Genomic DNA, 62091 nt, shown 5'->3' on the forward strand with positions numbered 1-62091 from the left:
GTTATATTTAGATTACTGCCCCAGGGGAATGGGTACTTAGGAGAAAACCACAAATCCCTGATAATAAAGTACATGGCCTATGGGAAAGTTGTCCTTGCCCCTTGTCATAATTTACTTACCCAGTTGCCAATTTGAAATCTACATAGTATTAGTGATCTCAATTTTAAAGCAGCTATAACTTTCTTGTTGGTTGTCCGATTCCTTTCAAACTTTCACCATTCTGTTTAATTTATTTTTCTCCTTCCCAACACAACATTTTATGGCCAAGGCTGGATTCCCCTTTAAGTACAAGGAAGGTGCTAAAGATAGACCGGGACCGTTAAAAACACTCCACGTGACAGACTTACAATAGAATCATTCCAAAAGGTAAAACGTGTAAAAAAAAAATAATCGAGGAAACCAAATGGAGTGAGATAAATGTAAAGACAGATTATGATCATTATCGACACATCAACAGAATATCAAACTATGTTTTTCTGATTATCATGACCAAGAAGACGGTTAATGTTTTTTATTTTAATACTTATGATATTAGTATGGCTATTACATACCTTTTAAAAAAAGAGAAAGTAAAAATCCTCCTGCTCTCTTTTTTGGAGTATAGATCAGTCCTCTATCTGAATGTTTTTAATAGTAAACACTGTGTGTAATTATACCAGGATCACTATGTGTTTTGTCTCATTTGTATTTTTTGGTTATTTGTCTCGAGCCTATAAGTCTAGGCTAGAACCACGACTGAACAGGTCACCGTATCATCTTATCTTGAATTATTATATATGTATTTTGTCATTGTTCAGGAGAAGTGGAAACCACTTTTGTATTTGTAGCTTGTTTATTATTTTGGTAATAATGTCGTTTTCTGTTTTTAAAGAAAGGATAAACTCCACAGGATTTGTTGGTTTTTATAATATAAAGAAAAAAACAGTTTTATGAAGAGTAGTATAAAGATTGTTTCAATGAACTGCCGAGGTTTAGGCAATTCAGTGAAGAGAAGATATGTTTTTGAATTATTGAAATTAAAGAATTATCATATATGCTGTTTACAAGATACACATTTTAACACTGATAAAGAAGATGATATAAAAAGATTTTGGGGAAACAATTGTTTTTTTAGTAACAAAACATCAAACGCAAGAGGCGTTGTGATTTTATTTCGTGATGATGTACCAGTGAAAGTAATAAGAACTGAAAAATGTAATGATGGAAATTTTGTTGCTATAGATATGATGTTATATGATTACAGTATTACTTTGATTTCACTGTATGGTCCTAACACGGATAATGTTGGCTTTTATGCACACATTGAGAAATTAATATTGGATTTCAACAACCCGTTTACAATCATATGTGGTGACTGGAATTTGGTTCAGGATTTTGAGAAGGATACACACAATTATATCCGACTAAACAATCCCAAAGCGAAACAAAGGGTTGACGAGATGAAGATTAACTTAGAATTGATTGACCCATGGAGGGAATTGCATGGCAGTGATACAGTATTTACATGGCGTCAGCCTATTCCTTACAAGGCTGCCAGATTAGATTTCTTTTTAGTCTCAAAAGAATTAATGTCAGTAATTGACAGTACAGAGGTAGTACCTGGTTACAGATCAGATCACTCATGGGTAAACCTATCATTATGTTTGAATCGTGACAAAATCGGTCCCGGTTATTGGAAATTTAACAACTCCTGATTGTAAGACGATGATTATACATATAGAATAAGACAGCTAATTGCAGAAACAGTTGAAACTTATATTGTAAAACGTGACGGTGATATAAACTTCCCGCGTGATAACTACGAGCATTGTAAATTTATGGTTAATGACCAATTATTTTTTGACACCTTATTGACTTTAATAAGGGGTGAGACGATTTCATATTCTGTGAATAAAAAGAAAAGAATGCATGATTTAGAAAATGATTTAGAAAAGGAAATTGTAGCCTTAGAAATTGGTATGTTAAATGGACATGATACAAATAAATATATTGAGATGTTGGAAAACAAGAAAGTTCAGTTATATTTGATAAAAAAAGAAAAGATAGCTGGTCTAAAGATGAGATCAAAGGTCAAATGGATGGAATTTGGTGAAAAACCTTCAAAATACTTCTTAAATTTAGAAAAAGGGAATGCAGTGAACAAACAAATAAATAGACTGATTGATAACGAAAATAAAACTATTTGTCTTCAGGAAAATATTCAAATCCGAGATTTTACGTTTTTATTCAGATTTGTATCGAAAGAACGAGGTCATTGATATTAATTTGAACACCTCTTTAAATTATGCTGATGTACCCAAGTTAACAGACTGTTTATCTCAATCTTTGGAAGGCGAGCTTACTATAGAGGAGATATATCAATCATTGACAAATATGAAGAATTGTAAATCTCCCGGACTAGATGGGTATACAGTCGAGTTTTTCAAACATTTCTGGAAAGATATAAACTTTTTTTTGCTTAGATGCTTAAATTTTGCCTTTAAGTCAGGAAGCATGTCACAGATTCAGAAACTTGGTGTGATATCTCTTATTCCCAAAAATAAAAAAGAAAGACTGTATCTTCGAAATTGGAGACCAATATCTTTGAATGTTACATACAAAATAGCTTCGGCATGTATCGCAAATAGACTCAAAAAGGTGCTTCCTTTTTTAATACATGAGAACCAAAAAGGTTTCATGGAAGGCCGGTTTATTGGTGAAAATATTCGACTGTTATATGATTTGCTTTTGTATATAGATGTGAACGATATCCCCGGTTTATTGCTTTTAATCGATTTCGAAAAGGCTTTCGATTCGATTTCTCACAGCTTCATTATAAAAGTTTTTAAATACTTTAATTTTGGCCCATCGATTATACAGTGCGTCCCACAAAAAAACGAAACCGAGATTTATCGATGATTTATCATAACTTAATCACAAATACAATAGACAAATGACCTACCATTTTAAAGCTTAGAATCTCCTCTTTCATCTGGTATTACTTAGATAATTCCTCATTCACGCATGAGTGAGCAAAAACAATTTGAAGAAAGGATACCAAAAACTCATTTGGCGGGCCGTATCTGGGTTTTAAAAAGAAAACCACATGATTAATAAGTTCAATATCTGCTCTTTAATTTGATAACTCAATTACAGAAAATGGTCAAGAAATAACAAAGTTCTGGTTATTTGAAATAAGGCTTGAATTTCAATAATTTCATAAAATGAAGAGGTTTTACAGGCTAGCGTTCAAACTCTCTCGACATTCCGTTTTGTTGACGATCAGCCATGCATTAAGTCTTTTGTTACCGTGCGATAGCTTCTGTGGGAAGCCAGTGAAAACACGTTTATTTAATGAAATTATGGAAATACAAGCATTGTTTCGAGGGATCATAACTTTTTTACTTCTAGACCATTTTCTGTGATTAAGGTATCAAATAAAAGAGCAGATATTGAACTTTTCAGTCATGTGATTTTCTCTTTGAAATTCAGATACCCCCCGCCAAATGAGTTTTTGGTATCCTTTCTTCAAATTGTTTTTGCTCACTCATGCGTGAATGGGGAATTATCTAAGTAATATCAGATGAAAGAGGAGATTCTAAGCTTTACATTGGTAGGTCATTTGTCTATTTTATTTATGATTAAGATATGATAAATCATCGCTAAATCTCGGTTTCGTTTTTTCTGGGACGCACTGTACAATGGTTTAATGTCTTCTATGAAAATATTCAATCTTGTATTGTGGTAAATGGTCACCTCACTCCGAGATTTAGAATCGAAAGAGGTTGTCGCCAGGGGGACCCATTATCTCCCTATATTTTCCTCTTGTGTGCAGAGATTCTTGGAATTTTATTTAGAAATACAAAGTGTATTAATGGAATAAGGATATCTGAACAAAATTTGAAATTGATTCAGTATGCGGATGATACTTTACTCACGTTAAATGGTACCGCTTCGGAATTGAATATCGCATTAAATATTTTAGATGAATATGCTGCAATATCTGGATTAAAAATAAATATTCATAAGACACGAGCGATTTGGATAGGGCTAAATAAAAACAAAAAAGATAAGATACTTATTGATCGTAATTTAACATGGGTATTTGATGAATTCTTTAGATATCTAGGTGTTGATTTTTGTACTGATTTGCAGAAGATGGTACAGTATAATTACAACGAAAAAATTATAAAAATAAAGAGTCAAATGACATCATGGTTAAAAAGATATCTAACTGTGTTAGGAAGAGTAATTGTGGTTAAATCCTTGTTGGTTTCTAAACTTAATTACCTCATGTCTCTTCCGAATCCTAGTGACGAAGTTTTAAAGGATTTAAATTCATTATTTTACAAATTCATATGGGAGGAAAAACCGGACAAAGTTTGTAGGATTCAAATGTCCCAAACATATTTAAACGGCGGGGTTAAAATGATAGACATATATTCACATTGTCAATCATTAAAGATTTCTTGGATTAGGAGAATTGTAAACGGATCAATTGATAGTTACATTCTATGCTTTCTTACGTTATCCTTGCCAAGACAACAAGATGTTCTTTTGTATATGACATATATGGGTAGTCACTACTTTCGAGAATTATCAAAACAGACCTATAACTCTTTCTGGAGTGAAATGTTTTTTGCTTATAGTAATTTCTTAACTATCTATTATAATAACCATGTTAATGTATCTTCACATCCTTTATGGAATAATAACATCAAAATAGGCAATTTGCCAATATATATGAAGAAATGGAGTGAAAGGGGTATTCGTTTCATTAATGATATTTTGGATGAAGGAGGGCATTTTTTATCTTTCAAAGATTTTCAGGATCTTTATGATGTCCAGTCAAATTTTCTTTTTTATCATTCACTGTGTGCTGCTATCAAGGAAGCCTACAAAAGGTCCACTTTCAATAGAATCCCCCAACCATTAATTCCAGATGTGCTATCATTTATTACTAAACATAAAAAAGGATGCTCGCATATTTATTCCATTCTATTGAAACAGAAAACAAAAGCTTTCTTAAATGGAAGTGCATATTTGATCTGAACGATAAAAGGTGGGAATCTTATTGCTCATTGGGTTTTCAGTGTACCATTGATGTGACGTTGCGTTGGTTTCAAAATAAGGTTGTGCAACGTATATTATTTACAAATGATTTGCTTTTCAAATTGAAATTAGTTTCAGTAAACAAATGCACCTTCTGCCGAAAAGAAATCGAAACGGTTTTGCATCTATACTCGGAGTGCAGGCATGTTAATCACATTTGGAAAGAGTTAGAGGTTTGGATTAGGACCAAAACCAGTGAGACTCTACACTTTTCAGATGAAAATAAAATACTCGGATTTATTGGAAAAAACAATTTTTATTATAGTAAGAAAAACTGTGTATGATTGTAAGATAAACAATACAATTCCTCTTTTCAGTTTCAGTAAATCCTCAATAATCAATTATTATCAAAATGAGAAATACATTGCCCAACTAAATTTCAAACAACGCAGATTTGACAAAAGATGGTTTCGGTTAAAAAATATTTTTATTGTTTGACTTCAACATGTAAAATTATTTTGTTATACTTGTCAGTTCATTGTTTATATCAGTGATTGTATTATTCATTGTGCTCTGTACCTATTGATTTTTGATTGCCAATAAAATCCCTGTGGAGGGGAAAAAGATTTAAAAAAAAAATGAATAAGATCAGAATTGATACACAGAAAAAACTGTAGTGTTAACCGGTGTACATAGAGACATAGAGACCACAGCGGTGTTAGATTTACAGTGTTAGTTAAACACCTATGGGTGATATTACAACACCTTTGATTGTTACATTTACACTCTTTGGTGTTATGTTCAATCTCTAGGGTGTTATTTTAACACCTCAGGGTGTGGTCCTCTAGAGACACCAACTGGTGTCAGTTTTAACACCCCATTTTTTACAGTGTAACATCAACTACAGTTTATGGTTCTGACTCTATTGGGCATATAACATTATTTATAACTTCGTGATAAAAATATGTCCTTGGTAAAGTTCGATCGATGACATCTACATATTCACAATATTGAGAAAAAAACAAAAAAAACCATCGTGCCCAAACGGCACACTGAAGGTCCGTGGCGACAGATCTATTCGATGGTGCATGGAGAAACTCTCTTTCTTATTTCATAAATATTTATAATCATTATTAACTTCTTTGAATATCTCAAATGCAACTAGTGAAGAGTGGATATCGAATAAACTTACGAAGGGGTTCAGGATTTTACCAAAATACAACCCGTTTCCCTCCCCGAAAAACAACTCCAACCCTATCCAAGGTCGAATGCTTGTATTTCCTAATAGCCAAACGGTTCCGCTAAACATCCCTGTATACATGGAACAGATTAGGGTCCACTTGATTTTCTGAACATCATCATAGAACTGCCGTTGTGCTATGAACAAAAACGAGGTCATTAGCAAAATCAAGTAAATTCTATAGAGAGCATACGGGATGATGGAGTATATTATTTTCTGATCGTCGATGGATAAAGATGCGGAATCAATAGCCATAATCGTTACGGCTCCGACGAGACGAAATAAGCTCTGGATGAATATACCGCCGCATCCAAGCAACAGGATCTGATCACTACCAGCCAATCCCCGAATAACTGATACCCCATGTCTTACAGGAAAACGTTGTGAACATTTATTGGTGATAAAAGCTTGGAAATGGAGTATGCCGATGAGTGGAATGCCGAATGCCATCTCCAAACACCGTTCTAAAAAGAGTAGCGTGTGCGTCGAAGTGAGATCTAGGGGTTTATGCCACCTTAGAAATGAAATTGTAGTGATGATCAACAAAACTGCAAGTAACATTGCAAGAAACATTTTCAATAGGAATCTGTTAAAATTTTGTTTAATTTGAATGTTGATCTGTAGGGGTAGGGATTCAATGTCAAATCGTGAATTATTGGTATAGTAATTACCTAACCGGTTTCGATAGCTTAATCTCTTTGAAAGAAAGGTGAACATCCTCTTCCACATCGATTTAGAATTCTGTTTAGGCACACGTTCAAATGGCGGAGTCGCACATGGTGACAGTTTCAAAACGGCCTCTGGTAAGGAATTACTCCACATGTGCCAAAATATACCAGCAGCTAAAATACCACACTCTACTAAGAATGGATCTATTTTTTCCTGAAAATCCGGAAGAAATTGTCCGAAAGATGATCCGTTCAGTTTACATGGACGCTCTGGATGACCCAGATGATGTGCTGGTTCATTGTTGTTTAAATCGGACGGATAACCATTTTGCGAAAGTGTAACCCAAATGCAGCCAGCGAACATGAAGCCTATTGGGTAGCAAAATTTACCCTTTCTGGTGAAGACAGCATCGTAAGAAGAATTGAAAAGGAACACCAATATAACGAGTACACTTCCGCATGTCGCATTCAAAAGAGCGTGTGCAACGAAGGAGACCTTTCTCCTGTAAGTCTCATCGCTTTGGAAGATGCACAAGATATCTCCAATTATTACTAATACAATTTTGAGCATGCTAACGGCCGCCAGTACGGTAAATATTCGCAGAAGAGATTTATGAGGACGTTTAAACAGTGACGGGGAACGAGCATCCATATCTTGGTAACTTTGTTGAAAACCTTCGGACTTTCCGTCTTGATTTTCACTGTGTTCTTCCAGAAATGTACATCTGATATCCGTATTTGGAGCCTGGTTTTCCATCGTTGATTGTGGCATTAAGGAGTCTCCATTCATACCAATATCTGAGGGTTCGGCGATGTTGATCTTCTTTCTAGATCCTGGTTTTTGTGAACAAATGTCAGGATCAATTGGCCCATGATGTCCAGAGGTATGGGCACGTCCCTCAATAACAACCGAAGAAGCAGTTGACTGGCCAACGGACGGTGTACTTCTGCCCTTTGCGATGCAAGAAAATTGTTCAGAATTCGGTTCTTGGCTAGCGTCATTATTCTCTTGGCGATGTCCAATACTTGTGTCAGGTCGCCCTCCTGTTACCAGTATCCCGACAGCTTTGGCACAATGACGGCAACATGTGGGCCAAAAAATTTCTTGAGCTTGGTGAAACGCTGCTTTCCCACGAAGGAACTTAATCATGATGATATCACAACAGAGTATGACGAGAATCAATACGCCACTCGTTATCGCGTAACCTAGATCCTCTGCATTAGACAAACTATCAAAGTTGCTCCCAATCACCGATGGTAAAACAGTGCAGCATATCCCCAGAGTGACGAAGAAACACATCATTATTGTTGCTTTAAATTGGGAGAGTTCTGCAAATTGGTGATCCATCGTATTTGCATTGATATTATCCTAGGCCTATATACGATGTGTCAGAATGAGACACTACGCTGTCGTAGGAAATAAATGTACAAATGGGGAATGAGAATCGAGGAGGAAGGATGTTGATAGAGCACCAATGGATAGTGGTTAACAACGTAGCATGAAAAGTGCATGACATGCATTACGCAAATCATAATGCACTTTAATGACTGGCCATCTCCTGGTAGTGATGGTTTTAGTTAATGTGTACGAGAATAATCAGAGGTTGAATAGACATAAAGGCGACGTTGTAACTATGATAAAGTACTGGTTTAGTATCGGATTCACTTGACATAAAGTCACGGATGATATTTAGTTTCTCATGTGACAGCACACCCTTTTTGTTTTTAGCGTATACTGTATATTTGGTTTTAATTCCTTTGTATATTTTCCTTGTTTTGACTTTCAATAAGCCATTTTCCCTTTCTTTCCATGTCTTTATCAATTTCCAGGCTTCTTTTTTTTCTTCCACACACTTATAATTACCTTGCAAGCTGAGTGGATAAGAAAGAGAGAGAGAGAGGGGGGAGGGGGGGGGGGGTAAAGAGCGGTTACAAGTTGGTCATGCAATGGATGCAGAATTCGTTTCTATGATAGAATAGTGAAAATGGAAATTCACATTTTTGTGCAAAAAAATTTACATCATGAGTAAAATACATAAAAGGACGAAGACATTATTTTGTTGAGATAATAATACATATACATAATACATCGATCACACTCGTGCTAAAGAGTAAATTACTTTATCACGTTTGTCCCATTGCCCTTCGACACTATTTCATTTCTATTGACACGCAGAGCAACGGACAGACAAAAGGAGAGTATTACCTTTAGAAGGTGTGTAATTCGTCACATCAAAATTTGTACACGAGATGAATCCCATTATCATAATCTTCAATATAGCAAATGGATACTTCCTGCTGCCCCCAAGTTTACTGGTATTCGACATCTATTTTTATAAGAGTGATTGCTACCTTAAATGATCTTAAATTTAGATTACAAGAGCGCCCATTCTACGAAATACGAGGATTCCCCCTATTTTTGCGGAGGAGCAGGAGGACACGCCCTTTTCCTTTCACGTTCTTCAACTGAAGTTTTTAGGGGTGTGTCTCCCCCGTCCCCCAAAGCAACTTGGTTGCTTTATTTTTATGACTATATATTATAGAAGGATCTGAGCGGAGTTATTAGAAAGTGGAGGAAACTGTTTTCCTTGTCACACAAACTTTTTTTTAATGTTTCAAATGCAACCAAGCAAAAATGGATACCAAAAAGACTTACAAAGGGGTTCAGGAGTTTCCCCAAATACAATCCATTTCTCTCCCCGTAAAACAATCGCAACCCAAGCCAAGGATTAAAGGTTGTGTTTGACAATAGCCAAACGGTTCCGCTAAGCATCCCTGTCACGGAACAGATTAGGGTCCACTTGATTTTCTGAACATCATCATAGAACTACCGTTGTGCTATGAACAAAAACGAGGTCATTAGCCAGGTTAGGTAAATCTTGAAAGCTGTATACGGGATGACGGAATATGCTATTTCCTGATCGCTGGGTAAAGCTGCCGACGATAGCAAGAAGATGATAGCTCCAACGAGACGAAATAAGTTCAGAATGAATATACCGTCACATCCAAGCAGCAGAATCAGTTCGTTGTTCGCGGCCAATCCATGAAGAATTGATATCCCATGTCTTACAGGAAAACGTCGTGAACTTTTATTGGTGATGAACGCTTGGAAATGGAGTATGTCGATGAGTGGAATGCCGAATGCCATCTCCAAACATCGTTCTAAAAAGAGTAGCGTGTGCGTCGAAGTGAGATCTAGGGGTTTATGCCATCTTAGAAATGAAACCGTAGTGATGATCATCGAAAATGCAAGTACCATTGCAAGAAACAGTTTCAGTAGGAATTTGTTCACACCTTGTTTAATTTTATCATTGATCTGTAAGGGTAAGCATTCTGTGTCGGTCTGTGATCTGGCATCACGCCTGATGCAAGAAAAGTTTCTGTAGCTTATTTTCTTTGATAGCAAGAAAGAGATCCTTCTCCACATCGAGTTGGAATTCTGTTTAGGCATACATTCAAATGGTGGTGCGGCACATGGTGACAGTTTCACTTCTGCAGTGAGTTATTTTCTCTCTTTTTTTCCTTCAATATTTTGTAGAATTTTTAGAATTATGTACATCCTATTACCCCCTCCGGTGTTATGAGTGTATAAAACAAAAGTAAGAATTATAGTAGTACACGACATTTGAATACGTTACTATTAATGTTCAAAGATAATGACATAATGATACAAACAACAATAGGTCTATAGGATTATGTTAGAAGTTTAATGTATACAGTGATGGAATAATGATAATGATATGATGGTTGTTTTATCAATACAAATATGTATAGTGAAATTTCTATTATACACACTGTGTTGAATGTACTTGAATTTGATTATTCTTACAGAATTGATGATATAGAGGACAGTTCTAAGCTCAGACGGGGCATTCCAGTAGCACACAGTATCTATGGTATAGCACAAACTATCAACTCGGCCAACTATATATATTTCCTTGGCCTGAAGGAAGTAATGCAGTTTGATCATCCTGATGCAATGACAATATTTACAGGTTGGTTGAAATCTTACTTTTTATCTCCTTTTCAAATCAATTCAATTCAATTTGTTTTTATTTTCATTTTCAGATAATAAACACAACAAACATATTATACATGCTGATATACAAATCAGATTAAATGTCATAATAGATGCTTCAGTTACAGATAACATCATACAAAAATTAATCGGTAAATAAATAGGTCGTAATTTTAAACACAATGATAATGAAATAATTCAAAATTACAGGTCATAGTTAACATATGAAAATGAAAATGAGGGACTTATTGAAAAGCAAAGCTTGTATTGGCAAGCCCCTATGGAAAATAAATAGTGATTTTAACCATAGGTAGATAAAAGTAGGGTAAGGTAAGTATAATCAGTTTAAACGAAGAACATTATGGGTTTTGATAACTTCCTTGAGGAAGGAATGCATATACGACTACTACGTGACTGGTATAACTATTATAAGCACCCCAATGTTAGACATTACGGGAGGAGTGTACATAACTGACCGTACATAACCTTGTGGAATTCAGGAGTCTGACAGATGAATGAAGAAAGTGGCAGGTCTTACAACAAAGCTGAATCATGTAATATCACAATGTCTTGCCTAACATGTCTCAGAAAGACAAGTGTACTGTTAAAGGTTACATGATCTGTAGCCTAGTAGATGAGCACACTACTTTAAAATTTCAGATCATGAGATGACATCAATCACTAAAATTTGGTGGATATGTAACTCGTAACTTGCTATAGGTAGAACACAAACAAGTATTTAGGTTAAAATGTCACAAGTCAAATAACTATTATTATAATTGTTTGTGATTTCAGAGCAGCTAGTCTTATTGCACCAAGGACAGGGTATGGACATCTATTGGAGAGACTCCTATACATGCCCCACAGAGGAAGAATACAAAGAGATGGTCATAAAGAGTGAGTACCATAGCATCATTGTGCTGCACTCAACCCAGGTGAAGCAAATGTATACATGTAGGCACCTTGCAGTAATACTTATTCCTTGTAATGCCTGTGCATTTGTAAGGTTAATAATGACATTTAGCATTGAGTACCCTGCAAAGTGCCTTCCATTTTTAACCAAAAAAAAACCTTTGGTAACTTGTACCCTCACCTCTTTAAGAAATAAGTCCACAATTATGCAGAAAAATTTTCTCAATCTTTTGCTTTGCTTTGCAATTTTGTAATGATGTCTTTTTTTTTTGGGGGGGGGGGGCTTGTCAAAATTGTTATCAATGCCCTCCTAATATTGAAACTTTTGATCCACCCCGACACTGCGATTGGCTCATGATTTTATTGTTAGTAGTAATATTGTTGATAACTAAGTTTATGAAAAAAATGTTTAAAGCAGTCAGTATTTCCAGTGTTTATAGTAATAATGATGTAAACTTTGATATACTCTTATAACAGAAACTGGAGGTTTGTTCGGTTTAGCTGTCAGGCTCATGCAACTTTTCAGCACAAACAAAAGGTAGGTTTTGAAAATATTGTCAAACATCTGTCTAATGTTGCAATAAGTAGTTGTGTCACTTCCTGTATATCTACAGGAAAGTTTATCTATCATGTTTTTCACGACTGTTTCAGAAACAGATTTGAATTCTCTTTTTTTTTGTCACATCGTGGGCACTGACGAAGAGTGTGACTTTACCTTTCAATTTTGAGAGCTACGCTCCTTTTAAAATCTACGATTCTATTTCTACGGCATTTACTAAAACCATTTGTGATTATTTATTCCATATGCCGAAGCAGACTATTTCTATCTATCTATATATCTATCTATCTATCTGTCTGTCTGTCTGTCTGTCTATCCTTATATCTATCTTTCTATCTATCTCAATATCTTTATAGAAGATGATGGTCAGTTCTTTTGTATTGCCTTATACTGTAGTAGAGTAAATATTTTCTATAAAAAAAAGATGTTTACAGTTACCCATGTAGTTTATCCTGACAAGCCTGTGGTTCTTGAAGAGTTGAATTAGAGAAAGGAAGTAGGTTAAAATATTAGGCAAAAAAAGTTTCCAATATTATCTCTTTTTTTAAACTGGATGAAGTCCTAAAAGACTATAAACCAGATATGTAAAGAAAACTACTGGAAAACGGGGTATGAGAAACGAAGGCTCAACATTCCAGATAGCTTGACTGTCAATCCTTAGGTATATCTAATGCCAGTATTATCTTTTTTTTGCGATGGCTTCAACCACCTAAGTAACAGTTAGATTAAGGTAAACAGTTTTCTGCTGTACAGAAAAAAAATCACAGAAATCAGGATTAAAAAACAGAATTCAGAGAATTTCATGCAAAACACATCTCTTTTGTTCTTTGAATTCCCAAAATAACAGTGTAAAATCATGAAAAACAAAGCAAATCCAGTAAAAGAAAACCTCTTATCAGTGGAAAATCTGATCAAACCTATTTGCAGTGCTTAGCATTTGTTCACCAAGGTTTGATTTCTTTGTCTTTTCCAGTGACTTCAAACCCTTGAGTGACATCTTGGGCCTGTACTTCCAGATCCGAGATGACTATGCCAACCTCTGCTCCAGGCAGTACACTGAGAACAAGAGTTACTGTGAGGACCTCACCGAGGGCAAGTTCTCCTTCCCTTTGATCCATGGGATCCGCAGTCGACCCGAGAACACACAGGTTATGAGTATCCTAAGACAGAGGACGGAAGACATGGATGTCAAGAAATACTGTGTAGACCTGCTAGAAAAGGTAGGTCGGTGAAAGGCGAAGTTCAGTCTCACGATAAGTTGGTTTTAATAAAAGCAGAAAAATATACAAGATGTAGATATTATAAAAATTGCTTTTAAATTTAAAGAGAGGACATCATGAATTTCAAAATTTTTTATTTGTGATGTTATATGCAATCAGCTCCTCATATATTATGTGATATAAATTCCATGAATTTTCATTTATATAATGGAACATGATGAATATGAATATTTTTCTTTTAGAAGGGGGGAAGGGGTATGGAGTGATGTGTCTGATGATCTATCCAACCCACAAATAATATCATCTTCAATTTCTTCAGAAAGTTTACATTTTTGGAAATATATCACATGACATACAGAGGAGCTGCTCGCCAACAACATCAATTTTTTTTTTCATAGCTATTTTGTTTGACAAATTTTCTTCTAACCTTCACTAATATTTTTCTCTGATTTTTCTGCTTGTAGTAGAGTCGACTTATTTGCCCTGGTGGCAGCGCGGAATTTTGAAAACTGTAAACAAGACTATTACTACATTTATACTAAATTTAGATATTGCTGCAATACTACTGCAGAGTGGCCATCCCACAATGCATTTGCATTGGGCAATAAAACTCTGCATCAATGCGTTATCAAATTACCATGGCGATTACCATGGCATATTTACACTGAATCTAGTCATTGCAGTGAGAAAATGTGTCTTTCCAAACACATTACTTTGATGTCCAAGAATGATAAGTGCATATACAATTTGCTTGATGTAACACCAGTCAGCATATAAACGATAAGTTTAGCAGATAGCTCACTTTCATATGTCCCCCTGTGTTGTATATGGGACCTTCAAGGAAATTACAAGCCAAAATTTGGAAAAGAACATTTCTATTTGTATGAGCTCGATATTTCTAAGACACACTTTATTTTTTATAAAATTTATGTGTATTTATTTTTGTTTTGTTTTTCTATGCAGTTTGGTTCATTTGAATATACAAGGACAGTGCTCTTTGATCTAGAAAAGCAGTAAGTATGCATATATTTCTGTAATATATTCACAGATCATGGTACTTTCGTTTGAATTGTTTCCCTTCCATTAAAGGCATTTGCTAACATTGATATGATTTTTAAAAATCTGAGCTGCAAGGTCCCACTTGTCACCTGTGTCTGTGATATGTTGTAATATGAAGCCCAGAAAGAAAAAAATTCTCCCCAAAATCATTATAGTTTAGATTGCTTAAAAAATGGGAGAAAATAAATGACCAGAAACACCATACCAATTTCATTCCACATACTAACATGTATTTAATTTATTTACCTAGGAGATTAAATTAATTATTTTTCTGTCAATGTCTGCACGAATTTTATTTTCATTTATCTTCCGTGTATTCTTTAGCTGTGTGAACAAAATCAGATACAGTATATATCAAAGTTCAGGATATTGTTATTATCATTATTTCATTTTATTTTTCATCCCAGGGCTTATCAACATATAACAAACCTAGGAGGAAACCCCATCTTAGAATCCATCTTGGAAGAACTTGGAAAACTCATACGGCATAGGGATCAATGACGTTTGTCCACCTGTAACATCTGAACTTCCATCTATGACCGTCGTGTGTTATTACAGGTGAATCTACCAATGTCAAATCTCTTTGGAACACTGAAATCTGTTTGACTTAGGTACATTTACATACTAATTTAAATAATACATGATTTGCATATTCTGGTGTGAAAAGAATACTTTTACTGAGGCGATTCTTCGACTTATGGAAGGTCTACTTAAAGCAGTTCTACTGTATTTGTATTGTTATTTGATGCCACCAGTGATTGGTGGTGATTTTTTTTTACCTTATGGCTAAGAAAGCATGAATGCTTGTAAGCAAGAAACCAGAGGAACGACAGCTTAAGGTCCTCTCTGAGGAACCTGGCAATGAGGACTAATGCCTTACCAAAGGGCACTAGCGCACCAAGTAGGAGTCAAACCTGGGTCACCGGAATCTGAAACCCCTGCTCTACCGACTGAGCTATCTTTGCCAGTGCAACAGGCAAGAAGTGAACCACCCTTTGCCTCAGGTATACCTGACCTAGTTGTGAAGATAGACAATCTCACCTTAGCTTTCCCTTACTATACTATACGACTTGAAATGTGTGATTGGTTGTAGTGTAAGGTGGACATTCATCTACTGAGGATCAATATTTGACATCCTATCTGAGGAACAGATTCACTGGGCATCACATGTAGCTGTCCTAGAGGAAAAAGGCAAATTGATACACTGCACAGGCTTCAGTCATCTGCCTGGGTTTTACGTTGGTGTCTTGAAAGGCTTTTGTATGTTTTCTTGCACAGCATTGTTTCAGGATATGTCTATAGTACAAGTTTGGAGATTCTTAGGACCAATGCTAGGATCAGTGTAACAATATAAAAAATGCTTCCTTGGATCAGGGTCAGTAAAGTTAATTTGTATGTGAAGGCAGAGGGGGGGGGGGTGGAGAAGTTACTGTTAGAGTAATTCATATCTCCCATTGAGATGTGTGCATCATTTTTTTAAAGGATTTTTTGGCTAATGTGTTTTTATTCATTGGAAATTGTAAAATTGTTTTTACAATATTTTTGCTGATCCACTTAGCATGTACTGAGTTACTGCAAATATCGTGCTATACAGATTTGCTCTTTGTGTGCTGCAGTTCTATAAATTATCTTTAGATTTGCAAAGCTTAAGTAAATCAAAATCATGCTGCAAATAATTTGATCACAATTCATGTAGTGCAGAAATTCTGCCATTTACAATTGTTTTTCACCAAAGTGATAACTCAAGAGTGGTCAAAAAGCTAAATGTAACACCATTTTTATGTTGTCCTGTTCTATTTAGAAAATTATGTTTCCCTGTTTATAGATGGCCTATGTGTTTATGACTGCTCGAAGATGAATGTGAACCGAAGACTCAGATTAAGATTTTTGATCTGTAGATTTTTCTCTTGCCACACGATCGTTTTGTTCTCGTCATGTCACTTGACTGCATGGAATGTTAACGATTAGAAGTAAGGAACTAGGTGACCAATGCATTGAAGCCTCTCCAAGAGACTTAGTAATAAGATCGGTGCTTTGTCAAAGTCTCAAGGGAATCAACTTGTAAAACTGGTTCATGATTTTACAGGATATTAGTGCTGAATAGTAAAGCCTCGTTTTTTTGTGTAATTGTTATTGGCTGGGGGGAGGGTGGTGTAAACAGCATGTGTCGATCCGTGTAAATGTATTTTCTTCCATAATGAGCTGTCAGTAATTTCTTTTGGATATAATTGCTTTGTAGATATTTTTTTTATTTCAAGGTCAAGATGTCAGATATGAAAGGCAATAGCTACGTTCATGAAGTATGCAAATGGCAATCACACATATTCTTGCCAAAGTGATTTAAAGCCCCAGTCACATGTAGATGCCGGACCACCCAGGACCAGATCTGGGATGATCCGGGGGAGAGATCCCCGTAAAGGCCTTGGAGGTCTGTGTAGGTTCATAAACGTCCGGGAGACCAAACGGCAGTTTTGTGGAGGTCTAAAACATCTGACGCCATCTGTAGACTGCTGTGTTGGCAGGGCAATTCGGGACGGTCCCTGTAGCTGCCGTGTTGGTACAAGTTGACGCCCTGATGGTTTGTGTAGATGCCGTGCTCTTCTGCCATGGTCCATGTAGATCCATTATGTAGATGACATGTTGATACCGTGTGTACAGTCATCAGCACTCGTCGGCGTTCAATCCGGGGCAATACTATCCTGGACTGCCCTGCATCATGCTGGCATTATCCGGGAATTGTACATCCTCGAGTGATTTTATTTAACTTAGGCTTTACATGTAAATCATGATGTGACTGCATAAAATGCTGGCTTTATTCTATTCCTGTTTTGTCTTTGTTTTCTCTGTATCACTATATTTTCATCTCATTTTTCCTTTTGTAGTTTTTCTCAATTCAGGCATTTGTATGTTCATAATTGCTGTTAAGATCCAAAGACACTACAATGAAGTGCTATTTAAATCATGCTAAAAATATATTATTATCATTTTGTATTTCCATGTTCCTTCTCTTTACTACTACATGTATATGATTAATTCCTTTTTATTCTTACTCTCTGAAATAAAGAAAGAAGGTTTATAAATATCATGACACCAGGTGATATTCACCTTAAAGGGGAATCCAACCCAAATAAAAACTTGTTTTTATAAGGAAAAGAAAAATCAGACAAGTTGATAGGTGAAAGTTTGAACAATAAAGGACAAACAACAAGAAAGTTATGAATTTTTAACAGTTGTAAATATTGGTAATCACTATACCCATGGAGACTTCAAATTGGCCGCATATTGGATGTCAAAGTGATGTAAGGCAAGGACTACTCTTCCATGTACTCCAATGACATATTATGGCTAAAATGTCATTTTTCCAAAAAGTTTTATTTCAAATTTTATTTTTCTTTCATGAGGACATAAAACAATATACTACCTGGGTTATATTTATATTACTGCCCCAGGGGAATGGGTATTTAGGAGAAAACCACAAATCCCTGATAATAAAGTACATGGCCTATGGGAAAGTTGTCCTTGCCCCTTGTCATAATTTACTTACCCAGTTGCCAATTTGAAATCTACATAGTATTAGTGATTTCAATTTTAAAGCAGCTATAACTTTCTTATTGCTTGTCCGATTTCTTTCAAACTTTCACCATTCTGTTTAATTTATTTTTCTCCTTCCCAACACAACATTTAATGGCCAAGGCTGGATTCCCCTTTAAGGCTTTAGTTAATTAAATAATTTCAAATTAAAATGACATGATGTTCCTATTTTAATTTTGTTTATATACATGAAATATAACTTCTTTAATATGTGGTAATTAGTTAGGCTATATCTTTATTTGGGGTCACTTGGGATTAACTTGCCTTTCAAAAAAAAAATCCCTTAACCCAGGAAATTTAATACCAAACAAAATTTCAAGTTATTCACCTCTGATTTTTCTGTATTTAAAAGTGATTTTCAAATAAAATATCCTTCATATCTAAAGGTTGATGCACAGTTCATGCAACATCACATTTTTTTTTTAATATTAAGAATAGTGGACTGTGACTGTGTGTAGGAGCTTTATCAAAAGACAATTTAGAGATTAAGAATAGATTATGACAGACATTTATCTTTAATAACGTCTAATGCAAGTTTCAAGAGGAATTTGAATTCTGTACGGGCATGAATATGAGTTTTCGAGCGGAAAGCGGTTTATTTAATACAAGAAACGTGCAATCACTTGCAAGTCAATTTTAGGTTCCAAACTCACTTTTATGTCTAGCAATTATGGTTTGTTTCTTGGAATGTAATTGTAGTGTAGTAAGTTTGTTTTGGTTTTAGTCACAATTTTAAATCAATAGCAAGTACATTTCTTCCTAAGCCCAGTATGTCTAGGAAAGCAGGGTCTTTATTAAAGCGAAACCAGTACTAAATGATATGTCCGAAATATATCTTGGACTCGAAAAAGATTATTGCGGTACAGCGGATTAAGAATTTGAAAAAAATTACGCTTCAGGATTTTAGAAAAACAATGATGAGGCTATTCATTTGCACTCTAATGAAAACACTCTTTAATTTAAGTTTTTAATATCTGTGTAAAAATATAACTTGTGTTTGTATTTTAAGCATTGATTTAAAGGGGTTCTTCCTTGTCATCTCTTTTTTTTATATTTATACATATATGATCATTGTATTGATCACATGAAAAACTTGTCTTTCATTTTCTGTTTGTATGAACTAATACTAAATGAAATGAAGTGATATTTTTCTTGTATCCTTTATTTGTGTCATCATGTTGATAATGTATGATTCTAATTTCCATTCCTATTAGTAATTATTAAAAATGCAATAATGTTCAAACTAAACATTGAAATTATCTGAGATAATTTTCTTGTCTGTTTCCCTTTCATTTATAAATATTGTTTTTCCAGAGGAAACATGCACTTTTTAGAAATTGAAATGATAGGTCATTTTATATTCATTTGATTTGAATTATCCTTTATGATGACAGATTTAAGATATATTTAGTTTGGTTTTTGTCCTGTCGCCAACATTGGTATAATATTCATTTCTGGTTTGTTTTCCTCTTCAGTGGCTGAAATTGAAAAGGCTTATATTGGTATTGTAATGATTCTTATCAGGATGAGAGCAAATGTGATAGGGAAAACCATTGAGGGAAAAGATAAGATAGAGAGAAAACAATATAAGGGAGAAAGAGCGGGATTGCAAAATAAAGAGGCGAAATAAATAGGAGTAGAGAGAGAGAGAGAAAGGGGGAATATAAGGGGGAAAGAGTGGGATTGCAAAATAAAGGGGTAAAAGAAATAGAAGTAGAAAGGGGGGAAGAATATAAGGGTAATGAGTGGGATTGCAAAATAAAGAGGCAAAAGAAATAGAAGTAGAGATAGAGAAAGGGGGAAAGAGTGGGATTGCAAAATAAAGAGGCAAAAGAAATAGAAGTAGAGATAGAGAAAGGGGGAAAGAGTGGGATTGCAAAATAAAGAGGCAAAATAAATAGAAGTAGAGATAGAGAAAGGGGGAAAGAGTGGGATTGCAAAATAAAGAGGCAAAAGAAATAGAAGTAGAGATAGAGATTGAGAGATAATCGAGAGTTCAAAAGAGAAGGAAGTAAAGGAAAGTCAGAGATAGAGTGAGAACAATGAATAAAAAAGAGGGGGAAGAGCCTGGTATGGAAGGGGTGAATAAACATGTGAAGTCAGAGATAATATGTTTCTCGTTAAAAATCCACTTATTCGAACTCGAATCGGTATATAGGGCTAGGATTGATTGAATAATTATCAGACCAACTTTTAAGGACATGTCCGTCGGCTATCTGATCCGGTTCAAGTCACACCATATCAACACGATTCTACTAACGAGAATACAATAGTATGATACCTCGCTTCTTGGATGACGTCAGAGGTTTGAGCGATCAACCCAATGTGGAATTTATTAAATAATCATTCTAATATCATAACTCATCGGTGACGTCACAATAGCCAGCAGCAAGGGCGTAGATCTCAAACAGATACGTAAAAAGATTTTCTCTATATCGATTGCCAACTTGACTTGAATTATTAATGCTTAATTGTTCTATCATTATTTTGATATTATGAAGCATAATCATTTTTCCTCGATATTTTCTTTATCAAATATACATGCATAAAACTTTATTTTAGGTTTTTGATTTGGTTGTAGGGTTTGCTACCAAATTTCATTTTCCTTCTGAAGTAGGCCTAAACTAAATTCGAGATTCAAGATTCAATTATATCATCCTTTCTACACTCTTAAAAATATTGGGCAACATATACTGTCCACACAACAATTGGTTAAAACTTTATCCAATTCTGGGTAGTTTTAAACCAATAATGTGTGCTTTGGGTGAAATCTACACAGTATTGGTTGAAAACTACCCACAGTTGGATGGACAAATTTTTTTATCAATTGTTGTATCCCAACATTTTAAGAGTGTAAGCAAGGCAATGACACCATTAATTCTTATTAATCTAGCATTATTAATATATGCAAACTATTTTTCCTTAATTATTTTGATCATTGATGTGTGTTTATTGATGATAACGCTATGATGAGTCTTGATTACCCCCCCCCCCTTTTTAAGGCTCCACCCCATCACCAACATAGGTGCAGACCCATATAAAGACACAGAATGCATGCGCTCCCATTATGCATTTTTATCATTAAATTGTATACATAATGTGATGAATTACCCCCGGATTCTTGTGCCACCTTCCTCCTTTGAAGAAAGGATGGAAATATGCCCCTTCCTTTTGACGTGGATATTTTTTTTCATGCTCGTCCAATATTTGTGAGGGAAATTATAATAATTTTGATGGCGGTAATTAGGCTCTCTATACTATAGCATGAAACTAGACACGTTTTTTTTCTTTGTTCTGTATGTAGGCCTACTGTTGGTCATATGTGTCTATTTTTCGCTGTAATCCTGGATCCACCCTTGCCCCGAATTGAAATCTATCATCTTGTTTCTGTCATGTCTTGGTTGGGACACAGGGTCATGTGTGGTATGAATATTAGCTGGAAAGAAAAGAGCTTGAACTTGACATAAGCTCGGAGGGGAATAGCGATTAATAAGGATCCTAAGTTTAACGGACCGCAAATAGTTGACGCCCAATCATCTCCAGAGATGGAAAGAGAGAGAGAGAGAGAGGGGGGAGGGAGAGACACAGAGAGGGGGAGAGAGGGGGGGGGGGGGAAGAGAGGGGTGAGAAGGAGAACGAAATTGACTGTACAAACTACACTCAAAACAAGTATCTTGTTATGTAATAGGTAATCTATTCATTTTGAATCTTCAATATCTTTGGATTATACAACGTGCCTTTTTAATAAGGTATACCATTCAAAGTAGATTGTTTTGGGTATATACAATGTGTTTCTCTATTTTGTAGTTGGTGTCCATATTTTCCTTTTCTTCGATAAACTCCACCAAGTTCCCAAAAAAAAACCTCTCCGAAGAGAAACAGTACAATGATTAGTTTCCGCAATAGAAATTGTCGGATGACTTGTCCTAAGATATTTGATCACGATATTTTTCTTCAAAAGTCTTCCTTCAAATGCAGTGGCACGATGAGCCATACATTTTAAGGGGCCACAACATGACGTATGTGAGAAAAATTCAAAAAGAAATTGCAAGCGAGATAAAATGTCCTTAAAATCAAAATCTGTTTGTAGCATAGATTTTGACATATTTAGCAAAAATTTCACAGCGCAATCAATAATCTATATATGAAAACTAAATGTGGATTTCACAGAGTATCCATAATGACCCATCATTTCAGTCCATATTTTACAGACGTGTAGAATATGATAAGCCTACAATCTAATATAGGCCCTATCACATGTGTTTCGAAGCGACGCTTAAATCAATTTACAAACTACTTAGCGTTGATGAGTAAAATGAATGTCACAGCTTAAAGGATTTCAAAATAGAGCATAGAAAATGCATTCTACGGTAGTGAATCATTCGTCAAATTAATGTGTCTAATTATGATATAAATTTAGAAGGTTTCAACGAAAGCAAAGTTCTGGAACAACAAAAATGATTTGACGATGATTTTAATTTAAAAAATGAAATACAGTGGTGCTAATAAAAAGTTAGTGAACCCCACCAGAAAATTGTTCAAGTTCCGCCGTCTTTTAGATATTTAATTGTCAAGTCAGGTGATGGAATATTACATTCAATAACGTTTGTTTCTCTGGGCTCGCCGGACATTGAAGTGTTGTTGTCTACACGGTGTCTACATTCAACAATCAGCATGAAGGATCCAGGATTTTCCAAGGGGGGGGGGCACTTTTGTACAGAAAAACAGCCCCCAAAAGAGGCCTTCACTCCCAATAAATGGTGATTTATGTCAGAAAAAGTTGACCAGCAAAAAAAAAAAAAGGCCTCACTTGCGTATGCATTAAGACATATTCCCAACAAATATTTGTTATGCCTCTCAAAGGGTGGGGGCACGGGCCGGATGTGATCCTACTTGGACCCGACACTGATGGGGTTCACTAACTTTTTCATGTTTTTAGCACCACTGTAAAGTAATTGGTTCTTTTATCAAAGCCTGCAGGGGAAACAAGACAATGAATCCCCATTCAGATATAAACTATATGATATCATTTTAAAACACTCTCGTTATATCATTTCGAGCTTATCTAACTCTTACCGCTTTATGATAAGCGCTGTAAATTATGTAACAGGGGTTCAGGAGGTGTGTCACGGCCGACTTAAAAAAAAAAAGACGGGCAGCCCAATTCTGGAGGTGCTGGAGACGATTGATGTGAGCCACTGGTATTGAAGAAAGAATACCATTACAGAAATCAAGACGAGAAAGGATAAGGGAGCGTATGGCATGGTTCGCAGTTGACTGATCAATAAACCTACGAATTCTAGTTATGTTCCTCAAATGATATGTGACAATACAAAAAACAGTGGAAATATGATCATTCATAGTCATATGTTTATCAAAATATACTCCTAGGTTCTTAATTTTTCTGAAGGATTAATACGAAGATCACCAATTTCAAGTTGAATATCAGGCAATTTCTTCAAATTGTGTGGGGAGGTAGCTGTGAAAAATTCAGTTTTTGTGTCGTTCAGCTTTAATTTGTTTACAGTCATCCACTGTTTGATGTCAAGTATGCATCTCTGCAGTTTATCAAGGGCATTTTCGAGGTCACCTGCAGTTTTAGGGTCAAAATATATATGTAGTCAAGGCTCAAACCTCCAAGGCCAAGGCTTTAATACCCAAGACCAAGGCTTCAATACCAAAGACCAAGGCCAAGGCATGGAAACCCAAGACCAAGGCCTGAAAACCTCAAGGCCAAGGCCAAGGCATTTCAAACTTACGATATACATGATAATGAGCTTACAATGCTTAGGCGGCAGACATCACACATGGCAAAATGTATTTGAGCGAGCCGACTGAGCGAGAATAAAATGTTCATCCTTATACATTTAAAACAAAAATAATTTCATGATAGATTTTGATATAATATAATAATAATATAGTTACCTTTGTACATTTAATACTAGTTTTCTAGGCGATTTATATTGCAATAATTATTATTACCACGGTCATCTGATCCTAGCATTCTCAACGTATGTTTTTCTCCACTCCCTTGGACAGGGGCGGCAGAACGTTTTTTTTTGTTTTTTTTTGGGGGGGGTTCTAATCCAAAAAGGCACTTTTTATTTGAAAAAAAAAGGCATTTTCGATTTTGGAAAAAGAGGCATTTTTTCCCCATAGGGATTTTTTTTTGGGTGGCGGGGGGGGGGGGGGGGCAAGAGAGCACAAATATTAATAATTATTAATTATTTTATTATCATCATTATTTTTATTAATTATTATTTCTTGAAACCATATTGACACAAAAACAAATACGTTATTTATTTCCTTGAAACTGTAGAGAAATGAAATACACTGTTGAACCATATGATTAACAAGAAGTAAACGTTTTTTCCCTTTGTTTTGTCAATCTGAGACACTACACCCAAAACAAAATGTTTACAATTTAGAAAAGATGTACTGCCTATCATTATTAACTCATTTTGCAGTATGTTCTGCCTAACCAGCCACCCCATCTTTCTTACGCCCTTACATGTGTCTCCCCCTTCTCCTCTCTCTCTCTCTCTCTCTTCCCATTCCTCTTTCTCGCCTGTTTAAAAATATATCAGAACCCCCCACCACCACCAAGAATAAACTTAGAAAAGGGGGAAAAGGAAAGGAAAAGGTGGAGTAAATGTAATATTATTTTCTAAACATATTGTCACAATCTATCACAAAATTAGCTTTTCTTATAGCAAGAGGGTGAAAAATGTTGTTCGCTCGATCGCTTCAGTTTCTTTCAACTTTTTTTGGCAGAAATTTTGCTCTATAGGCCATGCTTGGACCCTCAAAATTTTTGGCTCATCATGCCATTGACATAGCCCATTTGGATATGACAAAATTGAAGACTGTGTTCAAGTTTACCAAATCTTTTCAGAATATCATTTAGTCTTAAAACATTCTTGTTGGCCAAAGAAAATTATATTATCATTTATTAGAGTTAGCTATGTTTTAAGTATAAATATTGTCGTGAAGATTGCAGTCAGATCTGTCAGAATTATTCCTGTAATCAAAGCACTATAATCTTGATCATAATCATTATTACTCATTATTATCATGATTATTAATATTGTCATTATCATCATTAGTCATGATTACAACACATTACCAATAAATAACGTTATTTTTCATCACTGCTGTTTTCTTTGTTACATATGTGATGATAATTCTTGATAATGGTGATTTGATAATTACCATTGGTGACACTGTTAGTACACTTACTACTGCTGCTGCTACTGTTATTGGTGACTGGTAGTATTGACCATTAGTGTCATTAAATATACAGAACAAATGAAACATTTATAATTACTTATATAAAACAAATTGAAAGTACAAAATACAAAATGCCTGGAAAATGCCTTGAAAATGGCTTGAAATTTCAAGGCTCAAAATCCTCAAGGCCAATGCCAAGGCCCTCTAAAGGCCAAGGCCTGAATGTTCAAGGCCAAGGCTTTGAAAAAGTAGGCCTTAAGGCGCCTTAAGGCCAAGGCCGAGCATCAAGGCACTACAACACTGCAACTGAGTATCATCTGCGTACAGATGATAACTAATAGCATGATGTCTTGCTATGTCACCCACCGGAAGTGTATACACTGAATAACCTAAAGGACCAATAACCGAGCCTTGTGGTAGTCCAAAGTTAGAAATTTGGGGTTCGGATAATTCACCCGATTTTTCAACTTTAGAGGACCAACCACTTAGATATGACTTAAACCAGGTCAAAGCAACGGATCTAACTCCAATTCTACTGGACAAGCGTGATAAAAAAGTATCATGATCTATAGTATCAAAAACAGCAGATAGGTCCAGAAGGACCATCAATACAACTTTGTTAGAATTAAGTGCAAACATAATATCATTTTTTACTTTAACAAGTGCAGATTCTACACTGTGTTTGGGTCTGTATGCTGACTGGAATGGGTAAAGTAAACTGTTGGACTCCATATGCTGGATTATTTGATTACAAACAACATTTTCAATAAGCTTACCAACAAAACTTAAATTTGAAATTGGTCTATGGCTTTTTAGCTCGTTTTTATGTAAAGTAGACATTTTCAAGGATGGTTTGATGATAGCTATGTGAACCCCTGTAGGAAAAACGCCAGTAGTTAGTGAACTATTGACATGATTGACGACATCTGTAAGTAAGGGAAGTAGATTATCAATGTTAACTTTCAAGAGCCAAGTTGGGATAGGATCAAAACGGCAAGTATCACTTGAACATGACTTAATCACTTTGAGCAATTCTGATGGTGTGAGTAAAGTAAACGAAGTAAACAAATTAATTCCCTCAACTTCTTTATCCTCAAACGTTGGATCAGGAATAGAATTTAGGGAGTCAATTTCTGCTCTAATCATTTTGATTTTTTCCACAAAGAAAGAGGAAAATTGGGAGCACAGTAATTGTGCCGAATCATAAACTGGAATATGAGCCACCTTCCTATTTAGAAGAAACTGAATGACTAAAAACATCTTTAACTGAACTAGTGCTTAACTTTTCTTTAAGGTAGCTTTTTTTGGCAGATATATATATAAACTCCTCAAAAAAAAGTTTGGAAATCTGACTTTGATCGATATTCCCTCCTCGGCTTTAGTGAATATCAATGTGTAATTAATATGAATAAATAGAACATTTAATCCTTTTTAATGATACCCTACATGATATAATTATGGTTCACACGGAGGTGCAGTGCCTTAAAATGTGGGGCAAGGTCAAAATTCAAATGTTGCAAAATGACACAATATTGAAAGTCACTGTTCTTCTTTCTTTGGTGATGAGTGAGTTTCTCAGCGGTTTCTTTTGACTTTGATCTTTAATTCCTCAACGGTTTTAGTAAATATCAATGTGTAATTAATATCAATGAATAGATCATTTGATTTTCTTAAAAATGGTACCCTACATGATGTGATTATTGTTCACATGGAGGTGCAGTGCCTTGAAATGTGGGACAAGGTCAAAATTCAAAAGTTGCCAAATGACACAATATTGAAAGTCACTGTTCTTTTTCAGTGGTGATGAGTGGGTTTCTGAGCGGTTTCTTTTAATTATTTTCATGCACCTTAACACCAACATTAACATGGAATCAAACACTACTCTGCACGAGCAAACACATAACAAACAAACATGAATGAAGAACTCATCCAACACTTTTAAATCCTGCTCTTTTCGTGATGGCATGATCATAACAAGCATGGTATCATTTTAAAAAGAATTAAATGATCCTTTGAATGATATAAAAACTGCATTGTGTAAAATTGGGAGTTGGGAGAAATTAATGGCCAAACTCAGATTTCCAAACTCTTTTTGCTCGATTTGCAGCTTTTCAATTCAGACCTCATCCAACATTTTTTAATCCTGCTCTTTTTGTGATGGCATGATCATAACAAGCATGGTATCATTTAAAAGAAAATTAAATGATCTTTAGAATGATGTAAAAAATGAATTATGTAAAATTATGAGCTGGGAGAAATTAATGGCCAAACAGAGATTTCCACACTTTTTTAAGGGGTTTATATATATATACACATATATATACATGTATTCAGTGCTAGATATATATAACAAAATAGTAAGCCTATACAAGAAAGGTAGAAATTTAGTTGTGCATAGGTATGGTACGAGGGTGTTTTGATGGGGGGGGGGGGCACATTTTCTTTCTCAGTTAAAAAATAGGGGTTTTACATAGTTACACGGCCCAGAGTGGTCTCTTTTTGAGATTCTTCTTTCTCTCCCGTTTTTCACCTTAGCCTTTTCATTACTAGTACATAGAAAACTCTGTTGGCATCGCTCGGGAAATGCTAGACATTATACAATGCCCTAGATAACATTGATTTATGTATTGGAGTTAAAAAAAACCATCATGGTTGAGGAACAGATATTAATAGTTTTCCACCATCCCATCCAAGAAGATAAAAAAGCAAGCGTAAAATGTACATTGTGTGTAATGATTAATATATATTTTTATTGTAAAATCTAGGTTTTCCAAAACGCGAATGGATTGAAATGCACATTACAATACAGGGGCCGCGGAACAGTTTTGAAAGTTGGGGGGGGGGGGGATGGGCTGAGCCGAAAGTGGGAGGGCTGACCATGCAAACAATCATAATCAAATGGTATTTTTTTTACATTTTTTGTACACGGTTTTTGTGCGCGGGCTGAAGCCCCGCAGCCCCTGCAATAATCGTGCTTGACCCTATTTTAAAAAGAGAATAATTTGCATTAACCATGTTAACATTTTGTATATCACGTCACAGGTTTTTAAGGGTACCATATTGCTAAATTACACCGCCGTAAATTTGGTAATTGTGGGACACCATGGTTGCTGAACTCTAAATATGCAGTTTACACGAATTTCCATCAGTGCTGCCAAAGGTGCTGCTGTCACCAAATTATGACCCACTCCCCACGAAAGCTGAAGACCTGGGCCTACAGTGCTGATCGTGGACCAGAGCCGTCAGGACTATGTTGCACAGGTGTGTATCTATCCATTGTTTCTTGGAGAATGGACTTGTAGGCTTCGTAAGCAACCATCGCTGCATGGAGCCCATACAAGGTGACAAAAGGTTCGAGCAGAGTAAAGATCACACTTCCTCCAATCTCACCATAAAATGCCTTCTGAAGGTACCATGTGTTGATGATGATGACACTCTCAATGAGCCAGCGAATTCCGTTGAAACAGGTAATGTAGATGAGACACGTCAAGGTCCAGTTGATTTCACAAATATTCATCATGCGAATCCCCTGCACTTGTAGCAGGAAGGATGTTACCTTCCATATCATGAGGATGATCACCAGAGAGTAGATGATAGCATAGATGGACACCGCTTTAAGGTGGCTGTGATTGGGTTCCGTTGGGTCGCTAAGAAGGAGACCGCTCCCTGCCGCAAGACGCATGATGCAATAACAGAAGATTCCCATAGAACAAAGTAAGAGCAAGACATCATGAGCTTCAACCTTCCTTGGGGAAACGGGTGTGAATGTCTCCCGCGAGTGACGGGAGACGTACGAGCTGTGCATATACAAGATGAAGAAAGGAAGAATGAATAAGATGTCTGCGCTCCACTCTATTTCGAGTTTGTATTGAAAGTGGCCTTTGAAAGGGTCAACTATCTCGATGTAACAACTGAATATGAAATACACGAGGGACAACGAGGTTGAAAGAATCCAGGCCTTCCCGAGGCTCTTCTGGAGGTTTTTTATGAACGGATGCAACGAGGCGTTTCTCCCATCCTGACGTCGGGTTATGAACGCTTGACAGTTTAGGACACAATTCTTGATGCGGGTAATGCAGCTATCACCTTGGAAGATGTCTCTCTCAGACGCATGAGCTCTGGTGATACGAAGAGAAAATTTGAACACGAAGGATTCCCACATGTGCCACAGAAGACACAGAGCAACTATGGCACATTCTGTCTTGAATGGATCCAACATGTTCAACGCAGTTTGTCCTACTTTAGCAAGAGTACTATTTGGGCCGCATGGTCCACTGGCTATGCTAGCGGGTATCAAGGGTACGTTGGGAGTGTTGTAAAGTAAACTGATTGGATCAGCTATCTTATAAACAGCTATCCACGCTGCTCCGGACACTAATAATACCATAGTGTATATGTTCTCTTTTGTTGTGACAAAGACTGCATCATAGTAGTTTACAGCGAACTGCATCGTCACGGGTATGTAAACTAGATATATGATGCTTTGGATGCATACCGAAATCATCAAAATCTTACGGTCGTCACTTCCAAGGAGATAACATGTCAAATTGGAAACCCAGAGCAATACTACGTGGAGCGTTGTGAAAATCAGCATTACCCCGAATATCTTGAGAAATAATGTACCCCTTTTGCTATATCTGTAACCAATCAAGGGGCGATACTGGGGGACCATTCCTGATGACTGCACGCTGGCATCGACTGATCCATTTAAAGAAGAGGGTGTGTTTGTCCGCATTTCATCCTGGTAACTATGACCCCGAAGATTTCTGGAGACAGGATACTCATCAGAAACACAGGCGGTATTCAGGTTAAGTCTTCGGATATCTACACCTCCTTGCATCTGGTCTATGTACGATGGTTCTCTGCAGGTGGACAAACCGAGGTTGTAAGCACAATGATTGCATCGCGTCGGCCATAAAATTGTCTGATTTTCATGGTATTTCCTCTTGTTCCTGATGAATCGAAGCAACTGAACGATGATGATTAGGGAAGCACCCGACAGGCTTAACAAGCCGATGACGTGTAGCAACTCTTGCTGGAAGGATGGCGTGTCCGGGCCAACGGGGAGAAGTGACACAAAGGTAATACTAATTCCAGTGCTTGCTCCCAAACATAGAAACAAAATGCCACTCATCTCTGTGTCACTGTTTGGTAACTGATCCATTTTCTTACCAGACATGTCTGATCAAAAATCTGCACTATTACTTCAAGGATGCAGATAAACGCACCAACAGACCTCAAAATTCGCTGCGAAGGCCAAGTTCTGAAATAAAACAGTTCATCTATCTTTTGTGCTATGTGTTAGTGGGAAGTTGGTGTGTTTGTCGAATTGCTAAGAGAGGAATCATTCTGTGGTGTAAAGTGTTGGTATATGATTTTAAAAATGAACAAAAGTCGAACAAAACTACCCAATACTAATGACATTTTATGATTTATAGGCTATAAATAATGGATTGTGAAACTAGATTTACGACGAATGATAATTCAAAAGTCTTTGTGAAAAATGTGGCTGTTATTATGACTTTGAAGATATCTATTTTTAGTCCGGTTTAGTTTATTCAATTTTCTTTTGGGGCTTATGTTTAATCATTAAGTAAGTAGGCCTTTTAGTGAAATATTTTATAAACACTTTGGGAGAGAATTTATGGGCAATAAAAAGTATAATTACAGTTGCCTCTTGAAACAAGTTCATTGTTTAGGGCGAAACAAACATACGCACCCACACCTTACACACACATCAACACACTATACTGTACTATACACCCGAACGCACACTCACGAGGCTCGCTTCCCCTCCCTCCCTTTATCTCCCCCTTTCTCCCCCGCCCACCGCCCCCCTCCCTCTCTCTTTCTCTCTCTCTCTCTCTTCCTCGTTCTCAGTCTCCCATTTCTGACCCCGGTGTCTGACACCCCTACTCTCTTCTCTTTCTCTCCCACTTCCACTTTGCAGTTTTTTTTTCTCTCTCTCTCTTTCTCTTCAGAGGGACCTGGTCATGCGGATCAATATAATACCAAGTCAAAGGATGCGAGCGTGTCGACTATGACCACCTCTGCTCAAAATGAGCTCTCGCGAAATATTAGAGTGAACCTTGGACCAGGCATAGACCTACTACTCTGAGTAGTAGGTCCATGGACCAGGTAACAGTGTTCTCGGAGAAATACAACCTCACTCCTTTCGGAGTGAGATTGCAACTTTGAGAATGGATTTTAATTCTTTTTTTAGTGAAAATGTATTAAAGATACACAGTTCACCCCTAATGGATTGGTCACCATTACAACTTCGAGAGGGCTCAGATTAAGCTCTTTTGTAGAAGGCCTAAGATGAATGCCGTCTTGACTCCTCTTTCAAATGAATATTGGGATATAAGAGCGTGTGCAAAAAAATTATGAAACAATGTCTCATTTGATTGATTTTAATATCCACGTAGACATAAAGATCATTAAACTATTTACACAATCTACCCTTCTAATAGCATGGTTTATACTCTTGCATTGCACGCACTGGTTACCCTACAAACTTACTAACCATTTAAATTACAAATCACAGCATAGAAAAATATATTACAATAGTTTTCTAAGAAATCACATATTCTCTTTCCTTACGGTTATATTCAATCAAGGGTAGTTATATCGTACCACTTGTCCAGAATAACCTTATATCTGAAGAAAAACATTTTTCTACGATTTGCTGGATCGCCTAATGAGTCCAAGATTTTTCCTTTGCCATATTGGCCCATGTGCTTTATTGATAGTCTGGATACATAACCTTTTAATAAATACATAATTAGATAATTATATGTCATCAAATTTTGATGTGAATTTACATAAGGTAATTATAGCATAATTGTTGCTTAGTAGCGAAAAATAAATAACAAATTAATTTTTTTTCTCATTTCCATTCAAACACAATCTAAATTAATCAGATACAAATTTAAGGACTCATATTTTAAAGAAAAGCAGTACAAAATAAAACATATTGAACTGAGGAGTGTCCACTAAAAGCAATGCTTGTAAAGTGTGGATCCCCTTGGAAATATAGAAATAACTGGGTATTTAACATGATACATGCGTATATAACGAGGAAGTAAAGGAAGAAGGAAGAAATTGAAAAGGTACATGGGGATCAATCTGATGTTCAGTCACACAAGGAGGTCGCCGCCAGGAATGATACGTTGTGCATTAGACAGAAAAGAAAGAAAGTAGAAGGGAAAAAGGAAAAGACAAGATCGACATATAGAAGATGAGACAAAACAAGGCACATGACAGGATAAGAAGAACACAATAAACAGATAAGAAAAAGGGAAGAAAGGTCAAATGGGGAAGGGATAATGACAGACCAGTTTGATCTGGTGAAGCGACAAAACTTGATATAACCAGGCTCAAAATGATAAAGAAAACATACTAATAAATAGAAAAAAAGATGAGATAATTATGCTCTTCAGAAATTACAATGTCAGTTCTTTTACGAGGAATCATAAGAATGAAGAATGTCCCTAATGCATTCAGTAACATGAATAAGATCAGAATTGATACACAGCAAAAACTGTAGTGTTAACCGGTGTACATAGAGACATAGAGACAACACCGGTGCAGCGGCGTAACAGGGGTCGGTGGCCAGGGGGGGCAAGAGCCAAAAATTTCCCGGTCTTATCATGGTATGAACTCACAGGCGTAATGGTGTAATGAGGCGACAATTTTGAGAAGGCCAGATATTGCGTATCTTATCTTTAAAAACAGTTGCGAGCGAGCGAAGCGAGCGAGCAAAAATTTTGACCTTTTTAATACAAAATTCCAATTTTGTGATAGATTTTGACACGATATCCAGAAAACAATATATTTCACTTTTCTCTCTTCAGATTCCTTTTTTTGTGGTCTGTACGATACGCCACTGTGAACAGGATTCTTTGTGGCATTAGCGTGAAGAGTAAAAAAAGAAGAAAAAAAAACAGGGGAGCAGTATAGCACATGTGCTAAAAAGCTGCTTTATATAAGCCCCGAGCGAGCGAAGCGAGCGAGAAAAAAAATCACCTTTTCATGAGAATCTAACTTTGAGCTATTTTTTGACATTATATTCAGTAAATAAAATCATATCCTACACTTTTCCTTTGCTTTTATTTCCTCCTTTCTTTTTTAATTCTTGTTTGTAGAACTTTTTGGGGCCATGGCCCAACCCTTCCATACGCAGTGCTGTGCGGTTGGGGTCCGGGCGGAGCCCCCGAAACTTCTTGATATCAAAGCCATTTAAACCTCGCAGATTGCCGCTATTTTAATCAAATCGCGGTCATATACAGAATATAGCTTTTACACAACACATTTATTCAACCCGGTTGCATAATGAACCAAATATTTTTAAGGGGCAAAACATAGCAATGTGGGAAAATTTGTAAAAAAAAGTCGCCAGCATGCAAAGCGAGCTGGAAAAAAAAATTGCCAATTGAAATTAAATTCTAATTAGGGCCTATGTGATAGCTTTTTCCATTATATTCAGCAAATAACGCATTTTATTGTTTCCATTCATTTGCAATTTCCTACAATTTCTTTTATTTTCTCTTGGGTGTGGAACCAGACCCCCCCCCCCGCGCCTGTATGCCAGTGATTGATTGTGATTGAACGGGGGGCGTTATAGAGCCATTTGAAGGTTATGAATGAAGAGCCCCTACTGCGTGGGGTCTGGGGCAAAGCCCCGGTAGCTTATTTGCATAAAATTTAGCAAGCTTATAGCACAATGTTGTATGCAGTCCATCTTTTTTCCCGCTCTTTAATTTCAATCATCGGCAGCCCGGTCGTGTTATTTTTTTCCTTGTCCCTTTTCTTTTCCAATTTAGCTTTTGACTAATTACTCTCTACCTTCGTTTCCCGCTATTGGTTGCCATTTTGTCATCTTTTAATTCATTTCCCACCGTGTTATTGCATTACATAGACCTATTTCGGAATGATTTGTTCTTTCTCAAATGTCAGTTCTTCTTTCGTACATTTTCCCGCTTTCCTTCCTTTTCCATTAAAAAAAAAGTTTTTCTTCGGTTTTTTCCCCTTTCCCTTTCCTTTTCCTCCTTTCCTTTCCCCTTTCCTTCCTTTTTTTCTTTTTCCCGTTTTTCTTTTATTTTCCCGGTGAAATCCGCCAGGGGGGGCAACTTGCCCCCCCTGCCCCCCCGCCTGTTACGCCACTGACCGGTGTTAGATTTACAGTGTTAGTTAAACACCTATGGGTGATATTATAACACCTTTGATTGTTACATTTACACTCTTTGGTGTTATGTTCAATCTCTAGGGTGTTATTTTAACACCTCAGGGTGTGGTCCTCTAGAGACACCAACTGGTGTCAGTTTTAACACCCCATTTTTTTACAGTGTAACACCAACTACAGTTTATGGTTCTGACTCTATTGGGCATATAACTTCGTGATAAAAATATGTCCTTGGTAAAGTTCGATCGATACATCTACATATTCACAATATTGAGTAAACAAACGAAAAACATCGTGCCCAAAAGGCATACTGAAGATCCGTGGCGACAGATCTATTCGAAGGTGCATGGAGAAACTCTCTTTCTTATTTCATAAATATTTATAATCATTATTAACTTCTTTGAATATCTCAAATGCAACTAGTGAAGAATGGATATCGAATAAACTTACGAAGGGGTTCAGGATTTTACCAAAATACAACCCGTTTCCCTCCCCGAAAAACAACTCCAACCCTATCCAAGGTCGAATGCTTGTATTTCCTAATAGCCAAACGGTTCCGCTAAACATCCCTGTATACATGGAACAGATTAGGGTCCACTTGATTTTCTGAACATCATCATAGAACTGCCGTTGTGCTATGAACAAAAACGAGGTCATTTGCCAAATCAAGTAAATTCTATAGAGAGCATACGGGATGATGGAGTATATTATTTTCTGATCGTCGATGGATAAAGATGCGGAATCAATAGCCAAAATCGTTACGGCTCCGACGAGACGAAATAAGCTCTGGATGAATATACCGCCACATCCAAGCAACAGAATCTGATCACTACTAGCCAATCCCCGAAGAACTGATAACCCATGTCTTACAGGAAAACGTTGTGAACTTTTATTGGTGATGAACGCTTGGAAATGGAGTATGCCGATGAGTGGAATGCCGAAAGCCATCTCCAAACACCGTTCTAAAGAGAATTGCGTGTGCGTCGAAGTGAGATCTGGGGTTTTATACCATCTTAGAAATGAAACTGTAGTGATGATCATCAATAGTGCAAGTAACATTGCAAGAAACATTTTCAATAGGAATCTGTTAAAATTTTGTTTAATTTGAATGTTGATCTGTAGGGGTAGGGATTCAATGTCAAATCGTGAATTATTGGTATAGTAATTACCTAACCGGTTTCGATAGCTTAATCTCTTTGAAAGAAAGGTGAACATCCTCTTCCACATCGATTTAGAATTCTGTTTAGGCACACGTTCAAATGGCGGAGTCGCACATGGTGACAGTTTCAAAACGGCCTCTGGTAAGGCATTACACCACATGTGCCAAAATATACCAGCAGCTAAAATACCACACTCTACTAAGAATGGATCTATTACTTCTTCAAAATCCAGAACGAATTGTCCGAAAGGTGATCCGTTCAGTTTGCATGGACGCTTTTTATGACCCAGATGAGGTGCTGGTTCATTGTTGTTCAAATTAGACGGATACCCATTTTGCGAAAGTGTAACCCAAATGCAGCCAGCGAACATGAAGCCTATTGGGTAGCAAAATTTACCCTTTCTGGTGAAGACAGCATCGTAATAAGAATTGAAAAGGAACACCGATATAACGAGTATGCTTCCGCATGTCGCATTCAAAAGAGCCTGTGCAACGAAGGAGACCTTTCTCCTGTAAGTCTCATCGCTTTGGAAGATGCACAAGATATCTCCAATTATTACCAATACAATTTTAAGCATGCTAACGGCCGCCAGTATGGTAAAGATTCGCAAAAGAGATTTATGAGGACGTTTAAACAATGACGGGGAACGAGCATCCATATCTTGATTATTTTGTTGAAAACTTTCAGACTCTCCGTCTTGATTTTCACTGTGTTCTTTTAGAAAGGTACATCTGCTATCCGTATTTGGAGCCCGATTTTCCATCGTTGATTGTGGCATTAAGGAGTCTCCATTCATACCAATATCTGAGGGTTCGGCGTTGTTGATCTTCTTTCTAGAACCTGGTTTTGGTGAACAAATGTCAGGATCCATTTGCCCATGATGTCCAGAAGCACGTCCTTCAATAACAACCAAAGAAGCAGTTGACTGGTTAACGGACAGTATACCTCTGCCCTTTGCGATGCAAGAAAAGTGTTCAGAATTCGGTTCTTGGCTAGCGTCATTGTTCTCTTGGCAAGGAAGGTGTCTATGTCCCATACTTGTGTCAGGACGCCCTCCTGTTACCAGTATCCCGACAACTTTGGCACAATGACGGCAACATGAGGGCCAAAAAATTTCTTGAGCTTGGTGAAACGCTGCTTTCCCACGTAGGAACCTAATCATGATGATATCACCACGGAGTATGACAAGAATCAATGCGCCACTCGTTATCGCGTAACCTAGATCCTCTGCATTAGACAAACTATCAAAGTTGCTCCCAATTACCGATGGTAAAACAGTGCAGCATATCCCCAGAGTGACGAAAAAACACATCATTAATGTTGCTTTAAATTGGGAGAGTTCTGCAAATTGGTGATCCATCTTATTTGCATTGATATCGTCGTAGGCCTAGATGATGTGTCAGAATGAGACACTACGCTGTCGTAGGAAATAAATGTACAAATGGGGAAAGAGAATCGAGGAGGAAGGATGTTGATAGAGCACCAATGGATGGTGATTATTAACAACGTAGCATGACAAATGCATGACATGCATTATGCAAACCAGAATGCACTTCAATGATTGGCCATCTCCTGGTATATAGTGATGGTTTTAGGTAATGTGTATGTGAATAATCAGAAGTTGGATAGACATAAAGGCGACATTGTAACTATGATAAAATACTGGTTTAGAATCGGACGCACTTGACATAAAGTCACGGATGAATTATAGTTTCTCATGTGATAGCACACCCTTTCTGTTTATATGCCCATTTCCTGTTTTTCTAGCCTATACTGTATATTTGGTTTTATTTCTTTTGTATATTTTCCTTGTTTTGATTTTCAATAAGCCATTTTCACATTTTTGTGTAAAAACATTTACATAATGAGTAAAATACATAAAAGTAAGAAGACATTATTTTGTTGAGATAATAATACGTATACATAATTTCGATTATCACACTCGTGCTAAAAAGGATATTACTTAATCACTTTTGTCCCATTGCCCTTCAACACTATTTCATTTTAATTGACACGCAGAGCAAGGGACAGACAAAAGGAGTATTTCCTTTAGAAGGTATACACTTTGTCACATTAAAATTTGTACACTAGATGAATCCCATTATCATATCTTCAATATAGCAATGCTTAATTGACACTTCCCGCTGCCCCAAGAATACTGATATTCGACATCTATTTTCATAAGAGTGACCGCTACCTTAAATGATCCGAGATTTAGATTACAAGAGCGCCCATTCTAAGAGATACGAGACAAGAATCCCCCCTATTTTGGCGGAGGAGCAGGTGGACACGCCCTTTTCCTTTCACGTTCTTCAGCTGAAGTTTTTAGGGGTTTGGCTCCCCCGTCCACCAAAGCAACTTGGTTGCTTTATTTTTATGATTATATATATTATGGAAGGTTCTGAGCGGAGTTATTAGAAAGTGGAGGGAACTGTCTTCCTTGTCACACAAACTTCTTTGAACGTTTCAAATGCAACGAGAGAAAAATGGATACCAAAAAGACTTACAAAGGGGTTCAGGAGTTTCCCCAAATACAGTCCATTTCTCTCCCCGTAAAACAATCGCAACCCAATCCAAGGATTAAAGGTTGTGTTTGACAATAGCCAAACGGTTCCGCTAAGCATCCCGGTATACATGGAACAGATCAGGGTCCACTTGATTTTCTGGACATCATCATAGAACTGCCGTTGTGCTATGAACAAAAACGAGGTCATTAGCCAGGTTAGGTAAATCTTGAAAGCTGTATACGGGATGACGGAATATGCTATTTCCCGATCGCTGGGTAAAGCTGCCGACGATAGCAAGAATGTGATAGCTCCAACGAGACGAAATAAGTTCAGAATGAATATACCGCCACATCCGAGCAGCAAAATAAGTTCGTTATTCGCCAGTCCATGAAGAACTGATATCCCATGTCTTACAGGAAAACGTTGTGAACTTTTATTGGTGATGAACGCTTGGAAATGGAGTATGCCGATGAGTGGAATGCCGAATGCCATCTCCAAACACCGTTCTAAAAAGAGTAGCGTGTGCGTCGAAGTGAGATCTAGGGGTTTATGCCACCTTAGAAATGAAACCGTAGTGATGATCATCAAAACTGCAAGTACCATTGCAAGAAACAGTTTCAGTAGGAATTTGTTCATACCTTGTTTAATTTGATCATTGATCTGTAAGGGTAAGCATTCTGTGTCGGTTTGTGTTCTGGCATCACGCCTGATGCAAGAAAAGTTTCTGTAGCTTATTTTCTTTGATAGCAAGAAAGAGATCCTTCTCCACATCGAGTTGGAATTCTGTTTAGGCATACATTCAAATGGTGGTGCGGCACATGGTGACAGTTTCACTTCTGCAGTGAGTTATTATCTCTTTTTTTTCTTTCAATATTTTGTAAAATTTTTAGAAATATGTACATCCTATTACCCCCTCTTGGGTTATGAGGGTATAACACAAAAGTAAGAATTATAGTAGTACATGACATTTGAATACGTTACTATTAATGTTCAAAGATAATGACATAATGATACAAACAACAATAGGTCTATAGGATTATGTTAGAAGTTTAATGTATACAGTGATGGAATAATGATAATGATATGATGGTTGTTTTATCAATACAAATATGTATAGTGAAATTTCTATTATACACACTGTGTTGAATGTACTTGAATTTGATTATTCTTACAGAATTGACGATATAGAGGACAGTTCTAAGCTCAGACGGGGCATTCCAGTAGCACACAGTATCTATGGTATAGCACAAACTATCAACTCGGCCAACTATATATATTTCCTTGGCCTGAAGGAAGTAATGCAGTTTGATCATCCTGATGCAATGACAATATTTACAGGTTGGTTGAGAAATCTTACTTTTTATCTCCTTTTCAAATCAATTCAATTCAATTTGTTTTTATTTTCATTTTCAGATAATAAACACAACAAACATATTATACATGCTGATATACAAATCAGATTAAATGTCATAATAGATGCTTCAGTTTCAGATAACATCATACAAAAATTAATCGGTAAATAAATAGGTCGTAATTTTAAACACAATGATAATGAAATAATTCAAAATTACAGGTCATAGTTAACATATGAAAATGAAAATGAGGGACTTATTGAAAAGCAAAGCTTGTATTGGCAAGCCCCTATGGAAAATAAATAGTGATTTTAACCATAGGTAGTTAAAAGTAGGGTAAGGTAAGTATAATCAGTTTAAACGAAGAACATTATGGGTTTTGATAACTTCCTTGAGGAAGGAATGCATATACGACTACTACGTGACTGGTATAACTATTATAAGCACCCCAATGTTAGACATTACGGGAGGAGTGTACATAACTGACCGTACATAACCTTGTGGAATTCAGGAGTCTGACAGATGAGTGAAGAAAGTGGCAGGTCTTACAACAAAGCTGAATCATGTAATATCACAATGTCTTGCCTAACATGTCTCAGAAAGACAAGTGTACTGTTACAGGTTACATGATCTGTAGCCTAGTAGATGAGCACACTACTTTAAAATTTCAGATCATGAGATGACATCAATCACTAAAACTTGGTGGATATGTAACTTGTAACTTGCTATAGGTAGAACACAAACAAGTATTTAGGTTAAAATGTCACAAGTCAAATAACTATTATATTATAATTGTTTGTGGTTTCAGAGCAGCTAGTCTTATTGCACCAAGGACAGGGTATGGACATCTATTGGAGAGACTCCTATACATGCCCCACAGAGGAAGAATACAAAGAGATGGTCATAAAGAGTGAGTACCATAGCATCATTGTGCTGCACTCAACCCAGGTGAAGCAAATGTATACATGTAGGCACCTTGCAGTAATACTTATTCCTTGTAATGCCTGTGCATTTGTAAGGTTAATAATGACATTTAGCATTGAGTACCCTGCAAAGTGCCTTCCATTTTTAACCAAAAAAAATCCTTTGGTAACTTGTACCCTCACCTCTTAAAGAAATGAAAATAAGTCCATAATTATGCAGAGAATTTTTCTCAATCTTTTGCTTTGCTTTGCAATTTTGTAGTGATGTCTTTTTTGGGGGGCTTGTCAAACTTGTTATCTATGCCCTCCTAATATTGAAACTTTTGATCCACCCCCGACATTGCGATTGGCTCATGATTTTATTGTTAGTAGTAATAATGAGTACCCTGCAAAGTGCCTTCCATTTTTAACAAAAAAAAATCCTTTGGTAACTTGTACCCTCACCTCTTAAAGAAATGAAAATAAGTCCATAATTATGCAGATAATTTTTCTCAATCTTTTGCTTGGCTTTGCAATTTTGTAGTGATGTCTTTTTTGGGGGGCTTGTCAAACTTGTTATCTATGCCCTCCTATTATTGAAACTTTTGATCCACCCCCGACATTGCGATTGGCTCATGATTTTATTGTTAGTAGTAATAATGAGTACCCTGCAAAGTGCCTTCCATTTTTAACAAAAAAAAAATCCTTTGGTAACTTGTAGCCTCACCTCTTAAAGAAATGAAAATAAGTCCTTAATTATGCAGATAATTTTTCTTAATCTTTTGCTTTGCTTTGCAATTTTGTAGTGATGTCTTTTTTGGGGGGCTTGTCAAACTTGTTATCTATGCCCTCCTAATATTGAAACGTTTGATCCACCCCCGACACTGCGATTGGCTCATGATTTTGTTGTTAGTAGTAATATTGTTGATAACTAAGTTTATGAAAAAATGTTTAAAGCAGTCAGTATTTCCAGTGTTTATAGTAATAATGATGTAAACTTTGATTTACTCTTATAACAGAAACTGGAGGTCTGTTTGGTTTAGCTGTCAGGCTCATGCAACTTTTCAGCACAAACAAAAGGTAGGTTTTGAAAATATTGTCAAACATCTGTACAATGTTGCAATAAGTATATGTGTCACTGTCTGTATATCTATCTATCTAACTATCTATCCATCCATCCTTCCTTCCATCCATCCATCCTTATATCTATATTTCTATCTCTTTATCTCATTATCTTTATAGAAGATGATGGTCTGTTCTTTTGTATTGAATTATACTGTAGTAGAGTCAATATTTTCTATAAAAAAGAAGATATTTACAGTTACCCATGTAGTTTATCCTGACAAGCCTGTGGTTCTTGTTCTTGAAGAGTTGAATTAGAGAAAGGAAGTAGGTTACACTATTAGGCAAAAAAAGGGTTCCAATATTATCTCTTTTTAAAACTGGATGAAGTCCTAAAAAGACTATAAGTCAGATTATGTAGAGAAAACTAATGGAAAACAGGGTATGAGGAATGAAGGCTCAACATTCCAGATAGCTTGACTGTCAATCCTTAGGTAGGCCTATATCTATTGCCAGTATTATCTTTGTTTTTTGTGATGGCTTCAACCACCTAAGTAACAGATTAAGGTAAACAGTTTTCTGCTGTACAGGAAAAAAATCACGGAAATTGGGAATAAAAACAGAATTCATAGAATTTCATGCAAAACACATCTCTTTTGTTCTTTGAATTCCCAAAATAGCAGCGTAAAATCATGAAAAACAAAGCAAATCCAGTAAAAGAAAACCTTGCATCAGTGGAAAATCTGATCAAACCTATTTGCAGTGCTTAGCATTTGTTCACCAAGGTTTGATTTCTTTGTCTTTTCCAGTGACTTCAAACCCCTGAGTGACATCTTGGGCCTGTACTTCCAGATCCGAGATGACTATGCCAACCTCTGCTCCAGGCAGTACACCGAGAACAAGAGTTACTGTGAGGACCTCACCGAGGGCAAGTTCTCCTTCCCTTTGATCCATGGGATCCGCAGTCGACCCGAGAACACACAGGTTATGAGTATCCTAAGACAGAGGACGGAAGACATGGATGTCAAGAAATACTGTGTAGACCTGCTAGAAAAGGTAGGTCGGTGAAGGGCAAAGTTCAGCCTAACGATAAGTTGGTTTTGATAAAAGCAGAAAAATATACAAGAAAATTTGTATATAAATGTAGATATGAAAAAAATTGCTTTAAAAATTTAAAGAGATAACTTTATGAATTTCAAACTTTTTTATTTGTGATGTTATATGCAAGCAGCTCTTCATATATCATGTGATATAAATTCCACAAATTCTCATTTATATTGGAAAATAATGAATATGAATATTTTTCTTTTAGGGTGGGGGGGGGGGGTATATGGAGTGATGTGTCTGATGATATATCCAACCCACAAATAATTTTTGGAAATGTATATCACATGACATACAGACGCGTGTCATTTTGAAATCGGGACAAACTGGACAATTACTGCCTTTATACTGGATTTATTAAAAGATTGCTGCAGTACTTCTGCAGAGTGGCCATCCCACATAAAACCTGCATCAAATGCATTTGCATTGGGCAATAAACTCTGCATCAATGCGTTATCAAATTACCATGGCGATTACCATGGCATATTTACACTGAATCTAGTCATTGCAGTGAGAAAATGTGTCTTTCCAAACACATCATTACTTTGATGTCCAAGAATGATAAGTGCATATATTATTTGCTTGATGTAACACCAGTCAGCATATAAACGATAAGTTTAGCAGATAGCTCACTTTCATATGTCCTCCTGTGTTGTATATGGGACCTTCAAGGAAATTACAAGCCAAAATTTGGAAAAGAACATTTCTATTTGTATGAGCTCGATATTTCTAAGACACACTTTATTTTTTATAAAATTTATGTGTATTTATTTTTGTTTTGTTTTTCTATGCAGTTTGGTTCATTTGAATATACAAGAACAGTGCTCTTTGATCTAGAAAAGCAGTAAGTATGCATATATTTCTGTAATAGATTCACAGATCATGGTACTTTCGTTTGAATAGTTTCCCTTCCATTAAAGGCAATTGCTAACATTGATATGATTTTTAAAAATCTGAGCTGCAATGTCCCAATTGTCACCTGTGTCTGTGATATGTTGTAAATATGAAGCCCAGAAAGAAAAATTCTCCCCAAAATCATTATAGTTTAGATTGCTTAAAAAATGGGAGAAAATAAATAACCAGAAACACCATACCAATTTCATTCCACATACTAACATGTATTTAATTAATTTACCTAGGAGATTAAATGAATGATTTTTCTGTCAGTGCCTGCACGAATTTTATTTGTATTTATCTTGGGTGTATTGTTTAGCCATGTGAACAAAATCAGATACAGTATACATCGAAGTTCAGGATATTGTTATTATCATTATTTCATTTTATTTTTCATCCCAGGGCTTATCAACATATAACAAACCTAGGAGGAAACCCCATCTTAGAATCCATCTTGGAAGAACTTGGAAAACTCATACGGCATAGGGATCAATGACGTTTGTCCACCTGTAACATCTGAACTTCCATCTATGACCATCGTGTGTTATTACAGGTGAATCTACCAATGTCAAATCTCTTTGGAACACTGAAATCTGTTTGACTTAGGTACATTTACATAATAATTTAAATAATACATGATTTGCATATTATGGTGTGAAAAGAATACTTTTACTGTGGCGATTCTTCGACTTATGGAAGGTCTACTTAAAGCAGTTCTACTGTATTTGTATTGTTATTTGATGCCACCAGTGATTGGTAGTGATTCTATTTTACCTTATGGCTAAGAAAGCATGAATGCTTGTAAGCAAGAAACCAGAGGAACAACAGCTTAAAGTCCTCTCCGAGGAACCTGGTAATGAGGACTAATGCCTTACCAAAGGGCACTAGCGCACCAAGTAGGAATCAAACCTGGGTCACCGGAATCTGAAACCCCTGCTCTACCGACTGAGCTATCTTTGCCAGTGAAACAAGCAAGAAGTGAACCACCCTTTGCCTCAGGTATACCTGACCTAGATGTGAAGATAGCCAATCTCACCTTAGCTTTCCCTTACTATACTATAGGACTTGAAATGTGTGATTGGTTGTAGTGTAAGGTGGACATTCATCTACTGAGGATCACTATTTGACATCCTATCTGAGGAACAGAATGTGTTTCACTGGGCATCACATGTAGCCGTCCTAAAGGAAAGGGGCAAATTGATACACTGCACAGGCTTCAGTCATCTGCCTGGGTTTTACGTTGGTGTCTTGAAAGGCTTTTGTATGTTTTCCTGCACAGCATTGTTTCAGGATATGTCTATAGTACAAGTTTGGAGATTCTTAGGACCAATGCTAGTATCAGTGTAACAATATAAAAAATGATTCCTTGGATCAGGGTCAGTAAAGTTAATTTGTATGTGAAGGCAGAGGGGGGGGGGGGGATGGAGAAGTTACTGTTAGAGTAATTCATATCTCCCATTGAGATGTGTGCATCATTTTTTTAAAGGATTTTTTGGCTAATGAGTTTTTATTCATTGGAAATTGTAAATTGTAAAATTGTTTTTACAATATTTTTGCTGGTCCACTTAGCATGTACTGAGTTACTGCAGATATCGTGCTATACAGATTTGCTCTTTGTGTGCTGCAGTTCTATAAATTTAAAATATCTTTAGATTTGCAAAGCTTAAGTAAATCAAAATCATGCTGCAAATAATTTGATCACAATTCATGTAGTGCAGAAATTCTGCCATTTACAATTGTTTTTCACCAAAGTGATACCTCAAGAGTGGTCAAAAAGCTAAATGTAACACCATTTTTATGTAGTCCTGTTCTATTTGGAAAAATATGTTTCCCTTTTTATAGATGGCCTTTGTGTTTATGACTGCTCAAAGATGAATGTGAACCGAAGACTCAGATTAAGATTTCTGATCTGTAGATTTTTCTCTTGCCACACGATCGTTTTGATCTCGTCATGTTAATTGACTGCATGGAATGTTAACGTTTAGAAGTAAGAAACTAAGTGACCAATGCATTGAAGCCTCTCCAAGAGACTTAGTAATAAGGATCGGTGCTTTGTCAGTCTCAAGGGGATCAACTTGTAAAACTGGTTCATGATTTTACTAGATATTAGTGCTGAATAGTAAAGCCTCATTTTTGTGTGTAATTGTTGTTGGCTGGGGGGGAGGTGGTGTAAACAACATGTGTCGATCCGTGTAAATGTATTTTCTTCCATAATGATCTGTCAGTATATTTTTTTTTGTTATAATTGCTTTGTAGATATTTTATATAAATTTCAAGGTCAAGATGTCAGATATGAAAGGCAATAGCTACGTACATGAAGCATGCAAATGACAATCACACATATTCTTGCCAAAGTGATTTAAAGCCCCAGTAACATGTAGACGCCGGACCAACCAGGACCAGATCCGGGGAAGAGATCCCCGTCGACGCCTTGGAGGTCCATGTGTAGGTTCATGAACGTCTGGGAGACAAACCGGCAGTTTTGTGGAGGTCTAAAACATCTGACGCCATCTGTGGACTGCTGTGTTGGCAGAGCAATCCGGGATGGTCCCTGTAGCTGCTGTGTTGGTCCAAGTTGACGCCCTGATGGTTCATGTAGATGCCGTGCTCTTCTGCCATGGTCCATGTAGATCCATTATGTAGATGACATGTTGATACCGTGTGTACAGTCATCAGCACTGGTTGGCGTTCAATCCGGGGCAATACTATCCTTGACATGCCCTGCATCATGCTGGCATATTATCCGGGTATTGTACATCCTCGAGGATCTGTGATTTTATTTAACTTAGGCTTTACATGTAAATCATGATGTGACTGCATAAAATGCTGGCTTTATTCTATTCCTGTTTTGTCTTTGTTTTCTCTGTATCACTATATTTTCATCTCATTTTTCCTTTTGTAGTTTTTCTCAATTCAGGCATTTGTATGTTCATAATTGCTGTTAAGATCCAAAGACACTACAATGAAGTGCTATTTAAATCATGCAAAAAAATATTATTATCATTTGTATTTTCATGTTCTTTTTCTTTACTATTACATGTATATGGTTAATTATTTTATATTCTTACTCTCTGAAATAAAGAAAGGTTTATAAATATCATGACACCAGGTGATATTCACCTAAAGACTTTAGTTAATTAAATAATTTCAAATTAAAATGACATGATGTTCCTATTTTAATTTTGTTTATATACATGAAATATAACTTCTATAATATTTTTTAATTAGTTAGGCTATATCTTTATTTGGAGTCACTTGGGATTAACTTGCCTTTCAAAAAAAATCCCTAAACCCAGGAAATTTTATAACAAACAAAATTTCAAGTTATTCACCTCTGATTTTTCATTATTTAAAAGGGATTTTCAAATAAAATATCCTTCATATCTAAAGGTTGATGCACAGATCATGCAACATCACATGTTTGTTTTTCATATTAAGAAATAGTGGACTGTGACTATGTCTAGATGAGCTTTATCAAAAGACAATTTAGAGATTAAGAATAGATTATGACAAACATTTATCTTTAATAATGTCTAATGCAAGTTTCAAGAGGAATTTGAATTCTGTACGGGCATGAATTTGAGTTTTCGAGCGGAAAGCGGTTCTTTTAATACAAGAAACGTGCAATCACTTGCAAGTCAATTTTAGGTTCCAAACTGACTTTTATGTCTAGCAATTATGGTTTGTTTCTTGGAATGTAATTGTAGTGTAGTAAGTTTGTTTTGGTTTTAGTCACAATTTTAAATCAATTGCAAGTACATTTCTTCCTAAGCCCAGTATGTCTAGGAAGCAGGGTCTTTATTAAGACCAAACCAGTACTAAATGATATGTCCAAAATATATCTTGGACTCGAAAAAGATTATTGCGGTACAGTGGATTAAGAATTTGAAAAAAATTACGCTTCAGGATTATAGAAGAACAATGATGAGGCTATTCATTTGCACTCTAATGAAAAAACACTTGCAAGTTTTTTAATATCTGAGTAAAAATATAACTTGTGTTTGTATTTTAAGCATTGATTTAAAGGGGTTCTTCCTTGTCATCTCATTTTTTATATTTATACATATATGATCATTGTATTGATCACATGAAAAACTTGTCTTTCATTTTCTGCTTGTATGAACTAATACTAAATGAAATGAAGTGATATTTTTCTTGTATCCTTTATTTGTGTAATCATGTGGGTAATATATGATTCTAATTTCCATTCCTATTAGTAATTATTAAAAATGCAATAATGTTAAAACTAAACATTTAAATTATCTGAGATAATTGTCTTGTCTGTTTCCCTTTCATTTACAAATATATTTTTTTTTCCAGAGGAAACATGCAATTTTTAGAAATGGAAATGATAGGTCATTTTATATTCCTTTGATTTAAATTATCCGTTATGATGACAGATTTAAGATATATTTAGTCTGGTTTTTGTCCTGTCGCCAACATTGGAATAATTTTCATTTCTGGTTTGTTTTCCTCTTCAGTGGCTTAAATTGGAAAGGCTTATATTGGTATTGTAATGATTCTTATCAGGATGAGAGAAAATGTGATAGGGCAAACCATTGAGGGAAAAGAGAAGAGAGAGAAACAAAAAATATGAGGGGGAAAGAATGGGATTGTAAATTAAAGAGGCAAAAGAAATAGAAGTAGAGAGAAAGGGGGGGAGAATATAAGGGGGAAAGAGTGGGATTACAAAATAAAGATGCAAAAGAAATAGAAAGTAGAGAGAGAGAAAGGGGAAATATGACGTTGTTGGGGAGGGAAGATGAGTGGATTGGCGCTGATTAGAGATTGGGAGACATGTGCCCTCTATGTTAGCTTTGGGAAAGGTCACTTCCAAACAACAAGGTCCAAGCTGGACTAGGGAAAGAGAGGGTCGGATTGCAAAATAAAGAGGCGAAAGATCGAGAGAGATGGAGAGAATCGAGAGTTCAAAAGAGAAGGGAGTGAAGGAAAGGGGAGATAGAGTGAGAACAATGAATTAAAAAGAGGGGAAAGAGCCCGGTATGGAAGGGGTGAATAAACATGTAAAGTCAGAGATAATATGGTTCTCGTTAAAAATTCACTTATTCGAACTCGAATCGGTATATAAGGCTAGGATTGATTGAATAATTATCAGACCAACTTTTAAAGACATGTCCGTCGGCTATCTGATCCGGTTCAAGTCACATCATATCAACACGATTCTACTAACGAGAATACAGTAGTATGATACCTCGCTTCTTGGATGACGTCAGAGGTTTGAGCGATCAACCCAATGTGGAATTTATTAAAATAATCATTCTAATCTCATAACTCATCGGTGACGTCACAATAGCCAGCAGCAAGGGCGTAGATCTCAAACAGATACGTAAAAATATTTTCTCTGTATCGATTGCCAACTTGACTTGAATTATTAATGTTTAATTGTTCTATCATTATTTTGATATTATGAAGCATAATCATTTTCCTCGATATTTTCTTTATGAAATATACATGTATTATACGACATTATTTTAGGTGTTTGATTTGGATGTAGGGTTTGCCATCAAATTTCAATTTCCTTCTGAAGTAGGCCTAAACTAAATTCAAGATTCAATTATATCATCCTTTCTACACTCTTAAAAATGTTGGGTAACATATACTGTCCACACAACAATTGTTTAAAACTTTATCCAATTCAGGGTAGTTTTAAACCAATGTGTGCTTTGGGTGAAATCTACACTGTATTGGTTGAAAACTACCCAGAGTTGTACACATTTTTAAATCAATTGTTGTATCCCAACATTTTAAGAGTGTAAGCAAGGCAATGAAACTATTAATTCTTATTAATCTAGCATTATTAATATACGCAAACTATTTTTCCTTAATTATTTTGATCATTGATGTGTGTTTATTGATGATAACGCTATGATGTGTCTTAATTACCCCCCCCCCCTCTTTCCACAGCTCCACCCCATCACCAACATAGGTGCAGACCCATTTAAGGACACAAGATGCATGCGCTCCCATCCATTTTTGCCTTTAAATTGTATACATGATGTGATGAATTACCCCCGGATTATTGTGCCACCTTCCTCCTTTGAAGAAAGGATGGAAATATGCCCCTTCCTTTTGACGTGGATATTTTTTTTTTCATGCTCGTCCAATAATGGTTAGGGTAATTATAATAATTTTGATGGCGGTAATTAGGCTCTCTATACTATAGCATGAAACTAGACACGGTTTTTTTTTCTTTGTTCTGTATGTAGGCCTACTGTTGGTCCTATGTGTCTATTTTTCGCTGTAATCCTGGATCCACCCTTGCCCCGAATTGAAATCCATCTTGTTTCTGTCATGTCTTGGTTGGGACACAGGGTCATGTGTGGTATGAATATTAGCTGGAAAGAAAAGAGCTTGAACTTGACATAAGCTCGGAGGGGAATAGCGATTAATATTGATCCTAAGTTTAACGGACCGCAAATAGTTGACGCCCAATCATCTCCAGAGATGGAAAGAGAGAGAGAGGGGGGGAGAGAGAGAGAGAGAGAGAGAGAGAGGGGGAGAGAGGGGGGGGGGGCTGAGAGAGAGGGATGAGAAGGAGAACGAAATTGACTGTACAAACTACACTCAAAACAAGTATCTTGTTATGTAATAGGTAATCTATTCATTTTTAATCTTCAATATCTTTGGATTATACAACGTGCCTTTTTAATAAGGTATAACATTCAAAGTAGATTGTTTTGGGTATATACAATGTGTTTCTCTATTTTGTAGTTGGTGTCCATATTTTCCTTTTCTTCGATAAACTCCACCAAGTTCCAAAAAAAAACCTCTCCGAAGAGAAACAGTACAATGATTAGTTTCCGCAATAGAAATTATCGGATGACTTGTCCTAAGATATTTGATCACGATATTTGTCTTCAAAAGTCTTCCTTCAAATGCAGTGGCACGATGAGCCATACGTTTTAAGGGGCCACAACATGACGTATGTGAGAAAAATTCAAAAAGAAATTGCAAGCGAGATAAAATGTCCTTAAAATCAAAATCTGTTTGTAGCATAGATTTTGACATATTTAGCAAAAATTTCACAGCGCAATCAATAATCTGTATATGAAAACTAAATGTGGATTTCACAGAGTATCCATAATGACCCATTATTACAGTCCATATTTTACAGACTTGTAGAATATGAGAAGCCTACAATCTAATATAGGCCCTATCACATGTGTTTCGAAGCGACGCTTAAATCAATTTACAAACTACTTAGCGTTGATGAGTAAAATGAATGTCACAGCTTAAAGGATTTCAAAATAGAGCATAGAAAATGCATTCTACGGTAGTGAATCATTCGTCAAATTAATGTGTCTAATTATGATATAAATTTAGAAGGTTTCAACGAAAGCAAAGTTCTGGAACAATAAAAATGATTTGACGATGATTTTAATTTTAAAAATGAAATACAGTGATGCTAATAAAAGTTAGTGAACCCCACCAGAAAATTGTTCAAGTTCCGCCATCTTTTAGATATTTAATTGTCAAGTCAGGTGATGGAATATTACATTCAATAAAGTTTGTTTCTCTGGGCTCGCCGGACATTGGAGTGTTGTTGTCTACACGGTGTCTACATTCAACACTCAGCATGAAGGATCCAGGATTTTCCTAGGGGGGAGGCACTTTTGTACAGAAAAACAGCCCCCAAAAGAGGCATTCACTCCCAATAAATGGTGATTTATGTCAGAAAAAGTTGACCAGCAAAAAAAAAAGGCCTCACTTGCGTATGCATTAAGACATATTCCCAACAAATATTTGTTATGCCTCTCAAAGGGTGGGGGCACGGGCCGGATTTGATCCTACTTGGACCCGACACTGATGGGGTTCACTAACTTTTTCATGTTTTTAGCACCACTGTAAAGTAATTGGTTCTTTTATCAAAGCCTGCAGGGGAAACAAGACGATGAATCCCCACTCAGACATAAACTATGATATCATTTTAAAACACTCTCGTTATATCATTTCGAGCTTATCTAACTCTTACCGCTTTATGATAAGCGCTGTAAATTATGTAACAGGGGTTCAGGAGGTGTGTCACGGCCGACTTCAAAAAAAAAGACGGGCAGCCCAATTCTGGAGGTGCTGGAGACGATTGATGTGAGCCACTGGTATTGAAGAAAGAAGACCATTACAGAAATCAAGACGAGAAAGGATAAGGGAGCGTATGGCATGGTTCGCAGTTGACTGATCAATAAACCTACGAATTCTAGTTATGTTCCTCAAATGATATGTGACAATACAAAAAACAGTGGAAATATGATCATTCATAGTCATATGTTTATCAAAATATACTCCTAGGTTCTTAATTTTTTCTGAAGGATTAATACGAAGATCACCAATTTCAAGTTGAATATCAGGCAATTTCTTCAAATTGTGTCGGGAGGTAGCTATAAAAAATTCAGTTTTTGTGTCGTTCAGCTTTAATTTGTTTACAGTCATCCACTGTTTGATGTCAAGTATGCATCTCTGCAGTTTATTAAGGGCATTTTCGAGGTCACCTGCAGTTTTAGGGTCAAAATATATGTACAACTGAGTATCATCTGCGTAGAGATGATAACTAATAGCATGATGTCTTGCTATGTCACCCACCGGAAGTGTATACACTGAAGTACCTAAAGGACCAATAACCGAGCCTTGTGGTAGTCCAAAGTTAGAAATTTGTGGTTCAGATAATTCACCCGATTTTTCAACTTGAGAGGACCAACCACTTAGATATGACTTAAACCAGGTCAAAGCAACGGATCTAACTCCAATTTTACCGGACAAGCGTGACAAAAAATACAACTTTGTTAGAATTAAGTGCAAACATAATATCATTTTTTTACTTTAACAAGTGCGGATTCTACACTGTGTTTGGGCCTGTATGCTGACTGGAATGGATCAAGTAAACTGTTGGATTCCATATGCTGGATTATTTGATTACAAACAACCTTTTCAATGAGCTTACCAACAAAACTTAAATTTGAAATTGGTCTATAGCTTTTTAGCTCGTTTTTATGTAAAGTAGACATTTTCAAGGATGGTTTGTTGATAGCAATGTGAGCCCCTGTAGGAAAAACGCCAGTAGTTAGTGAACTATTGACGACATCTGTAAGTAAGGGAAGTAGATTATCATTGTTAACTTTCAAGAGCCAAGTTGGGATAGGATCAAAACGGCAAGTAGCACTTGAACATGACTTAATCACTTAGAGCAATTCTGATGGTGTGAGTAAAGTAAACGAAGTAAACAAATTAATTCCCTCAACTTCTTTATCCTCAAACTTTGGATCAGGAATAGAATTTAGGGAGTCAATTTCTGCTCTAATCATTTTGATTTTTTCCACAAAGAAAGAGGAATATTGGGAGCACAGTAATTGTGCCGAATCATAAACTGGAAGATGAGCCACCTTCCTATTTAAGAAGAAACTGAATGACTAAAAACATCTTTAACTGAACTAGTGCTTAACTTTTCTTTAAGGTAGCTTTTTTTGGCAGATATATATATAAACTCCTCAAAAAAAAGTTTGGAAATCTGACTTTGATCGATATTCCCTCCTCGGCTTTAGTGAATATCAATGTGTAATTAATATGAATAAATAGAACATTAAATCCTTTTTAATGATACCCTACATGATATGATTATGGTTCACACGGAGGTGCAGTGCCTTAAAATGTGGGGCAAGGTCAAAATTCAAATGTTGCAAAATGACGCAATATTGAAAGTCACTGTTCTTCTTTCCGTGGTGATGAGTGAGTTTATCAGCGGTTTCTTTTGACTTTGATCTTTAATTCCTCAACGGATTTAGTAAATATCAATGTGTAATTAATATCAATGAATAGATCACTTGATTTCCTTTAAAATGATACCCTACATGATGTGATTATTGTTCACATGGAGGTGCAGTGCCTTGAAATGTGGGACAAGGTCAAAATTCAAAAGTTGCCAAATGACACAATATTGAAAGTCACTGTTCTTTTTCAGTGGTGATGAGTGGGTTTCTGAGCGGTTTCTTTTAATTATTTTCATGCACCTTAACACCAACATTAACATGGAATCAAACACTACTCTGCACGAGCAAACACATAACAAACAAACATGAATGAAGAACTCATCCAACACTTTTAAATCCTGCTCTTTTCGTGATGGCATGATCATAACAAGCATGGTATCATTTTAAAGAGAATTAAATGATCCTTTGAATGATATAAAAATTGCATTGTGTAAAATTGGGAGTTGGGAGAAATTAATGGCCAAACTCAGATTTCCAAACTCTTTTTGCTCGATTTGCAGCTTTTTAATTCAGACCTCATCCAACATTTTTTAATCCTGCTCTTTTTGTGATGGCATGATCATAACAAGCATGGTATCATTTAAAAGGGAATTAAATGATCTTTAGAATGATGTAAAAAAATGAATTATGTAAAATTATGAGCTGGGAGAAATTAATGGCCAAACAGAGATCTCCACTCTTTTTTTAAGGGTTTATATATATATACACATATATATATATATGTATTCAGTGCTAGATATATATAACAAAATAGTAAGCCTATACAAGAAAGGTAGAAATTTAGTTGTGCATAGGTATGGTACGAGGGTGTTTTGATGGGGGGGGGGGGGGCACATTTTCTTTCTCAGTTAAAAAAATAGGGGTTTTACATAGTTACACGGCCCAGAGTGGTCTCTTTTTGAGATTATTCTTTCTCTCCCGTTTTTCACCTTAGCCTTTTCATTACTAGTACATAGAAAACTCTGTTGGCATCGCTCGGGAAATGCTAGACAATATACAATGCCCTAGATAACATTGATTTATGTATTGGAGTTAAAAAAACCATCATGGTTGAGGAACAGATATTAATAGTTTTCCACCATCCCATCCAAGAAGAAAAAAAAGCAAGCGTAAAATGTACATTGTGTGTAATGATTAATATATATTTTTATTGTAAAATCTAGGTTTTCCAAAACGCGAATGGATTGAAATGCACATTACAATACAGGGGCCGCGGAACAGTTTTGAAAGTTGGGGGGGGGGGGGGAATGGGCTGAGCCGAAAGTGGGAGGGCTGACCATGCAAACAATCATAATCAAATGGTATTTTTTTTTACATTTTTTGTACACGGTTTTTGTGCGCGGGCTGAAGCCCCCGTAGACCCTGCAATAATCGTGCTTGACCCTATTTTAAAAAAGAGAAGAATTTGCATTAACCATGTTAACATTTTGTATATCACGTCACAGGTTTTTAAGGGTGCCATATTGCTAAATTTCACCGCCGTAAATTTGGTAATTGTGGGACACCATGGTTGCTGAACTCTAAATATGCAGTTTACACGAATTTCCATCAGTGCTGCCAAAGGTGCTGCTGTCACCAAATTATGACCCACTCCCCACGAAAGCTGAAGACCTGGGCCTACAGTGCTGATCGTGGACCAGAGCCGTCAGGACTATGTTGCACAGGTGTGTATCTATCCATTGTTTCTTGGAGAATGGACTTGTAGGCTTCGTAAGCAACCACCGCTGCATGGAGCCCATACAAGGTGGCAAAAGGTTCGAGCAGAGTACAGATCACACTTCCTCCAATCTCACCATAAAATGCCTTCTGAAGGTACCATGTGTTGATGATGATGACACTCTCAATGAGCCAGCGAATTCCGTTGAAACAGGTTATGTAGATGAGACACGTCAAGGTCCAGTTGATTTCACAAATATTCATCATGCGAATCCCCTGCACTTGTAGCAGGAAGGATGTAACCTTCCATATCATGAGGATGATCACCAGAGAGTAGATGATAGCGTAGATGGACACCGCTTTAAGGTGGCTGTGATTGGGTTCCGTTGGGTCGCTAAGAAGGAGACCGCTTCCTGCCGCAAGACGCATGATGCAATGGCAGAAGATTCCCATAGAACAAAGTAAGAGCAAGACATCATGAGCTTCAACCTTCCTTGGGGAAACGGGTGTGAATGTCTCCCGCGAGTGACGGGAGACGTACGAGCTGTGCATATACAAGATAAAGAAAGGAAGAATGAATAAGATGTCTGCGCTCCACTCTATTTCGAGTTTGTATTGAAAGTGGTCTTTGAAAGGGTCAACTATCTCGATGTAACAACTGAATATGAAATACACGAGGGACAACGAGGTTGAAAGAATCCAGGCCTTCCCGAGGCTCTTTTGGAGGTTTTTTATGAACGGATGCAACGAGGCGTTTCTACCATCCTGACGTCGGGTTATGAACGCTTGACAGTTTAGGACACAATTCTTGATGCGGGTAATGCAGCTATCACCTTGGAAGATGTCTCTCTCAGACGCATGAGCTCTGGTGATACGAAGAGAAAATTTGAACACGAAGGATTCCCACATGTGCCACAGAAGACACAGAGCAACTATGGCACATTCTGTCTTGAATGGATCCAACATGTTCAACGCAGTTTGTCCTACTTTAGCAAGAGTACTATTTGGGCCGCATGGTCCACTGGCTATGCTAGCGGGTATCAAGGGTTGGTTGGGAGTATTGTAAAGTAAACTGATTGGATCAGCTATCTTATAAACAGCTATCCACGCTGCTCCGGACACTAGTAATACCATAGTGTATAGGTTCTCTTTTGTTGTGACAAAGACTGCATCATAGTAGTTTACAGCGAACTGCATCGTCACGGGTATGTAAACTAGATATATGATGCTTTGGATGCATACCGAAATCATCATAATCTTACGGTCGTCACTTCCAAGGAGATAACATGTCAAATTGGAAACCCAGAGCAATACTACGTGGATCATTGTGAAAATCAGTATTACCCCGAATATCTTGAGAAATAATGTACTCCTTTTGCTATATCTGCAACCAATCAAGGGGCGATACTGGGGGGACATTCCTGATGACTGCACGCTGGCATCGACTGATTCATTTAAAGAAGAGGGCGCGTTTGTCCGCATTTCATCCTGGTAACTATGACCCCGAAGATTTCTGGAGACAGGATACTCATCAGAAACACAGGCGGTATTCAGGTTAAGTCTTCGGGTATCTACACCTCCTTGCATCTGGTCTATGTACGATGGTTCTTTGCAGGTGGACAAACCGAGGTTGTAAGCACAATGATTGCATCGCGTCGGCCATAAAATTGTCTGATTTTCATGGTATTTCCTCTTGTTCCTGATGAATCGAAGCAACTGAACGATGATGATTAGGGAAGCACCCGACAGGCTTAACAAGCCGATGACGTTTAGCAACTCTTGCTGGAAGGATGGCGTGTCCGGGCCAACGGGGAGAAGTGACACAAAGGTAATACTAATTCCAGTGCTTGCTCCCAAACATAAAAACAAAATGCCACTCATCTCTGTGTCACTGTTTGGTAACTGATCCATTTTCTTACCAGACATGTCTGATCAAAAATCTGCACTATTACTTCAAGGATGCAGATAAACGCACCAACAGACCTCAAAATTCGCTGCGAAGGCCAAGTTCTGAAATAAAACAGTTCATCTATCTTTTGTGCTATATGTTAGTGGGAAGTTGGTGTGTTTGTCGAATTGCTAGGAGAGGAATCATTCTGTGGTGTAAAGTGTTGGTATATGATTTTAAAAATGAACAAAAGTCGAACAAAACTACCCAATACTAATGACATTTTATGATTTATAGGCTATAAATAATGGATTGTGAAACTAGATTTACGACGAATGATAATTCAAAAGTCTTTGTGAAAAATGTGGCTGTTATTATGACTTTGAAGATATCTATTTTTAGTCCGGTTTCTTTTGGGGCTTATGTTTAATCATTAAGTAAGTAGGCCTTTTAGTGAAATATTTTATGAACACTTTGGGAGAGAATTTATGGGCAATAAAAAGTATAATTACAGTTGCCTCTTGAAACAAGTTCATTGTTTAGGGCGAAACAAACATACGCACCCACACCTTACACACACATCAACACACTATACTGTACTATACACCCGAACGCACACTCTCGAGGCTCGCTTCCCCTCCCTCCCTTTATCTCCCCCGCCCCCCCTCTCTCTCTTTCTCTCTTTCTCTCTCTTCCTCGTTCTCAGTCTCCCATTTCTGACCCCGGTGTCTCTGACACCCGTACTCTCTTCTCTTTCTCTCCCACTTCCACAATGCAGTTGTTGTTGTTCTTTCTCTCTCTCTCTTTCTCTTCAGAGGGACCTGGTCATGCGGATCAATATGATACCAAGTCAAAGGATGCGAGCGTGTCGACTATGACCACCTCTTCTCAAAATGAGCTCTCGCGAAATATTAGAGTGAACCTTGGACCAGGCATAGACCTACTACTCTGAGTAGTAGGTCTATGGACCAGGTAACAGTGTTCTCGGAGAAATACAACCTCGCTCCTTTCGGAGTGAGATTTGCAACTTTTAGAATGGATTTTAATTCTTTTTTTAGTGAAAATGTATTAAAGATACAAAGTTCACCCCTAATGGATTGGTCACCATTACAACTTCGAGAGGGCTCAGATTAAGCTCTTTTGTAGAAGGCCTAAGATGAATGCCGTCTTGACTCCTCTTTCAAATGAATATTGGTATATAAGAGCGTGTGCAAAAAAATTATGAAACAATGTCTCATTTGATTGATTTTAATATCCACGTAGACATAAAGATCATTAAACTATTTACATAATCTACCCTTCTAATAGCATGGTTTATACTCTTGCATTGCACGCACTGGTTACCTTACAAACTTACTAACCATTTAAATTACAAATCACAGCATAGAAAATATATTACAATAGTTTTCTAAGAAATCACATATTCTCTTTCCTTACGGTTATATTCTATTGAGGGTAGTTATATCGTACCACTTGTCCAGAATAACCTTAATTCTGAAGAAAAACATTTTTCTACGATTTGCTGGATCGCCTAAGGAGTCCAAGATTTTTCCTTTGCCATATTGGCCCATGTGCTTTATTGATAGTCTGGATACATAACCTTTTAATAAATACATAATTAGATAATTATATGTCATCAAATTTTGATGTGAATTTACATAAGGTAATTATAGCATAATTGTTGCTTAGTAGCGAAAAATAAATAACAAATTCATTTTTTTTCTCATTTCCATTCAAACACAATCTAAATTAATCAGATACAAATTTAAGGACTCATATTTTAAAGAAAAGCAGTACAAAATAAAACATATTGAACTGAGGAGTGTCCACTAAAAGCAATGCTTGTAAAGTGTGGATCCCCTTGGAAATATAGAAATAACTGGGTATTTAACATGATACATGCGTATATAACGAGGAAGTAAAGAAAGAAGGAAGAAATTGAAAAGGTACATGGGGATCAATCTGATGTTCAGTCACACAAGGAGGTCGCCGCCAGGAATGATACGTTGTGCATTAGACAGAAAAGAAATAAAGTAGAAGGGAAAAAGGAAAAGACAAGATCGACATATAGAAGATGAGACAAAACAAGGTACATGGCAGGATAAGAAGAACACAATAAACAGATAAGAAAAAGGGAAGAAAGGTCAAATGGGGAAGGGATAATGACAGACCAGTTTGATCTGGTGAAGCGACAAAACTTGATATAACCAGGCTCAAAATGATAAAGAAAACATACTAATAAATAGAAAAAAAAGATGAGATAATTATGCTCTTCAGAAATTACAATGTCAGTTCTTTTACGAGGAATCATAAGAATGAATAATGTCCCTAATGCATTCAGTAACATGAATAAGATCAGAATTGATACACAGCAAAAACTGTAGTGTTAACCGGTGTACATAGAGACATAGAGACAACACCGGTGTTAGATTTACAGTGTTAGTTAAACACCTATGGGTGATATTATAACACCTTTGATTGTTACATTTACACTCTTTGGTGTTATGTTCAATCTCTAGGGTGTTATTTTAACACCTCAGGGTGTGGTCCTCTAGAGACACCAACTGGTGTCAGTTTTAACACCCCATTTTTTACAGTGTAACATCAACTACAGTTTATGGTTCTGACTCTATTGGGCATATAACTTCGTGATAAAAATATTTCCTTGGTAAAGTTAGATCGATACATCTACATATTCACAATATTGAGTAAACAAACGAAAAACATCGTGCCCAAAAGGCATACTGAAGATCCGTGGCGACAGATCTATTCGAAGGTGCATGGAGAAACTCTCTTTCTTATTTCATAAATATTTATAATCATTATTAACTTCTTTGAATATCTCAAATGCAACTAGTGAAGAATGGATATCGAATAAACTTACGAAGGGGTTCAGGATTTTACCAAAATACAACCCGTTTCCCTCCCCGAAAAACAACTCCAACCCTATCCAAGGTCGAATGCTTGTATTTCCTAATAGCCAAACGGTTCCGCTAAACATCCCTGTATACATGGAACAGATTAGGGTCCACTTGATTTTCTGAACATCATCATAAAACTGCCGTTGTGCTATGAACAAAAACGAGGTCATTAGCCAAATCAAGTAAATTCTATAGAGAGCATACGGGATGATGGAGTATATTATTTTCTGATCGTCGATGGATAAAGATGCGGAATCAATAGCCAAAATCGTTACGGCTCCGACGAGACGAAATAAGCTCTGGATGAATATACCGCCACATCCAAGCAACAGGATCTGATCACTACTAGCCAATCCCCGAAGAACAGATACCCCATGTCTTACAGGAAAACGTTGTGAACTTTTATTGGTGATGAACGCTTGGAAATGGAGTATGCCGATGAGTGGAATGCCGAATGCCATCTCCAAACACCGTTCTAAAGAGAATTGCGTGTGCGTCGAAATGAGATCTGGGGTTTTATACCATCTTAGAAATGAAACTGTAGTGATGATCATCAATACTGCAAGTAACATTGCAAGAAACGTTTTCAATAGGAATCTGTTAAAATTTTGTTTAATTTGAATGTTGATCTGTAGGGGTAGGGATTCAATGTCAAATCGTGAATTATTGGTATAGTAATTACCTAACCGGTTTCGATAGCTTAATCTCTTTGAAAGAAAGGTGAACATCCTCTTCCACATCGATTTAGAATTCTGTTTAGGCACACGTTCAAATGGCGGAGTCGCACATGGTGACAGTTTCAAAACGGCCTCTGGTAAGGCATTACTCCACATGTGCCAAAATATACCAGCAGCTAAAATACCACACTCTACTAAGAATGGATCTATTACTTCTTCAAAATCCAGAACAAATTGTCCGAAAGATGATCCGTTCAGTTTGCATGGACGCTTTTTATGACCCAGATGAGGTGCTGGTTCATTGTTGTTCAAATTAGACGGATACCCATTTTGCGAAAGTGTAACCCAAATGCAGCTAGCGAACATGTAACCTATTGGGTAGCAAAATTTACCCTTTCTGGTGAAGACAGCATCGTAATAAGAATTGAAAAGGAACACCGATATAACGAGTATACCTCCGCATGTCGCATTCAAAAGAGCCTGTGCAACGAAGGAGACCTTTCTCCTGTAAGTCTCATCGCTTTGGAAGATGCACAAGATATCTCCAAATATTACCAATACAATTTTGAGCATGCTAACGGCCGCCAGTATGGTAAATATTCGCAGAAGAGATTTATGAGGACGTTTAAACCGTGACGGGGAACGAGCATCCATATCTTGATTACTTTGTTGAAAACTTTCGGACTCTCCGTCTTGATTTTCACTGTGTTCTTCCCGAAATGTACATCTGCTATCCGTATTTGGAGCCTGATTTTCCATCGTTGATTGTGGCATTAAGGAGTCTCCATTCATACCAATATCTGAGGGTTCGGCGTTGTTGATCTTCTTTCTAGATCCTGGTTTTGGTGAACAAATGTCAGGATCAATTGGCCCATGATGTCCAGAAGCACGTCCCTCAATAACAACTGAAGAAGCAGTTGACTGGTTAACGGACGGTGTACCTCTGCCCATTGCGATGCAAGAAAATTGTTCAGAATTCGGTTCTTGGCTAGCGTCATTATTCTCTTGGCGAGGAAGGTGTCTATGTCCCATACTTGTGTCAGGACGCCCTCCAGTTACCAGTATCCCGACAGCTTTGGCACAATGACGGCAACATGTGGGCCAGAAAATTTCTTGAGCTTGGTGAAACGCTGCTTTCCCACGAAGGAACTTAATCATGATGATATCACCACAGAGTATGACGAGAATCAATACGCCACTCGTTATCGCGTAACCTAGATCCTCTGCATTAGACAAACTATCAAAGTTGCTCCCAATCACCGATGGTAAAACAGTGCAGCATATCCCCAGAGTGACGAAGAAACACATCATTAACGTTGCTTTAAATTGTGAGAGTTCTGCAAATTGGTGATCCATCTTATTTGAATTGATATCGTCGTAGGCCTAGATGCATGATGTGTCAGAATCAGACACTACGCTGTCGTAGAAAATAAATGTACAAAATGGGGAATGAGAATCGAGGGAGTAGGATGCATGA

The 62091-nt window shown here is 36.7% G+C and overlaps 2 protein-coding genes across 2 annotated transcripts; both read left to right on the plus strand.

The window, feature by feature from the left end:
• The first annotated feature begins 9308 nt into the window (after positions 1 to 9308).
• On the plus strand, positions 9309 to 19229 carry LOC135157518 (geranylgeranyl pyrophosphate synthase-like). Its single transcript, XM_064113373.1, has 7 exons — positions 9309 to 10436; positions 10771 to 10934; positions 11753 to 11854; positions 12347 to 12407; positions 13402 to 13648; positions 14612 to 14661; positions 15115 to 19229. The coding sequence occupies exons 1-7, from the start codon at positions 10399 to 10401 to the stop codon at positions 15206 to 15208; spliced, it is 756 nt and encodes a 251-aa protein (XP_063969443.1). The 5' UTR covers positions 9309 to 10398; the 3' UTR covers positions 15209 to 19229.
• Positions 19230 to 39588: 20359 nt separating this feature from the next.
• LOC135157517 (geranylgeranyl pyrophosphate synthase-like) lies at positions 39589 to 45195 on the plus strand. Its single transcript, XM_064113369.1, has 6 exons — positions 39589 to 39717; positions 40540 to 40641; positions 41653 to 41713; positions 42505 to 42751; positions 43594 to 43643; positions 44096 to 45195. Exons 1-6 carry the CDS (start codon positions 39678 to 39680, stop codon positions 44187 to 44189), a joined length of 594 nt encoding a protein of 197 aa, XP_063969439.1. The 5' UTR covers positions 39589 to 39677; the 3' UTR covers positions 44190 to 45195.
• Positions 45196 to 62091: the final 16896 nt, after the last annotated feature.

The sequence above is a fragment of the Lytechinus pictus genome, chromosome 18, assembly GCF_037042905.1.
Source record: "Lytechinus pictus isolate F3 Inbred chromosome 18, Lp3.0, whole genome shotgun sequence".
In the NCBI taxonomy this organism is placed as follows: domain Eukaryota; kingdom Metazoa; phylum Echinodermata; class Echinoidea; order Temnopleuroida; family Toxopneustidae; genus Lytechinus; species Lytechinus pictus.

Bases quoted from the DNA above. Each gene is read 5' to 3' on its own strand.
- LOC135157518 (XM_064113373.1), top strand. From the start codon at position 10,399: ATGGTGGTGCGGCACATGGTGACAGTTTCACTTCTGCA. The intron at 11,855-12,346 runs GTGAGTACCATA...CTCTTATAACAG, and splicing joins CAAAGAGATGGTCATAAAGA to AAACTGGAGGTTTGTTCGGT. The intron at 12,408-13,401 runs GTAGGTTTTGAA...TGTCTTTTCCAG, and splicing joins CTTTTCAGCACAAACAAAAG to TGACTTCAAACCCTTGAGTG.
- LOC135157517 (XM_064113369.1), top strand. From the start codon at position 39,678: ATGCAGTTTGATCATCCTGATGCAATGACAATATTTACAG. The intron at 39,718-40,539 runs GTTGGTTGAGAA...TTGTGGTTTCAG, and splicing joins TGCAATGACAATATTTACAG to AGCAGCTAGTCTTATTGCAC. The intron at 40,642-41,652 runs GTGAGTACCATA...CTCTTATAACAG, and splicing joins CAAAGAGATGGTCATAAAGA to AAACTGGAGGTCTGTTTGGT.